Below are 72,089 nucleotides of genomic sequence, written 5' to 3'. Positions count from 1 at the left end.
TTTTTTCATATATATGAACAATGGGATTAATGCTCATATTCCAATGCAACCTTTTTTTCTCTTTTTCTATTTTTGATATATATATATTTTTTTGTACTTCTATTATATTGGATGTCATGGAAACAATTCATGATGATTAGCTTCACTTAGATGGTCTCTATGGACAGGGCTGTTAAAATGCTGTGCAAACCTTTATTTTTTTCTTCTCTCCCCCAAAGTGGAGGGCAGCACTGAGTATTTGTTTATGGTCATGGCAGGATGCTTACACTTTACAACTTATTTTTTCATCCTTTATATAGTCGTGTTTATATATATGTGTGTATACTTTTTTTTTTCTTTGTCTAAAACTTTATATGAACGTTGAAAAAAAATAATATTTACAGGAGTCTTGTGCGAGCGGCTCAGGCCGGCGACGGTTTAGGGGTTCGGTTGGTTACAACTGATGTATACCGATTTTCTCAGTGACCGTGTGATTGTGTCACTCTGTTATTATTGTATTGCAATAAGGTATTTTTTATTTCTTTTTATTGTTTTATTATGGAGCGGAGCCGTGGGTGGGAATTTTACTTATGCCCCGGATTGTATTAGGGAGGTTAGAGAAGGATGCCAATAAGGGGTGTCCCTCTGCTTGGGGGTGGGGGGTGGGAAATCTGTGTTATATGTTTTGTGTTTTGTTTGGCTGTTGGTGCGCGCCTATTTGGTTCGGCGGGCGGTGTCACTACTTTTCATCCTGATCTGTGTCAATGACACATAGGGCGGTTAACAGGCTACCCAACGGGGCTCTGAGGTTTGTCAGCTGGAATGTAAAAGGACTAGGCAATCCGGTAAAGAGGGCAAAAGTTTTAGCTCATCTTAAATCCTTACAGCCGGATATTATTTTCCTCCAGGAAACACATGCCAAACGCAATGTGCAGTCAATCCTCCGAGCTAACTGGCTAGGCCAGGCATATTATGCTAACTTTGGAGCTAAGGCGAGAGGTGTAGCGATATTATTCAGGAAAAATATTCCATTCACTCAAACTGCTACAATAACTGATCCGGATGGTAGATACTTAATTATTACTGGTCATCTGGCGTCTCTGCCTGTGACCCTAGTGAATATTTATGGCCCGAACTTTGATTGCCCGGATTTTTTCAGAAAATTGTTTAATTTAATTCCCGATATACACCATACTAATGTTCTGATTGCTGGCGACGCTAACTGTGTTATGAATGCTGCGCTGGACAAAAGCTCGCCTCTTTCCTTGCAGCAGTCAAAGGCTGGATGTCTTTTGAATACTTTGTTAAAAAATTCAAATGTTGTGGATATTTGGAGATTGGTTAACCCTGCAGGGAGAGAGTATTATTTTTTTAGTCCAGTACACAAAACCTCAAGTCGCATTGACTACTTCTTCCTAGATTCTAAGCTTATACCTGCGGTGATTGATAGCACTTATCATCCCATATTAATCTCAGACCATAGCCCAGTAACATTGGATTTGCAATTTCGTGATTTAGACAACAGAAATAAGAGGGCATGGTGATTTGACCCTCTACTTTTGAAAGATTAATCATTTCTTAAAGAAATGGAGGGTCATATCTCCTTCTTCTTAACCACAAATGACAATGGCGAGGTTGATGATATAGTGTTGTGGGAATCATTGCAGGCAGTCATGAGGGGGCATATAATCGCTTTTTCATCTGCCAAACGGAGGTCACTGGATCAGTCCCTCAGAAGTATAGAGGCTACTATAACTCAATTGGACAAAGATTATCTAAACACTCCATCACCGGAACTATTGGGTAAAATTATAAAACTAAGGTATGAATATAATTAAATTATTACAAAACAGGTCTACTCCCAACTACTAAACTACAGACAGAAGCTTTTTGAAATAGGTGATAAACCACACAGATTACTCGCTAGACTGTTGAGGCAGTCGCAAGCCTCTCAAGCCATTCTCTCTGTCAAAAATAAAAATGACCTAGTGACCTAGTTACTGTACCAAAGGAAATTAATAAATGTTTTGAGGAGTTTTACCGAGATCTATATAGTTCTAAAAGCACATCTAGCCAGGCCGCAATTGATAGTTTCTTAGAAGAATGTGATCTACCTACTTTGGATGTTGAGGCAGTGTCAACATTAGATGGAGATATTACACTGGAAACCTGACGGTTTCGGGGCTGAATTTTATAAAGCTTATTCTACTCTGTTGGCTCCTCTTATACTTCGTATGCTGAATAATTCCAAAGAGATGGGCTCTTTACCGAAAGCTCTCTATCATGGTAGGATTTCTCTCTTGTTAAAAAAAAGGACGGGACTCCACTTTGGCTTCCTCATATAGGCCCATTTCTCTTCTCCCAATAGAAACCAAAATTTTGAGTAAAATACTCTCCTCTCGCCTCAAGGAACACATAACGAGTATCATTCATGCTGACCAGACCGGTTTTATGCCCAATCGCCACATTCAGTTCAACATGAGGAGGTTGTTTAATGTTATATATAATCCGGCCCGTAGCACAGAAGACGCGGTCGTGATCTCCCTTGATGCTGAAAAAGCCTTTGATCAGATTGAACATCCCTACATGATGTCTGTTTTGACAAAATTTGGATTTGGACAAAATTTTATTAATTGGATAAAAATTATTTACAATAAACCATCTGCCTCAGTTATTACCAACCATAATGTATCAGAGCCATTCAGGCTATTTAGAGGCACGCGTCAGGGAGAACCGATCTCGGCTTATATCTTCGCTCTGGCGCTTGAACCGCTAGCGTCAAGAATACGAACTTGTCCAGAGATACATCCGATATTACAATCTGGTACATCGCATAAGATATGGGCATACGCTGATGATGTGGTGTTGTTCATTTCAAAACCAAGGTCTTCCATCCCTCCCTTGCTAAATCTTATAAATACATTTGGTTCATTTTCTGGGTATAGGATAAATTGGACGAAAAGTGAACTGATGCCTTTGTCGCAGGTTGCGGACCGAACTTTTCTGGAGTCCACCCCGTTTAGGATTGTATTAGATAAATTCACTAGTCTGGGTATAATAGTCACAAGTAAATTGAATCAGTTACTGAAACTAAACTGGGAGGAAAAGATGAAACAACTAGAGAAAAACATAGAGTTCTGGAATACTTTGCCTATTTCAATGGCCGGTCGCATAAATGCCATAAAAATGGTAATGTCGTGTAATTGAGGCATTAAACTGCGTGTTAGCAGGCTGGTTGGTTGTAATAAGGTGGAGGAGAAGAAGAGAAGTCAGGTTTCCAAGTTCCATGTTCATTTATTCAGCATCAAACAAACAGCATCATAGCAACTTCATCCAGGGGCAGAGCCCCTGTCCACCCCCCAGCAGCCTCACGACGTGTGACAGTCCTCCCAAACACCCATCTTACACAGTTCTTATAGTAGACCATTTACCTAAGATGCTATTCTAAATAGTCATATAAGGTATGTACTAAAGATAAGAGCGACACAAACATAGGTGCACAAATACAAATAGCAATGACCATTCAGCTCAGCTGTTAGATTGACAGCTGTAGCTGTGTTAGAATTAGCACATTCACCAGGCATTCACCAGTCACAACACACTCATGATTACTCTTCTGACTTTAGCAAGGTTACATTTCACAGTTCCATCTAGTTTAGATTAATATAAGCAACTTAGGGTCCATAATATACGATATTCCCCCCACGAAAGATTGTATAACGTCTTTCGCAACCACGTATATTAATTAAACAATATGAAAGAAAAACATCAACTCTTACTTACTACCCCCCAAGACCAATGACTGGAACTCAAGCAGAACAAAAGACATTCAGTAAGAGTAAACACAAACAACATCACATCAGACAGAACAACTGTAGATACAGAGGCATCGAAATTACACAGTAGTCACAAGGTGATTTACATCAAATTTCAGAATACAAATAGACAGACTGTTTCACAAAATAAGAAAGAATATCGGTATTTAGAAACGTGTCGGCTTAAATCACTGCGTAGTCATGGATCACATGACGCTCGTCTGACGATAACGGCAATACTGGAACTTATTTCCCAATAAAACAAGCTTAAAAATATAAAACAACCTAGAAAATCGTATTCAGAGAAAATACATCAATATGCTCACGTCGCATCAAAATGCATTTCCCCTTCCAATCAGTGTGCAGGCCTTTCTGTTCCTTAAACCCTGGGATAAAATGTTACACATACATATTTCGGTATGAACGACTGTCTCCTTTACCTAGAAAGGGATCATAACAAGCGTCCACCCTAATACGAAAAATAACAGCTATTTTCACCATCCAAATAGTTAAAGGTACTTCAGCGCATCAATCATCATCAATCTCAGTCGCATACTCAACGAAAATAAAAAACTCCACATTTAACCCCAGAGACCAGAAAGTGAAACAACTAAATCCTCGCATCACACTTTTACGCACGGCAACAAAAACAACGCTCCGTAGTTTAAACCACTTAATCACCAAAAATACAACCTCTCGTCCCGAATGTTCAGTGTTCCCATCTGATAATGCTGCTGTTGTCGCCTCTAGCTCAATGTCCGCACCTCAGCAGAATAGCTGAGCGCAGTTCCAGGTGATATCTTCGTTCCAGCCAAAAAGATAGCCGCTGTTCACACACCACCTCCCCCCACGGATAACTGCGACCAGCAAGTTTTCCGCTCCGCCGTCTCCACAGCCAAGCGCTCCGCTGAGAAGAGTAGTTAGTTGTGTAGCCATCTGAGATCTGGTCACGAGGCGGTCGTGCAGTCATCACAGCGTCCCCGCTGGAGGCCCATCATCGTAGGTCGCGCTGACGTCTCCATGGCTTGCTCTGCGGTGGTCCCCCTCGTCGTAGGGAGACTCCCATGGATCCGATCCTCCTCACAGGCCCGCTCCCGCGGCCACCTCAAAATACACAGGTTCTTTAATCGAAGAACACACCCGTAAAAGTGAGAACAACGATGGAGCTGTCTCGCCAAATATGTCGTGTAATTGAGGCATTAAACTGTGTGTTAGCAGGCTGGTTGGTTGTAATAAGGTGGAGGAGAAGAAGAGAAGTCAGGTTTCCAAGTTCCATGTTCAGCATCAAACAAACAGCATCATAGCAACTTCATCCAGGGGCAGAGCCCCTGTCCACCCCCCAGCAGCCTCACGACGTGTGACAGTCCTCCCAAACACCCATCTTACACAGTTCTTATAGTAGACCATTTACCTAAGATGCTATTCTAAATAGTCATATAAGGTATGTACTAAAGATAAGAGCGACGCAAACATAGGTGCACAAATACAAATAGCAATGACCATTCAGCTCAGCTGTTAGATTGACAGCTGTAGCTGTGTTAGAATTAGCACATTCACCAGGCATTCACCAGTCACAACACACTCATGATTACTCTTCTGACTTTAGCAAGGTTACATTTCACAGTTCCATCTAGTTTAGATTAATATAAGCAACTTAGGGTCCATAATATAGGTTGCGGACCGAACTTTTCTGGAGTCCACCCCGTTTAGGATTGTATTAGATAAATTCATGAGTCTGGGTATAATAGTCACAAGTAAATTGAATCAGTTACTGAAACTAAACTGGGAGGAAAAGATGAAACAACTAGAGAAAAACATAGAGTTCTGGAATACTTTGCCTATTTCAATGGCCGGTCGCATAAATGCCATAAAAATGGTAACTTTACCCAGATTCCTTTACATCTTTCAGTCACTTCCAATAAGTATCCCTCAATATTACTTAAAAAAATTGGACTCTGTTATCTCCTCCTTTATCTGGTTCGGAAAAACACCCAGAATAGCTAGGCCACATATTTGTAAGAGTAGGAGCGAGGGGGGATTTGGGCTTCCTCAATTCAGGTTGTATTATATGGCGGCGCATTTGAATTGGCTTTCTTTTTGGTATGAGTGTTATCCGGGTTATAGCTTGGAGAATATGCCTTCCTGGCTGCGAATTGAGCATTTATCATGTGTAGGGTCGAGTTTACCAGCACTACTCAATAGCCCTACTAAGATTAAGGGAATCAGTTACGGGCACAACCCTATAATTCAAAATTCTCTGAAAGTTTGGTCTCAGGTATTAATGATGACGAAGGCCCCTAAAATGTATCTATATACCCCCATATGTTCCAATCATGCCTTTAACCCATTAATACCTGGGACGCATCTGTGTCACTTTTAGATTTCTTTAGGCTATTCAAAAATAGCAGATATACAAGCTCATAGCGCGGCACCGAGTGCCGCGCTACGAGCTTGTAGATCTGCTATTTTTGAAAAATCTGTTAGGATTTCGATTTTTTTAACGAATCGCCTCAGGTCTTAATGGGTTAAACCAGGAATGGCTGACCCTGTTTTTTTAGCATGTAGGGAGAAAGGTATTGGTTCTTTGAGAAATGTATATATTGATGACCATCTTGCATCTTTCCAGCAACTGCAGCAATCCTTTCAGCTCCCGGCATCACACTTTTTCCGCTTTCTTCAGCTGAGACACTTTATCAGATCACATTTCCCACAATATGAGCAAAAACCCCATCATCCCGTTCTAGAAGAAATAATGAGAATAGAGCCTTTTAGTAAAGGTGCGGTCTCTCAATTTTATGGCATATTGCAGACCCTGATTAGCCCTTCTTCATATCCCTACAGGGACAAGTGGCAAAGTGAGTTGGGCATGGAAATTTCAGATGACATGTGGGAAGATTGTATCAATAATATACACCGCAGCTCAATTAATGTCAGACACTCTTTAATACAATTTAAAATTGTTCACAGGCTACATTTCTCCCCAACTAAATTGAATACGATTTTTCCCAACTCTTCTCCCATGTGTGGGAAGTGCTCTATTGAACAGGGAACTCTGTCTCACCAATTCATTACATGCCATAAATTGCAAAACTTCTGGAGTCAGCTGTTCGATTTTCTTTCCAAAGCTTATAAAAGAGACTTTCCCCCGGCCCCGTTGACCGCTCTTTTTGGAATTGTGGAACCAGGAATGGCTCACAATAAATATGAAAACCAGGCCATCACACTATCCACCCTGCTAGCCAGGAAGTTAATTCTCCAGGCCTGGAAATCGGAGAAACCCCCGACAATCAATATGTGGCTAAAGGAGCTGGGAGGAGTGTTGCACCTGGAGAGGATAAGGTTCACCCTTTCTAATAGGGAACCCCTACAGTATATCAGAAGATCTGGGCACCTATACTTGGGCTGCTTGACGAGTTGAACTGAGTGAATATAATGTTGTGTTGCCCCCCTGGGTAGTACCTGTTGTATGCCTTTTTATTATTCAGATTGTGAAGCTGTTCGTTTTGCCCTCTGGGTGTGTACCTTCATCAGCCTCATGTTGTTTGTATGTCGTTTTATTTAGTTAAGTTGTCTATGTGATTGTTCTGTTATGTATGCTTTTGTTTCGTTTCATGTTGTTTTGTAATTCTTATTTCATGTGTCTTGTATTTCTTTTATCTGTGCAAATCCTGTTTTCAATTTCTGAAAAATGCCTTTGTGAGAGGAAAAAACTACAATAAACAGATAAAAAAACCAGAATATAGTGAATTTTCAAGTAGGTGACCAAATGTAAGCCAATATCAGGAGAGAGCACTGAAAATGCATTTTCTGTTTAATAAAGAGCTGGAGAGACATGTAGTCCAGTAATATTGTCACTTGACCTCCCACTAATTGCAACAAAAACAAACTCAACTGATTTTGTGTCCTAAATATGTCCTGAATGAGAGGAAAAAAGTCACAAGGAATTGCATGTAGGGAAATTATTTTAATTCAAAATGGCCGCCATCCACACTATTATTACATATACAATTATATATCTTGAAAACCGAACACTGTATGAAGTCGACATTTGTCAGGTGTGTTGCTGGGGACCCAGGGAAACGCAGTATCAAGTTTGAACTTGTTTGGATGAGCGGATCTTTAGAAAGCTGCAAAGTGGCCCATTCAAAACAGGCATATTAAGTATAGGCATTCTATGGATAATAAGGGGTTAACCCAGGACAAATTGCAACAGAAACTCTTTCAACTTTTTTTGTTTCATAAATATGTTAGTTATAACATCAAAAGTTCTAAGAAATCCCAGTGGTGGAACATATTGAAAAATGCTTAAATAGGTGATGTGCTGATGTCACAATTTCCCATTGATGCCCATGTTAAAAAAAGATTTAAGCATGTTTCCTTGTCTAATTTCCACACAAAAGGTTCAATACTGTCCACTATCAACCAGAAACTGTGTTGGATGCATTACAGTGCTGTAAAAGAAGAAACTAATCCTAACCCTTCAAGTGCCATTTCTGTATGTTATGTATTATGCATTTGTATGCACTCGGTTTTCATGTTCATTTCATATACATTCTTATGTGAAGCACTGCGCATGTGATTTTGTTGATGTAAAGCATTTTTTTGTTGTGAAGATACCATCTTCTCTGTTGTGGAGATGGTATGCCGCCGACACTGTCTTGCCAATGCTGAGCTACAAACGCCACCTGCGGAGGTAGGCTACCATGGTCCCCATGTCTTGGTTGAGACCGTCTTCCATCACCTTCAATTATAATTAGACCTATTTGATCCCGTAGGAGAAGTTAAGTTTCAGAAGTGTTCAGTGTATCGCACAGGTCATCGGGACACATCAACAACTTGGCAGGGCAGGGAATCGGCTGCTGGGGCTGGCTCTCTACCCATTCAGCTATGGCCATCCTGTTGGTCTTTGCTTCCATGTCATCTCAGCATGATGGCTAGGTCGTCCACATAACCATATTGTTTTTATGTTGTAAATGGTAAACGGTGCATTTGTATAGCGCTTTTATCCAAAGCGCTTTACATAGATTGTGCATTACATTCACCCATTCACACACACATTCATACACCGATGGCGGAGGAAACCATGCAAGGCACCAACCTGCTCATCGGGAGCAATGAGGGGTTCAGCGTCTTGCTCAAGGACACTTCGACACTAACTCTGGGGGAGCCCCCCAGCCCGGGATCGAACTGGGAACCTTGCGGTTTCCAGTTCACTCTACCCCGGCCACTCGACCCCTGAGCCACTGCCGCCCCATGTTGTATCTGGTAGGTCATGTTAAACAGCATTGAGGAGAGAACCCACCCTTACGGAATACCATTCCTCAGTCATCTGAGCCAGCTGTGCTGGCCATTACTGGTCTGTAGAGTGAAGCTGCGGTTTGACAGCATCTCCATGATGAAGTTCACCATATTTCGATCAGGGATTGTCCTCCGAAACTTCAGGTGGAATTCACAGTGCCAGACAGTGCCAGACTATTTTCGGGTTTAGTAATAAAAAAAATATGAATTAATATTTTTAATTCACTTCATAATAATAATATTAATAATAATAACAATAATAATAATAATAACTTTATTTCACTTTCATACAGAAAATGCAGCTTAAAGTGCTTCACATAAAAATGTATATGAAATGAACATTAGTTCATAACAATGCATAAAATGCAGCAATAGCACTCGAAGGGTTAAGGCTTTTCTTTTTACAAGCGCTGTACTGCATCCAACAGTTTCTGGTTGATAGTGGGCAGTATTTAACCTTTTTTGTGGAAATTAGACAAGAAAACATGCTCAAATCCTTTTTTAACATGGGCGTCAATGGGACATTGTGACATCACCTATTTAGGCATTTTGACATTTTTTTGTGTGATATTGTGTGCGCATAATTTAATTGAGTTGTTTGATCAGTACTTGATCAGTTGTGTGATTATGTGATCATAATAAATTCTTGTCACTGATATTCTGTATCCTTGTTTTGTTACAAGGAACAAATACAGCATAGTCAAATCTAGCAGAAAGGGCCAAAAAGCGTTATACTTACAGGTCATTTTCAAAACTTTCCCTTCATACGATTCCTTGCGACTTTTTTTCTGTGATTCAGGACATATTGAGGATACAAAATCAGCTGAGTTTGGTTTTGTTGCAATTAGTGGGAGGTTGACCCCCATTTTTGCTTAAAATGCCTGGACTAATGGGAGACTCCTTATACTATCAGAATATAGAGCTATTTAACACTTATTTTAACAAAAGTAAATCACCTACTCTACCTTTAACTACATTAGATCCATTAGAACACAGCTTCTTTTTTTTCTGAAAAGTAACAACTTTGGAGATACAAGGTTTCCTCCCGACAGTTGACCATTTGTAAATTCTTGGAGTTAAAGGGATATTTCACTTTCAAATAAAATAAACATAAACAAATATATATAAAAAATAAATGAAAAAAGTAATGGAAAAATCACGGCCCCCTCACGCAGTAGAGATTCTAAGCGTGAGGGGGCCTGGATTTTTCCATTACTTTTTTTATTTATTTGAGAAAAAACTGAAGCATACTGTATGATAGATTGAAGGGAAATTTGTTGTTTTAACCCAGACAACAGCATTCAGCTCTGAAGCCAGTTGACTGATTCCTTACATAATATCACATAATGAACTCGTTAGGCCAAACAAACGCATTGCTAATCAGTGAATGTTGGAGCAAAGCTGCAGGTTTGTGAAGCTTTGTTCATGTTTTCCAGGCGATCCCCACTAATATACACCTGCCTCAACCTGTGGCCATGGGAGAAGTACTCCCATTTTTACTTAATATTTTGTAAAAATGTGTTACTTTACAAACCACTTCACCCATTTTCAACCTTATCTTCATGTAATCGGTCCTCACAATGCTCATTATAAGATGACACCATTTCTGTCTACTCACTCTGTGACTCATCAGAAGGAGGGCCGGATCTAGGCATAGCTCCCCCCCAAATGCCCTGACTGCCCTTTGGGGGGCATGCATACATGCATGTATGTATGTATGTATGTATGTATGTACTGTATGTATGTACGTATGTACCTACTGTATGTATGTATGTACATATGTACGTATGTACGTATGTACGTATGTATGTATGTACGTATACATATGTACGTACGTATGTACGTACAGTATGTACGTATGTATGTACGTATGTATGTATGTATGTATGTATGTACGTATGTATGTAAGTAAGTATGTATTTACATATGTACGTATGTATGTATGTATGTATGTATGTATGTATGTATGTATGTATGTATGTATGTATGTATGTATGTATGTATGTATGTATGGATGGATGGATGGATGGATGGATGGATGGATGGATGGATGTATGTATGTATGAAAGTATCTATGTGCTTGTAAAATATTAAATGTATGGACTTTATGGAGGTTGTGTGATTTATTTATGTATTTATTTACCTCAACATCAGGGGGTTGTATGCATGGTCCGGACAGGCCTCTGATGGAGCAACCCACCCATCCTATGGTCCAAGGCAAACAGGAAGGAGAGGAAGGACCTTGTTGCTGCTGAGGTCACCAGAGTGGAACATGAGGAGCTCAAAGTCTGTGGCACAGGGGCAGCAGGGGCAGTAAGCAGTGGCAGAAGTATCAATACTGCAATGTACATACTCTGTTACAAGTAAAAGTCGGGAACAAAAAATGTACTTCAGTAAAAGCACAAAAGTATTGGAATCTAAATGTACCAAAAGTAGAAAATACTCATTATGCAGAATGTCCCATTTCACACGTTTTCAAATGTTTAAAATGTATCAATGTATCAATGTATGAAAATGTTTTGAAGCTTGTAGATCGGCTATTTTCAAATAGCCGAAATGTATATAGGGCTGAAGTGGTTAATGTACATGTACGGCGTAACCTTGTAATAATAATCAAAAGTTTTTTTCATGGAGATTTTTTTTGTCGGATTCCAAGCCAATCATTTGATGACCGGCAGCGGTTCCCGTCGCAGACACAAAGAGTCTCCCTTGTGTCTAGTCTCCTACCGGAACCGCTGCCTACCGGTCCACTGGTCATCAAATTATTGGCTTAGGAATGAGACAAAAACTAAAAAAATATCCATGAATTCAAGTGTCCATGGTGTCACTAATCGATAGAAAAACAGTTTATTTTTGGGTGAACTATACCTTTAAACACTGTAGTGCCCCATGTGTGCAATTCAGTTTTTTTTGGTGTGTTTATTGTCACGGCAGACCCCTGAACAGTGTTTGTGCCAAGTTTGGTGCGGATTGGAGCACTGGTGCACCTTGCAAATCCGGCAGTTACGTTTGTGACGTCCACCGTCGACCCACCCTCTAGACAATTTTAATATAGGATATAAATTGCTAAAGTTCTATCTATTATTAACTATGTTGTGATAGCAATCATTGCTATAGAGTGTTCAGTAACACGGGTCTCCCTGAAAAAGTGGAAGACAAGTGATGACACAAAGAAATGAGCAGACACAATTTAAACTGGAACACGGTAAATGGGTACTCTCTCCTGATTTGCTGAATTTGGCAACCCACCTGCAAATGTATTTTCTATATAAATAGAGCTTTAATTGTTTAACAAAAACAATGTTTTTTTTTCTTTTCTTTTGTCCATGTGATGAAGTGAACGGTGACTAAAGAAGACCCATGAGGGAGGGAGGGTATGGGGCAAGTTGAGTGTTGTTCAAAACTGAACCATGCTTGTCCCTAAGTTGTGTGTTAAATGTTATGTTGGGTGTGAATTGTTTTGTATTGCTCTGTTAAGTCTGTTTGTTCCTGTATGTAAGAAAAAGAAAAAGGCATGAGTCTTAGTGTATATGTTTTTGCTAAACTGCCCTACTACTACCTATGCTGAATATAAATCATAAATATAAAATAAAAAACAAAGTTTTGTTTTAACCAAAACGTATCACTTACCCTACCTTTAATGTATGCTTCATTGCTTTCTATTAATAATCTAAATCTGCAAAGTAACTAAGTAGGCTACAGTACTTAAATGTACACATTTACTTTCCACCATTGTTCACCATTGTTGGGACCAATTCATGCATTTTGTGATTTATACTTGGCTGTGCGCCAGTGTGGCACACCAAACATAGCTGATCTACAATAATAATAATAATAATAATAATAATAATAGCAATAATAATAAGGGTAATAATAATAATAATAATAATAATAATAATAATAATAATAATAACAATAATAATAGCTCGGATTCATATAGCGCCTTTTTCTATGTAGCCTACTCCAAGTCGCTTTACATAAAAGAAAAGGAAGGAACCAACCAACTTTATTACAAGCTCACAACACAAGTGAATCAGGCAGGCCACTCAGAAAGCCCTGGTGGGTTGCAGAATGGAGGGTGTGTGTGTCTGCGATGCCAAAAGGAGAGCCGAGGAGTGGATGTGTACGATGTCTTCTCACGCACTGGGAGCATGTCGGAGCACAGCGGGACAACAATAACAACTCCTAATGCACAAGTAACTAAGTACATTTACTCAAGTACTGCACACATAAACCCCTGTAGTCTGAAAGAACTGGACTTGAAGGTAGGGTATAAGTGATTTTCTTTGGGTTAAATATCTCTATCTGATAGTACTCATTGCTATAGAGTGTTTGTTCAGTGACATGAGTCTCCATGTCTCTCCAGCTCTTTATTAAACATTTTCAGGTCGGGATACCAATTTCATCCAATCAGGATAAGGAACTCAGACAGGATACAGATTAAACAAGTGAAATTGGAAGTGATGACACTAAGAAATGAGCTGACACAATTGGAACTGGAACACTATGAAAATGTTGCTGTTTATGGGTACTTTCTCCTGATTGGCTGAAATTTTGCAACTCACTTGAACATGTATTTTCTTTTTATTAAAGAGCTGGAGAGACAGGTAGACACCTGTTACTGAACAAACACTCTATAGCATTGATTACTGCCAGAATATAGTGCTTTAACCTTTTAAGCAAAAACTTTGTAGATCCGCTATTTTTGGCTAATGTTCCCCCCAGAATATGGACACTGGGGTTGAGGTGGTTAAGTAAAAATGTTGAGGTAGTGTTACTTTAGTGGAGTATTTCCATTTTCCGATCATTTATACATCTACTGCACACAAGTCGAGGCAAATATTGTTCTTTTTTACTCCACTATAATGATTTGACAGCTCTAGTTACTAGTTACATATTGTCACTGTCGGTGGGAAGCCGTGTAGGCCTACTGTATGTCCAAAACAGTTTTTTTTGATAATGCAAATAGCAAATCTACCAGCTCACAACGCAACACGTTGTGAGCTTGTAGATCTGCTATTTTCACTAGTTTTTTTTTGCGACACTCTTGTACAGTATGATCAAGTAGGACATTAATAACAACAATATATATTAAAATAAGTTGAAATATGGAGATTTCTGCTCGACAGCTAAAATATACTAGTAATACATATTATTACTTTATTACATATTATTAACAACTTAAGCCCATTATAACCCCCCCCCCCCCCCCCCCCCTCAGAATATAGTCATTTTACTTGTAAAAGAGTATATTTCCACATGGTGGTACTGTTACTTTTACTTCAGTAAAAGTATTTCTCACAAGGTAAATGATCCACATCCAGATCAGTGCATCATACAAGAGTGTTGCTGTTGTTTTTTTTACAGAGAGCTAAGAACAGCACTCAACGCAGGTGAGCAGAGCTGTCATACTCAGGGGAGTTTTTTCACCTTGAATAATGTAAAGAGTGAAAGAGGATCTTTAGTCTCTCACAGCAGCACTCAGAGCTCTGAGAGACGTTTCCACATGGCAGCACTGTTTGACTGATGGGGACCTGATGCTGTTTTTTCCCCTAACCCATTCAATCCGGGGACGCATCTCTGTCATTTTAGATTTCTTTGGCCATTTAAAAATAGCAAATCGGCAGCTTGTAGATCGTTAATGTATTAATTTAGTTTGAATATATTCTGTATTCTTTGTGGTAGTCAATATTTGTATTTGTAATTGTATAACACATATGCATGTTTATGTGTTGGATTGGTGTTATTGAGCTTTTCCCTTTTTGTAGGTACTAGATTTTTAGGCCGCTACACAGCCTTCAAACCTAGTCCTATGTTGCGCTGAGAAGAGCAATGGTCACGGAAGTATGACCATTTGAAGTAAAAAACAATGCTATAACACTGCTGCCGAGCAGCGATGCACTTGCAGCACTGCAGGTCCACTGTCATATCTGTGCGACCTTGTGTTCGGGAGGTAGCTCTACGACCACTTGATTAATTTGGCTTATCATTAGATCAAGCGACAGTATTTAGTACAGGCGACACAAATGTTAATTATGGAATTCACAACTCTGTCTTCACCAACCTGAAGAAGAAACAAAACGATGTGCTGCAAGCAGTGATGGAAAAAGTACTCAATTTTTTTACTTAAGTAAAAGCATCAATACTTTAGCGTAGCGATGTGACGCGTTGTGAGCTTGTAGATCAGCTATTTTCAAATAGCCTATAAAATAAGGCTAAAGTGGTTAATGTACGTGTTATAATGTAATTATTTATATCTAGAAATTAACTAGTAACTACAGTTTTCAAATAATTGTAGTGGAGTAAAAGTACAATATTTGCATCTGAGATGTAGTGGAGTAGAAGTAAAAGTATAGACAATTGGAAATACTTCAGTAAAGTAAAAGCACCTCAACATTGTACTCAAGTACAGTACTTGAGTAAATGTACTTAGTTACTTTACACCACTGGTCATAGTAAATCAGTGTCATATATATTCTGAAGAAAACCTGGAGACTGACGTTCAGTAATTGGGTCTTATCAAAATAAGAACATTATAATCTTATGTAAAAACAAAATCTAATATTTGCCAAGGACAGCGACAAATCTTGCCACGGACACATTTGTCCGCCTATGGACATATTGATGACCCCTGTCTGTATCCAGTGGTGTAAAGTACATTTACTCAAGTACTGTACTTAAGTAAAATGTTGAGGTACTTTTACTTTACTGGAGTATCTGGAGTATTTCCAATTTTCTATGTCTACTTCTACTCCACTACATCTCCACTACATCTCAGAGGCAAATATTGTACTTTTACTCCACTACAAGAATTTGAAAACTTTAGTCACTAGTTGATTACATTATAAAACATACATTAACCACTTTAGCCCTATTTTATACCTGGCCTATTGGAAAATAGCCGATCTACAAGCTCACAACGCGTTGCATCGCGACACGTTGTGAGCTTGTAGATCTGCTATTTTCAAACATTTTAGTACTTTTACTTTTGGTACTTTAAGTACATTTTGATACCAATACTTTTGTACTTTTACTCAAGTACATTTTGAATTTCTGACTTTTACTTGTAACAGAGTACTTCTACATTGCAGTATTGATACGTTTACTTAAGTAAAACATTTTTGCACTTTTTCCACACTGTCTGTAGCAGAGAAGAGGAACAACTCACACTTCTAGCAAATACCCCAAATTCCCATATTGAGATGAAAGCGCTGTGGCTTTACAATGTCAGAGGTTAACATGACGCTAACATGACATGCAGTTCAAATAAAGCAATGGTCCAGGAGGTGATGGATGGTCCCTGGTTCTATTCCTGGCTCTTTGAGCAAGACAATGAACCCCTAACTGCTCCCCGAGCGCCCCCATGTGGCTGCTCTCTCAACAGCAGTGGTGGAAGAATAACTCAGATTTTTTCTTAAAAAAAAGTAAAATAAAATAATATCTGTTACAGGTAAAAGGCCTGTATTCAAAAATGTGAATATGTAACTGCACAAAGGTTTAGCATCAAAATATACTTAAAGCTTCAAAGTAAAAGTACTCTCCATTTGGATGGATGGATGAATGAATGAATGAATGAATGAATGAATGAATGAATGAATGAATGAAACAAATCCATAGCAATGCAAAAAAGGCTCTCCCAGCTGGTAGGAAAAAGCCACAACACAACTCAACACAACACAACACAACACAACACAACACAACACAACACAACACAACGGTCGTCGCCGTCTGTCATCCACTCATGAAATGGCAGTGTATAGACTCAAATCGTGAAAAGTCATTACATGAACTCAGAGTAATGCATTTAAGTACAAACTAAATATTAGCAGTCTAAACATATATAATAGCCTAAAGTAGGCTGTATATTTTACATAATTGACACATTTTGACAACTTTGCCCAAAACAAGGATGCCATGCTTAACCTATTTAGACCTGTTACACCTGTACATAGTTACATCTATCAAGCTGGGAACGCTTCTGTGTCATTTTAGTTGTTGCTACATTACATGTCGCTGTTGTCGGGCAGAAAACGTATTTCCATAATTCTAACTTATTGTGTTTTTTCGAAAATTAACACCATACTTGATCATACTACAGCGTCACACAAAAGCATCAAAAGTATAGCAGATCTACAAGGTTTGAGCTTAGAGATCTGCTACTTTTGCTATTTAAAAAAAATATATCCTGAAAAGTAACAGCTTTGGTCCTTTGGACATATGAGGTTTCCACCCGACAGAGACCATATATATCAACTTTCTTTTTGTTTAAGGAGTAGTTCACCCAAAAAATGACTTATTTTCTATCAATTACACACCCCATGAAGCCTTGAATTCATGGAGAGTTTTTAGTTTTTGACATTCCTGAGCCAATAATTTGATGACCGAGTGTATTTCCGGTAGGAGACGCTTTGAGTCTCCTATCGGATACTGACATTAGGATCTTTCTACCGGTAATCAAATTATTGGCTTAGGAATGCGACAAAAATGAAAAAAAATCTCCATGAATTCAATGCTACATGGGTGGGGTGTGTAATTGATAGAAAATAAGTACATTTTTTGGGGTGAAGTACTTCTTTAAGTTTTTCTGAAAACTTAGGTAGGATTTAGAAGGCGTTTTTTAGAATTGGCCTCAGGTCTTAATGGGTTAATGTGGCTCACGCACGCACACACGCACAGATACCACGCCCCCCTCACTACATACACACACACACGCACACGCACACAAGACCACGCCCCCCTCTCTGAGCCCTCTCCTTCCACTGTAAACAAACCGCCAGTGCGCATGCGCGCGACGCTGTGCGTGTGGAATAATGGAGAACTATCTCTCCTATCCGGACTGATTTCTTTCTTGTGTTTACGAAACACTCCCCGCGGATTTAAAACTCATCTACATATACATTAATATATGTGAAAACTTCCTCTTGTATCACGCCTGCAGGTAATACTTACTAATTACTTATTTGTTGTTGTTGTTGTTTTTTTTAGCTCCATTCTTCTCTCTTATCTGACCGAGCTAGCCTCTTTCCTCCGCTTGTTAGAGCCTGGTTCCTATTCACTGCTCTTTGCGCACATCCGGTCTAGAGCCCGCCCTACTGTATCCGGTTACGTCCACACATCCGCAATACACGAAAATACACGGTCCGTTTCCGTATCCGGTAAAGTCCGGATATGCAAACCGTTTAGGGGAATTGCTCCCGGTCTAAAGTTGTATACTCGCGAGTGTTGCTCGCTGGGGGAAAAAAAAGCAGATCTACAAGCTGTCGACGCGTCGCGTCCCCGACGCGTCGACAGCTTGTAGATCTGCTTTTTCCCCCCGTGACGCCGTTGTACCGCCGAAGTATAAACGGGGCTTGAGGCAGCTGTCACATAGATGTCTGACGGCTGCGAAAAAACAACATTTAAATACATTTCTATCAAAATGTAATGGACTGATAATTAATAATTGCTTATGAATGACGACGATAATTGTTCACTAAGTGTTATTTATCTGAAAGCATTCACGGCGACAAAGTAACGGTAGTTACTAGTAAAAAGGCTAGCGTTAGCAGCAAACAGTGGTGGTAAAAGTACTCATGTTTTTTACTCAAGTAAAAGTATCAATACTGCAATGTAGAAATACTCTGTTAAAACTTAAAGGTAAATGTCCGGAATTAAAAAATCACTTCAGTAAAAGTGCAACAGTATTGGCATCAAAATATACTTAAAAGTACCAAAAGTAAAAGTACTATATGCAGGATGTCCCATTTCACAAGTTTTCAAATGTATAAAATCAATACACATCTTTTGAAAATAGCAGATCTGCAAGCTCACTATGAGCTTGTAGATGTGCTATTTTAAAATGGCGGAAATGTATAAGGCAGAAGTTGGTAATGTATGTTTTTTAATAGTAATCAAAATCTACAAAGTAACTATTAATAGTTTTCAAATAATTGTATTGGAGTAAAAGTACAATATTTGCCTTTGAGATGTAGTGGAGTAAAAGCAAAAGTACGAGTGGAAAATGGAAATACTCCACAAAAGTTAAAATACCTCAAAATTGTACTTGAGTAAATGTACTCAGTTACTTTACACCAATGGCAGCTATAACCAAACAGTTTTTTTCCCTCCCTTCTATTTTTTTCTCCCCCCTCTCGGTGGAAACGGCCTGTCATTGGTCCCCAGCTTTGACGGACATGGACGTAGTCCAATTACAAAACGGCTATTTGATTTAATCCGAGCTTTCGTCCAATCACAGCCGCCCATTGGGCGGGTCGACCTCGGTGATTCTGTAAATAAGGAACCAAGTTCATCATAATAATAATAATAATAATAATAATAATAATAATAATAATAACAATATCATTATTATGAGTAATATTATTATTATTATTAATAATAATAATAATAATAATAATAATAATAATAATAATAATGGCTCCAATAAACATTTTAAAATCGTGCCGGATAAAATGACTGGAATATTTCGTACTATATTTGTGAACCAAATAATGGTTCCATTCTCAGTACTGTCATGTGTTCATTCACCTGTCTGGCAGACTAATATATGAATGAATGATTTAACACTTAGTAGTATAATAAACATTGATCATCGATAATTCAATAAAGTAATAGATTATTAATCATCCCCATTTTAGGCTTGTCATAGGCGAAGAACTTCTAATGATAATAATAATAATAATAATAATAAGTCAAAATAGCCGATCTACAAACTCGCAACACGTCACAAGCTGACGCGTTGTGAGGTTGTAGATCTGCTATTTTAACTATTTCTGCTCTGCACCATATAAAAGCAAGTATTAAAGCAACACTATGTAACTTTCCTTTTCTACCCTGTATTTGAACCCGGTTTCCTGCGCAAGTGTTGGATTTGATTTTATACCATTGATCTAATCGAGTCCTGCTTGTTCAGGAGATACATTGAATCTTGACCATCAGGTAAAAAATGGTGTCAGATCCTGTGGCTAGGTGAGACATGACCTTTGACACAATCAAAATATCTCAAAAGAAGAGCAGGGAGACACAATATATAACCACCCCATTGTATAAGTTATATTCTATTAACAACTCTACCATACAGATTGGACAACATTACATTTTATTCATTAAAAAGAAGTAGTGATGCTTTAATGAAGTATACCATAGTGCTTATGTGGTTAAAGTGATTTGTTGATATATACTTTCTTAATATAAAAAAGAAACAGCTTCTCGACTATTTAATTCATGCAATCAATAGATGAATCGCTAAGAAAATAGTTGATAGTTAGAACTCTAGTAGCCTCGATCTCCAGGCTTTTATTGCTTAGTTTTGCTAAAAAATAAAAGCCTGGCCCAACTATAGCCTGTACTGGGTATGAGGAAGTGTTTCATTTCCCAACCAACCAGAGTGCAGTGGGCGTCGCTCATAATGTTGTGTTAACGGGGCGGGGGTTGACGGACAGATCGGTGAACCAATGGGATCAGGCGCCGTCTCTCGCCGGCTCTATACACACGCCCCTTTATACACGAAATCAGGAGGGTTGCAGCAGGCTAGAACTCTAGCTGTTCTCTTCATTCATAAGCAGTGTTGCCATGTCCGCTTATGACAAGTTATTATATATTATAACGTAGCGACTTTGGGCTTGTTTATTCATGTTTTAAGTCGCTTGTAAGTATTGGTGGTTGTGGTTTTTTGGGGCTTGTTTCTAAAGTGTATTGTTTCTAATGTTGTTAAAAGCAGTGATTCTTAAACATTTTAATGTCATGGACCCCCAAATGAATATGTATTATTTGTTTTTGGACATCTGAAAATATATATATTTTTTGCCAGGGACCCCCCTACACGATTAGTGTTGTTAAAACGTTTAAAAAACATTCCACATTTTTGTCAAGATTCTTTTTTTATAGCAGATCTACAAGCTCACAACGTGTTGCACCGCAACACGTTGGGAGCTTGTAGATCTGCTATTTTCAAATAACCAATGTTTACTTCTTTTGGGCTTGTTTTCATTAGACCTGGCTGGGTGCTCCAATAGAAAAGCAGCATTACTAGCGGGTATGTGCACAGAATACTGTGTATGGGTTCAGGGTTGGCAATCAGGAGAGAACAGGATACCATGTATAATCCATTAAGACCTGAGGACTATTCTACAAATGCCTTCTATAGCAGTAGTTCTCAAACTGTTTTGTGCCAAGGACCTCCCAAAATGATATGTATTTGGCCTCGGGACCCCATCTAAAAATGTTTTGTGCCAGAGACCCCCAAAAGAGAAGATTTGTGTAAAAAAAAGAAAAGGAAATCACAACGCTTTTCCCAAAGAAATTCAAAAATGGCAGATGTACAAGCTCACAGCACGGCTCGAAGTGACACGCTCGTGCTGTGAGCTTGTGTATCTGCTATTTTTGAGAACCACTGTTCTAATCCTCTAAAATATATGTATATTTTTTTACTCTCTTTAAACTCTAAAATCTAAATGACACAAGATGCTTTCCTGTTTTGAATGGGATAATTGGAATTGGAAAGTGACATTGGAAGGGATTAAATAAATAAGCATATAAATGATCTTTGTGGGGTTCTCTGTTCTGATTGGGTGAATTTGCTATCCCGACCTGAAAATATACTATCTGTTTACTAAAGAGCTATTTTTGTTCCCAGCCTTCACTCATCTGCGAAGAGAAAAGCCTGGTCACGACCTAAAGCAGAGCGTGTCTATAGAGGCGGGACTTCCGTCGTACGTATTTCCCCCGGAAACTATATTTTTCAACCAATCACAACACTTGTTTAATACACAGAGAATGTAAACAGATTTGTAAAGCGGCAACGTCATTTCCTTGGTCGGTGCTTCCGTTTAGACACTCAACCGGCTTGGTCTTGCCCAGTGTGCTAAAGAGCTGGAGAGACGGGGAGACCCCTGTTACTGAACACTCTACTCTACAGCAATGATTAGGCTACTACATTATAGAGCTTTAACTTTTAACCCTTTAAGACCGGGAAAGCATCTGTGTAATTTTAAGATTTCTTTGGGCTATTAAAAAATAGCAATATACATATTTTTAAAGCAAACGTTTGTAAGTCAAATCTTTGCTTCTGGGGGATTCTACAAATGTCTTCTAAATCCTAACAGTTTTCTGAAACACTTGTGACACAGTGATTCTCAAACTTTTTCATGTCAAAGTCCACCCAAAATTATATGTATTTGGCCGCGGACCCCATCTCAAAATATGTTGTTCCCCCAGAAGCAAAGATTTGATTTAAAAATGTTTGCTTTAAAGAATATATATATTTTAAGATTTGCACGATTTTTCAAAAATAGCAGATCTACAAGCTCATAGCCTGGCACTCGGTGCCGCACTATGAGCTTGTAAATCTGCTATTTTTTGAATGGCCAAAGTGTAAAATATGGATAAAGTGGTTACACAAGATGTGTTCCCTGTCTTAAAGGGTTACAATATACCTTTTATTTTATTTATTTTAAAAAAAGACCCTAATCAGTTATACCTCATTTAATTCCTCCTACTTTTTAAACCCACTCTATAAATAAATGATACATTTAAGACGATTGGATATGTGTGCTAATGAATTCATAGTAGCGCTACAATGTTCTGTTATTTCCTCAGAGATTACTCTATTGATTACTTTTTAGATTAATCGAATAATCAAGAAGCATTATTTTTTGTATTTTTATATATTGATGTGAATCAATGAAAACAATAACTTTTAGTTTCATAATTGAATTGATTAATTAGTCTGATTAACCACTCAAGCCCTATTTTATACTTAGTCGTACCAAGGGTGTTGCTCAAAAATAGGGAAAATAGTTGATGTACAAGCTCAAAACGAGTTGACTGGTTGTGAGCTTGTAGATTGGCTATTTTCACTATTTTCCTGCTGTATTAAAAAAATATATATATTGTTTTCTTTTTTAAGTCAACAATAAATAAATAGATTAAATACAAAATTTACCCCATTAAGACCGATTCTACAAATGTCCTAAATCAGTAGTTCTCAAACATTTTCATGCCAAGGATCCCCAAATTGATATACACTGTATTTCGCTGCGGACCCTCCATCTGAAAATGTTTTGTGCCAGGGACCCCCAGAAGAGAAGAATTGTGTTAAAAGATAGATACAAAATTATTCAATATTTTGGGGGAAATTCAAACACTTTTTTTCTAAAAAAAATAAATAAAAAATAGCAGATGTACAAGCTGGCAGTGAGCTTGTAGATCTGCCATTTTTGAATAGCCAACGCTAAAATCTAAAACAACACCGGGATGCTTTCCCGGTTTTAATGTGTTAACTACTTCAGAGTATGAAAGAGACATGTGATTTGATCGTGTGACGTGATCATGTGATATGTACCTTCAACAGTGTGCAGATCAACTGGGCCAGGATGACCTCTGACACGGCCCCCAAGGTCATGACCTTCACCCCCTCCAAGGAGGAGTTCAAGGACTTTCCTCGCTACATCGCCTACATGGAGTCTCAGGGCGCACACAGGGCAGGAATGGCCAAGGTGAGGAGGATATGGATTCATACCTTTTTTTATTTAAACTTTTTATTAAGACCGGGAACGCATCTGTGTCATTTTTCGATTTCTTTGGCTATTCAAAAATAGCAAATATACATTGTAGATCTGCTATTTTTGAAAAATCGTGACAATTTGTGCAAATCTTGACTATATATATTTTTAAAGCGAACATTTGCAAATCTTTGCTTCTGGAGGATTGTACAAATGTCTTCTAAATCCTAACTGTTGTTTTTTGAGAAAACAGTAGCTAATCAGTGGTTCTCAAACTTTTTCATTTCAAGGACCCCCAAAATTATATGTATTTGGCCACGGACCCTCATCTGAAAATATTTTGTTCCAAGGACCACCAGAAGAAAAGATTTGAGTTAAAAATGTATATATATATTCAAAGATTTGCACACATTTTCACGCCTTTAAAAAAAAAAAGCAGATCTACAAGCTCATAGCAGGGCACTCGGTGCCGCGCTATGAGCTTGTATATCTGCTATTTTTGAATAGCCAAAGAAATCTAAAAATGGCACAGATTCGTGCCCGGTCTAAAAGGGTTAAGGATGCGTTTTGGAAATGCGCTCTGAGACTCTACTTCGACGTCAGAGTGCTCTGGTTTTGACATCATATTTTGCCCACAGAAGGTGGTTTATGAGGGGTATATCAAGTCCAGAGCACTTCTTTTTATTATAAATTTAGAGTAGCCAATAGTTTTTTACCTCCTTTTTCTCCCCAATTTAGTCGTTATGCCAGTTTATTCCTCCCCACACATATTTCTGTGTTGTCACTGCTGTCGTATCCTACTGACTCACCTGCCAGTGAGGAGCCTCCACCGGGAGGACGTACTGTAGAGCCTTCGTGCTACTCCTCCCACCCAACACTCCTCGCTGAGAGGTGCCGCCCCCAGCCCTTAAGAGTACGTGCAATGACAATTATCACCCTTCCTGCACGGCTTCCCTCCCCCAAACACGGGCCAATTTTGTTCGCATAGACACCCGACAAAGCCGGATGCACCACGGTGGAGTCGAACCCACAACCTATGTGGTGGTGGGCAGGGACTTTACTACTGCTACAATATTTTGGACACTCGAGTGCCGCACCCAGAGCACTTCTTACTAAGCACACAGAGTGTTTATCGATACCTGCAACGTTCGAACCTATCAGCCGTTACCAGTGGTGGAAAGTAGCTAAGTACATTTACTTTGAGGTATTTGTACTTTACTTGAGCATTTCCAATTTCCAATACTTTTACTTCTACTCCGCTGCATCTCAGAGGCAAATATTGTACTTTTACTCCACTACAATTATTTGAAAACTTTAGTTACTAGTTACTTTTCAGATATAAATGATGATATTATGAAACATACATTAACCACTTTAGCCCTATTTTATGCATAGGCTATTTGAAAATAGTTACAGACTGGAACAGAGTTACAGACCCTAAAGGGTCCATCCGGTTCCTATCAATCATTTAGCTGGGAACCCCCTGGAAACCCCCTCAAGGACCCCTGGGGCCCGGGCCTCATGTCAAAAACCAGTGAGCTAGGCGACATTAACTTAAAACAGTGGGTCTCAAAGTGGGGTCCAGGGACCCTCAGGGGTTCCTGGAGGGGGGTTCCAAATGGACCCTTCCAGGTCTGTAACTCTCTGTTGAAATCAAAGTTTGAGAACCACTGATTCTCTATGACATCTGACTATGTGTCCTCTTAATTGTTTTCCAGGTGATTCCCCCTAAAGACTGGAAGCCCAGGAAGACTTATGAGGACATTGGTGACCTGGTGATTCCCGCTCCCATCCAGCAGGTGGTCACGGGCCAGTCGGGTCTCTTCACGCAGTACAACATCCAGAAGAAACCCATGACCGTTCAGGAGTTCCGCAAGACCTCCGGCCTGGACAAGTTAGTCCTCCCACAGTCAAATGACAGAATGTTTTCTTTCCCTAAATTAACCTATTAAGACCCATTAAGGAAAGCATCTGTGACATTTTAAGATTTCTTTGGCTATTCAAAAATAGCAGATATACAAGCTCATGGCAAGGCACCACTGATATTATAGCAACATTAGATCTGCTATTTTTGAAAACGGCAGAAACGTTAGTGCGTTCTCTCCGTCAATCGATGCTTCATATCCATATGAGTCAAAGCGCCGGGCTCATTTGTTTATTTTTGGAACACAGTTCTTATATGCCACGATATTAAACACGTCTATGGGAATTCAGAATGGGGGAAAAAAAACGTGATCAAGTAGGAAGATGTATTTCTTTGTGCAACAGTGGCACGCAAAAATAGCAAAAAATTGGTTTTATAAATATTTAACCAATTAAAGGTAGGGTAAGTGATTTGCGTTGGTTAAAATAATTGTTAAATAGCTCTATATTCTGATAGTACTCATTGCTATAGAGTGTTTGTTCAGTATTAGGAGTCTCCTTGTCTCTCCACCTCTTTATTAAACAGAAAATGCATTTTCGTTTCAGTTTCAGTTTCATTTCCAATTTTATCCAACCAGGACAGATCAATCAGGATACAGATTAAACAAGTGAAATTGGAAGTGATGACACTAAGAAATGAGCATGCAAAATTGGAACTGGAACACTATACAAATTAAGCTTAAAAATGGGTACTTTCTCCTGATTGGCTGAGATTTTGACACCTACCGAAAAATGTATTTTCTGTTTATTAAAGAGCTGGAGAGACGGGGAGACTCCTGTTACTGAACAAACACTCTATAGCAATGATTACTATCAGAATATAGTATCTTAACCTTTTAACAAAATACTTTTTGTTTTAACCAAAAAATATCACTTACCCTACCTTTAACAAGAGCTTGTGACTGAATAATAACTACATTGCATATGCATTTAGACACAGGCATGATTTAGAGCTGCAACCTTCCATTATTTATTTAGCAATTATTTTATTGATTAATTTTTTTTTTCTTTTCATGATATTATATATTTATTAATTATATATCAATGAATGCATGTGAAAACAAACAAAAATATTTATACAAACTGATTAAATAGGTTGGTCTGATGCCAGTTTTATACCTATGTTGAGCAAAACTAGCGGACATAGCGGATCTACAAGCCCACAACGCATCATCACATTGTGAAATAACATGGTTGTCGTTGACGGATGTGAACCAAGAGTATGTAGGGTTTAAGTTTGTGTTTGTAGCATGACATGTGAGTGACGGTCACATATTGTCCCCGCTAGGTTCTGTCATCCTCGCTATGCAGACTTTGAGGAGCTGGAGAGAAAGTTCTGGAAGAGCCTGACCTTCAACCCGCCCTTGTACGGGGCAGACGTCAGCGGGACCCTTTACGATGCGGTGAGGGGTCTTTGTTCACTTTCATGACCTTCATGATGATTCACACAGCAGTTTACAATACCACAGTAGAACTGGGCAATTAACCGAAAATAATATCGAAAACGAAACGAATATTTAGAACTAATATCGACTTAATCTTGCTCATGTAGGTTAATCGAATGAGAAGCAGTTTTTATTTTTATGTCGGAAATTGGGATCTAGCTCACTGGTTCTCAAAGTGGGGCACGGGGACCCCTAGGGGTCCTTGCGGGGGTTCCAAGGGGTCCCCAGCAAAATGAGATAATATAGCAGTTTTCACCACTTTAACCCCTACAAGCTCGCAATACGTCGCATTGTGGCATGTTGTGAGTTTGTAGAACGGCTATTTAAAAAAAAGAAAATCTTGGGCCCCGTGTCCCCGTGTAGAGACCCCGTTTACTCTCCTTCAGCCCTCCTCTTCCCATGGTGCTCCTTTGATTTCATTCCTAAGAACAGCAACTCTACACGTTGAAAAAGGGAGGTTGCCGACAGATTCAGCTGCAGAGCTGAGTCTGTCTTGAGAGATTAGCTCTAAGCATGAATGAGTCTTAACCCTGTGGCCTGTGTGTAAACTCATTGTCAGGGTGTGACGGAGTGGAACATGGCTCGTCTCCACACCATCCTGGACACGGCGGAGGGCAAGAAGGGCGTGAACACGCCACACCTGTTCTTTGGCATGTGGAAGAGTGCGTTCGCCTGGCACACTGAAGACATGGACCTGTACAACATCACCTACCTGCACTACGGAGAACCCAAGTCATGGTAGAAATCACATCTTTACATATCCCAATCTTTTTTCTTTATCTTTTCTTTTTCTTTTTCATTTTATCCTTTTTTTTTGTCGTAATGCCAATTGATTCCTCCCCACACACATTTCTGTATGTTGTCACTGCTGTTGTATCCTACTGACTCGCATGCCAGTGAGGATTCCCCATCGGGATTGGATTCACTTTTTGATTAATCGGATAATCGAGAAGCAGGTTTTCTTTGAAAACAGCAGATCTTTGCGACAGGATTATTGCGGTTGCTCCAATGCAGCACCTCACGTCATTTCATCTCACATGATCAGATGCAAAAGCAGCAGCAGTAGCTGCCTAGCAGATGTAAATACTGAACTGAGACGGTTTAATTTGCAGTGGTGACAAACGGTTGTGATATGTCTAAGAAGACACTTTATATACAGTATTCTTGCCACATATCTACACGCCTCGGCTGTCCAACGCACCACCGGTTGTTTGGACCGGTCTCCGTGACAAAAGTCCATTCATTCTGGTCACATCTGTTTCCTTGTAGACTTGTGAGTGACTCCCGCCATTCCTGTGCCGTTCCACTCGGACAGCAGCGATCCAGATGAATATCAAACATGTTTGAAAATTGTCAGAATGGCCCTGACTGTCCTGTGAGCAACTCGGGAGGCTTAAGATTGGATCTTTGAACCGCTCACACTAGAGGATAATCATGCCTGAGATTCGCTCGCAATCTAGGTTTGTTTCCGACCCCAAATCACCATGATTATCTTGTAGTGTGAGTACAGCTTTAGGCATTTAGCAGACACTCTTATCCAGAGCTGCTCAGTGCTCAGAACCGGTCTCGAGACTAGACTAGAGCCTGTCCAACTATATCCGGTAATTTCCACAACACACATAAGATCATGGACGCATGGACATGTTTCCATATCCTCTCTAAATGGGATGGCTAGAAAACTGCAGAGTCTAGTGAGTTGCGAGTCTGAAAATCCATCCATCCATCTTCAACCGCTTATCTGGAGTTGGGTCACGGGGGCAACAGTTCCAGCAGAGAGCTCCAGCCTTCCCTCTCCTGAGCAACATTAGCCACTTCCTTCTGGGGGATCCCGAGGCGTTCCGACGCCAGTTTGGAGATGTAATCCCCCCATCTGGTTCTTGGTCTGCCCCGGGGTCTCTTTCCAGTGGGACGGGCAGCGAGGACCTCCCTAGAGAGACGGTCGGGAGGCATCTGTACTAGATGCCCGAACCACCTAAGCTGGATCCTTTCCAAGAGCCTGAAAATGTATAAAATAAATAAGAAAATGTCCAGACCTTGAGACTCGAGGAACTCCTTGGGGAAAACCTGTGCAATTGAGGGATCTAAACGTCAATGTAACGAACGGACGTTCAGACCTTCAGACCTTTGGGGCTCCGCCTCAAACAGAAGCAGTGATGTTTTACAATGTCATTCATCACCTGCCACGTTTGCTTGTCATTTCAAGCCCAGTGTGTAGGTCAGGGTTGATGCAACTTTGATGATGGAGAGGGCCACCATATTTCCACACTCACTCCAGAGGGCCACATTGCATATACTGTCGGGCAGACACCTCTTATCTCCGTATTTTAACTTTTTTCGTAAATTAATGCCGTACTGCAAAAATAGCCGATCTGCAAGCTCAGCGAGCTTGTAGATCTGCTATTTTTGCTATTTTTTTTATTGGAATCCTGAAAAGTATTTATTTTATTTTATTAAAATTTGTTTTTGTTATACTTATGTTAACTTTATGAACTTAAATACAAATACATTGGACGTAAAAAGACAATAGAATTTTAATACTAGTCATTTAAGACTAGTATTATATTGAAAATATAGACTGGAGTAATTAAAGCGGGTCATGTTTGCATGTTTGGAATTGTAACAGCTGAAATCAATAATATATCAGTATTCCGATATTAACCTGCGGGCCGCATTAAGTGAAGGTGGGGGACGCATGTGGCCCCCGGGCCGCCAGTTGCCCATGTATGGTGTAGGTGAATACAAGAATACAAGTTATGCATATTAGTCAGCTGTGTGTGTGAAGACTAGGACTGGAACTTATTGTAGTTTCTGTTTTTCTTTCAGGTACATTGTCCCTCCTGAACATGGGAAACGTCTGGAACGGCTGGCTAGAGGTATGACTTTGGTTTGATCACCATCACACACTTGTTGTTTTATGAGGAAAATGTGTATGCAACAAAAATGTGGAATGCCCTACCAAAAGGAGTAAAGGAGTGTATAAAACCCTACTCACTTTCAAAACTGCCCTAAAAAACACCTTCAGGAGGCTGCAATTCCAAACTGGCCCCTGTCAAAGTCTTAACCTACACCCCCCCGCCCCCCACCCTCCTCCTGTTTATTGTACATATTTCTTGTTTTTCATACCAGTAACCTGTAAGCTGATTGTATGATGTTCTGCATAGTAGTGTATATTTATTTATATCTCATTTTAAATAAGCCATTGTGCTTTTATGAGCGATCCAGTTTAGACGACCTTGTATTGTGAATCGTACTTCCATGTACTGTCTTTTCTAAATAAAGTATTAAATCAATCAAACAATCAATCAATCAATCACAAATTACATTTCTGTTTGGCTTTTAGGCTTCATAAACAAAAAGTGCACAGGGCACATATGACAGCTAACTGACATATTTAATAACTTTATACTTTTAAAAAAAGTAACAATACCATAGAACGTGCGTCACAATGCGACACTTTGTGAACTTGTAGATCGGCTATATCCACTATTTTTGGAAACTATTTGAAAATGTATGAGCATTTTTCAACATGGAAGCGATTATGACGATTATACGATTATGCAAAATCTCAGTAATAATTGTGACAGGCCTATCCCATAGATATAAACTAGTTCTAAGAAGATGAATGTTTCAAATGTTATTATAGAAACCTTTTTACTGTTATGTGAGATACTGTAGGAATATTATGACAATGACAGCCTGACTGATATGTGGTCTGTGGACATCATCACAGTCTAACCACTTTCAGCCTGCCGTCCCTAACTTGGGCATGTCATTAATTGTTCAAAGATTATCAAAATGTTTTTCAAAAATAGCACAAAAAAACACAGCATATCTACAAGCTTGTAGATTGGCTCTTTTCACTGCACTTCGTATGACAAACTATATGAGGCTTAAGTGGTTAAACTTTTTAAATCACACAGTGGGGAAGAAAGAAGTCAGTTGTAATGCTGGTGGCTTCTTGCTGTTGAACTCCAGCTGTTGGAAAGTACTTTACTGCCATCTAGTGTCCGTTCTTTTAACTGCAGTGTAAAGCTCTTCATAGCAAAACAACTTTAGATTTTAAAGTCATGAAACTATTGTCACTCATTCTGATAAATCAATCGTTTTCTTTTCTGATTTCGATGGATACACATACAGCAACAGACTGTATTGATCTAAACCAGAGGTTCCCAAATATTTCCATGCCAAGGAAAGCCACATTTCTTGGTATTTATTAAATAATATATATTTTAAGTTCTTTTAAAATAGTAATTTCCATAATGGCATTCCCAAAATAGGGACGTTGCACACACACACACACACACACACACACACACACACACACACACACACACACACACACACACACACACACACACACACACACACACACACACCTGTGTGACCTTGTGGTTCCCTTGTTTTCCCGTGCAGGGTTCTTCCCAGGGAACGCTCAGGGCTGTGAGGCTTTTCTCCGCCATAAGATGACCCTGATGTCACCCTCCATCCTGAAGAAATATGGCGTCCCGTATGAGAAGGTGACCTCTTGTTCCTTATGACCTAACCCTGACCCCTGAGCCTAACCATACACCACTGTGGTGTGTATCATCTCTTTGACTCGTGATCAAACGTGATTCTCAAACATTTTACATTTCAATGACCCCCGGTTTGATATTCATTACCACGGACCCCCATTTCATACTTTTTTTTTTTAATCTCTCCCAATCTACACTGTATACGACGTTCCGGTAAAAGATGTGGCACCGGAACGGGGTTCTGTTAAGAAAAAGTCAAAGGCGGCTGTGAAAATCCCATGTTAAATAACCTGCCACAGACCCATGGCCATGTTCAAGAAGAAAACGTAATCTACTAACGTCAGATTAACATACATGGCGTCACGACCATTCATTGTGCGTAAAACGGGACACCCTCACTCTCACAGATCCGTGATTTCCCACCACTTTTTGTCTGACTTTTTTTTTTCTCCCCCCGTTCCATATAAGCTGCTGCTTTCATCCGTGAAGTAGTTTCAACTAGGCTACCTGAGTACTTCTACTTCTATTTAAAAATAAAACGTATGTTGAATTGTAACATTACAAGTATAGATTTAAAAAAACAACTCTTATTTTGAAATGCACATCGTTTTGTAAGGAAACCAGATTTCTGGGGGCCGCTTGCTTGACTAGTAACGTGCGTCAAGTCTACGTTCTCAAACTCCATGCTAGCTTGAGTAAAAAGTAAATAACACGGACGTGGGTCGTGGGACATTATGGAATATAAAGACTTTGGGGCAAAAGTTCATATTTACCACCATGCTCTCTGAAACCAAGACAATGTGGGCCTATGGAACAAAAGTGTGTTCTCTTTCGTCATCTTTGCAGAAGGTGAGTAATTAATCTAATGCTGACAGTGGTGGAAAGCAACTAAGTACATGTACTCAAGTACTGTACTTGAGTATAATTTTAAGGTATTTTTACTTGACTGGAGTATTTCCAATTTGCAATATTTTTTACTTCTATTCCAATACATCTCAGAGGCAAATATTATACTTTTACTCCACTACAATTATTTGAAAACTTTAGTTACTATATACTTTGTAGATTTAAATTATTATGACAAAACATACATAAACCGCTTCAGCCCTATTTAAACTATGGCTTTTTGAAAATAGCCGATCGACATGCTCACAAGCGATGACGCCTTGTGAGCTTGTAGATCTGCTATTTTCAAAATATTTTAATACATTTGATTTTAGCCATGGACCCCCATCTGAAAATGTTTTGTGCCAGGGACCCCCAGAAGAGAACATTTGTCTTAAAAAAGTATAAAAACAATGTTCAAATACTGCACAAAAATAGCAGATGTACAAGCTTGCATCACGGGTGAACTGGTTTTAGAGTACTTGGTATTGTACAGTATGGTCAAGTTGGACAATATAGCTCTGTTTTCATCATGTGTATCAGGGGTGCAGCCAAGCCTGTTGCACCCAATCGATTTAGCAAAAATAGATACAAATATTTTAATTAATTTTTTTTTTTTTTAATAATACATCGGTAAAATCAGGCAAAAATAAGAATTAAATAACATAACCCTAACCTAACCCTAAGCCTAACCCTAAACCCGAAATAAAGTAACAAAAAAACGAAAATAAAGTACCAAAATCCGCCAAATAATAACTTTGCGCATGTGTCAGTTCCGGCAAGAACTGTCAGCCACTTTCACCCCTGCTCCTCAGTGTTAATTTAACTTGGGAGTGTACAAATGGAACCAGATGGACTCGTACTTTAAAAGCACCCAAATGGTGACCAACAGACACAACAAAAGGGTGTTTGGCATTAAACAAAAAATACAAGCTACCACTAAAAACTGTATTTACTTAATCACCTGCACCAAATGTAACCTTCAATATGTGGGTGAAACACAAAACACAATCGCCACCAGATTAAACCAGCATAGATATAATATAAATAATGCCAAGAAAGACCAATTTAATAATTGTTCAACACTTTATGACACATGGCATAAATTCCCTAAAAGTCTCTGGCCTAGAACATAACCCAAATTGGACACTAGGACAAAGGCAATATAACGAAAGACAATGGATAAACAGATTAGGTACAATTTTTCCAGAGGGACTTAATATGACAAACACTAGAAACACACAAACCAACCCTTCTTAATTCAATCAAACAAACTCACAGAAACACAAAGAGGTACTCAGAGAGAACTAAAAGAACAAGGACCCACTCAGAGAAAGGAGGAGTAACACCTGACCTAGATACTAGATTAAGGACACTCACAGAAGCATCAACGACCCTAGGGGAAGACAAGGGGCTTCTTCCTGACCCATAGCTTAAGACCCAAATAGGTGTGAGGGTAGTCAACCCAAATGCCCACTCAAACCTTCAAAAGGACTAAGTGGGTTAAGACACACATAATCAAACAATGGACCTAGGAAGACTTAGATGAACAAATGTGAAATAATAAGGACCTTAAAAATAAATGTTTTAAGGTTCTCATTACTCTAACCCTAACCCTTGTAGCAGAAATAAAGAATTGTGTCAGTCCCAGCAAAGACGCACTAGGATTGACCAGTAGTCACTGGGAGGTTCAGTTGGGGCAAACGCAGTCCCCACAAACATCATTTACTATTCTGTGCCTATCGGTACATAATTCGGACGGGGCTGTGTAGGCTCAAAGCGAACTTCGCAACGTTCGGCACGGCAACTCGCGCGCGAGGTGGTGCCTCTCATGGCTCAAGTTCGCTTGAGACTGCGCCCCTCCATCGCGGTTGGGTCCATAACTATATTTGTATTCTTAAATCTTTTATTGAGTCATAGTCCTGTAACATTCTTATAATGAGACTATGGATGATTTTGGTATGCGGTCCAACTAAGGTGGGACTCAGGATGACTGGACGTACCTGCCATGCACAGTCCCCAGTGAACATTCCTCACAAAGTTCACTGGCAATTTTATTTATAGTTTGTAAACATGCCTAAAAACCTAAACTTTAAAGAAAGGGAAAATGGTTAACCCTAATGGGGAATCCTTTCTCCCCCCCCTCTTTTCTTTTAAAAAAATCTCTAGGAAAGGCGAAACAGCCAACAAAAAAATTAGGGCTAAGATTTAGAATTTAGATTAAAGACTTAGTTAAACAGAATGTAAAATTATAAGGACCTTAAAATTAAAGAGTAACGGGATCCCAAAAAGACTTTCTTTCAAAAACAAGATGGCGAGAGCAAAAATTCCTTGCTCTACCTTTTTCTGAAAGGATGCCCTTTCTAAAAAGGCTTAGCACTGAAGTCCAACCCAAACCATTCCCTAAACCCGAAATAAAGTAACAAAAAAACGAAAATAAAGTACCAAAATCCGCCAAATAATAACTTTGCGCATGTGTCAGTTCCGGCAAGAACTGTCAGCCACTTTCACCCCTGCTCCTCAGTGTTAATTTAACTTGGGAGTGTACAAATGGAACCAGATGGACTCGTAAGGGTCCATTTGGTTTCATCGGGTGGTGTTAAGTGTATTGCTCATGCACACCTTAACTCATTCAGTGCCAAGTAAATAAAAAAAGAATTGCCCATAGTGCGATTTTTCCATTTTCTTACCTTTTCAAGTAGTGCCAGAATATTTATAAGAAAAGTCATCGCGACCTCCCGTTCGCTTGTTATACGTCGTTGAAAATAGCATGTCCAGTGTTGTCCAGTGTAAAACTCGATTCACTTACTGACTTGCCTACGTAATTGAAATACGAGTCAAATAGGAGGCTGGCCAGACTGATTAGCGAAGTGAGAAAAAAATAAAAACAGCTCAATGTATTGAATCAGGCTGGATCCCAGGCTACTCTGGGACCCCCTCAAGGACCCCTGGGGGACCAGAGACCCCACGTTAAGAACCATAACTGAACTGTGTGTGTGTGTGGATCAGCTCTTTGACGCTCATGGTTTTGTGGTTTTGATCTTCAGGTGACCCAGGAGGCGCGTCAGTTCATCGTGACGTTTCCGTTTGGTTATCACGCCGGCTTCAACCACGGGTTCAACTGTGCAGAGTCCACCAACTTTGCCACTCAGCGATGGATTGACTACGGCAAGCAAGTCACACTGGTACGCACCATTTTAGAGTATGTATGGGTCTGGGCAATGTATCCATCATTATTTAACTTTTTACGACCACATCCATGTCGGCAATTATGCAGCCATTCTAGGGTTGGGCGATATGACTTCAGATTAATATCACCATTATTAAAAAATCCTGCCTCGATCACAATTAATGACCGATTGCATTTTTTTTATTTTTTAAATAGTGAAAATAGCCGATCTACAAGATCACAACGCGTCGCACTCGCATCGTGACACGTTGTGAGCTTGTAGATATTTTTGTACGCCACCATTGTACAACAAAGTTTAATACAGCGCTTAAAGGGGAAATCCACCCATTTTCAATATTTAACTATGTCATTAATATAGCATAAAGGAGTTGTGTGGAAATAAGAAAAAATTAAAAAAAAAATTAACATTGCAAAAAAATGTAACATTGCAAAAAAATTAACATTGCAAATTACACCATGATGAGTCATCACAGTGTAATTTGCAATGTTAATTTTTTTTGCAATGTTAAATTTTTTTGCTATGTTAATTTTTTTTTTTTTTTTTCTTATTTCCACACAACTCCTTTATGCTATATTAATGACATAGTTAAATATTGAAAATGGGTGGATTTCCCCTTTAATCAGACAAATCGATTTAGTCGATCATAAAAAAATATCGTAATTTTTTTTGGTCAATTCGTTGACATAAGCATGAGCCGTTGTGAGCTTGTAGATCGGCTAATTTGGAATTCGGAATAAGGATGCTAAGGTTCAAGTGGTTAATGTCAAAATAAAAAGTTCCTATCACACAAAGATTTGGCAGCCCCCCCGTAGTAACTCTGAGGACCCCAAGGGGTTCCGGACCCCCCTGTTGAAGACCCATACGCTACTGTGTCTGAAATGTGGTCTCCCTCTGGTGCAGTGCACGTGTCGCCAGGACATCGTAAAGATCTCCATGGATGCGTTTGTGCGCAAGTACCAGCCCCATCGCTACAAGCTGTGGAAGGCGGGCAAGGACCACGCCCCCATCAACCACGCCGCGCCCACGCCGGAGGCGGCTGAGTACCTGCGGCCAGCAGATGAGGACCTGAAGGAGAACCCCAAGGGCATAGTGACTAACACCCAGCATGACACGCGGTCAGTACTTTTTACATGCCACCATATTTACTTGAACTGTGTGTGTGTGTGTGTGTGTGTGTGTGTGTGTGTGTGTGTGTGTGTGTGTGTGTGTGTGTGTGTGTGTGTGTGTGTGTGTGTGTGTGTGTGTGTGTGTGTGTGTGTGTGTCATTTCTTATGTGGGTGGATGCAAAACATAGTATTGCATTTACATTAATTTAGAACTTAAATAAAATAAAAAAAACTCACCCCAGCCCAGCCAGTGGGGTGTTCCTAAATCTCCCATGATGCACTTCACGGGCAAGCCTGGAACGCTCTATCGGTCTATGTATGGTTAACCACATGGACCCTAGCATCTATATTCTGGTCTATGTATGGTTAACCACATGGACCCTAACATCTATATTCTGGTCTATGTATGGTTAACCACATGGACCCTAGCATCCATATTCTGGTCTATGTATGTTTAACCACATGGACCCTAGCATCCATATTCTATAAATGTTTCCTTTCCACTGTGCTGCAGTGCAGAGCGGCGGAACGCAACAAAACACCAGCATGTCGCAGCAGTGCAGAGTCCAGCGGGTAGCGCTATGGAGCTGTGTGAGAAACAAAACAAGGTTGGTAAAATGTTAAATTTAATTTAGTTTTTTTTTTGTCACTTAGAATTGTTATTCCTTTTTTTATACACACATGCATACAATACACTACATAAACAAGAAAACAAAGGACGGAACAAAACAAAACAAAAAACAAAACAATAACAACCAGACTTCACATACAACCCAAAAGAAAAGAAAAAACACACACACAACAAAAGAAAAAACAAACACTAAAAGACAAACATTTTGAAACCGACAACTTTTCAGATATGCATCTTCTTGTTACAATGGCATTTCACAAGTGATTTTCCTTTTCCTTTTTTTTTTTTTTTTTTTTGCATCAAATGTCTTTTCCCACACCCTCACGTTCCATTAGACTTCTTCTAGTTTATCCATTTTACCCATTTATTTTCCATTTGTGTTTCCTGGAGTCTCAGGCGATGTGTCATTTTTTCCATCACATATATCTCCTCCATCAGCTCTTCCCACTGTCCTTGTGTTGGAATGTCAACCTGTCCCCATTTCCTAGTGATGGCCTTTTTCCCTGCTGCCAATAAAATCTTAACCAAATGCCTGTCCTCCATCTGTATATTTCCCGCCTCTAGGCTACATAAATATAGAATCTTACTTTCCATATGGATATCATAACCCAACATCTCAAATTTAATTTAGTTTTGACTGTATTTTTTTCAATTTCTTTAATTTTTTTAAAGTTTATTTTTATGTATTTATTTTTGGTTAGTTTGATTTATTTGTGGGCAGGGGTAAAAATGGTCAGATAAAACGGTGAGCTTTGTGAGCTTGTAGAGCAGCTCTTTTAACTATTTGACAATTACAGGGCTTAAAACTGCCACAGTTAAATGGTAAATGGTGTATTTATATTGTGCTTTTATCCAAAGCGCTTTACATAGATTGTGCATTACATTCACACATTCACACACACATTCATACACCGATGGCGGAGGAAACCATGCAAGGCACCAAACCTGCTCATCGGGAGCAATTGGGGGTTCAGTGTCTTGCTCAAGGACACTTCGACACTAACTCTGGGGGAGACCGGGATCGAACTGGGAACCTCATGGCTCCCATCTGGCCGCTCTACCACTCTACTCCTGAGCCACTGCCGCTCCAGTTAAATGCCTTACGTATGCAATACTGATAGGCTAAAATAAAGGGCAGTTTCTCTATGAGTTTAGTTTTAGTTGGTTTTGTAAACAAACAATGCAGTTTTCTTATTATATATTTTTGGTAAAAACTTTATTATTTCAGTTTGCTCAGAATTTTCTTCAATTGTAGTTTTCGTTATTCAGTTAAGTGTTAGCTAACCCGTAATAACCTTGCAACAGAAACAGCAGCATGATGCAGCAGTGGAGACGCCAGTAGGTGGCGCTACAGAAGCGTGTGAGCTTCAGGAGACACACAAGGTCCTGGAGAAGAAGAAAGCCAAGCCGAGCCACAAGCAGAAGAAGAAGAATGAAGCCTCCATCGCACCAGAGAAAGGTACAGAAAGTAGTGCTGGAAGAAGTTCTCACCATATGACCAACATTAAGGAACCGGAATCGGTTCCATCACATTTGGAACCGTTTCCGTAACCGGTTTTATCACACTGTCAGAGCTGGTACGTGGACTTAATGTCTGCTATACAATTACAATACCAGTGGTTCAGAAAAGTTTTCATTTCAAGGACCACCATAACTCTGAGAGTGTACAAATGGAACCAAATGGATTTGGTTCCGTTTGGACACAGAACCGCAAGGGTCCATGTGGAACCCCCTCAAGTAACCCAGAGGGTCCCTGGACCTTTGAGACCCACTACAGTAACATGTATCCAATACTGTGTGTATGATTGAATTTGTGTTTATCAAAATTATATTAATCGACACAAACACTTAACACTCTCCTTTCCTATTGATGTTCAGAGCCAGCCAAGGTCAAGCCAGAGCCCAAGAAGAGCAGAGACACCAAACCCCAAACGCCCAAACCCCACAGCAAGACCACCGCCAAGAAAACCCCCAACAGGTATGCTGCTGCTCACCATCATCACAGTTTGTTTAATTGATTAATTGTGATACAAATAATTGTGATTACGGATTTATTGGGCATTTAAACATTTCTGGTAGCCTTTTAGGCTTTGTAAAAAAACAAATCTGCACAGGACAGTGATTAATCGGTTATGTCATGATTGTGACAGGTCTACCAACAGGCGGAGCCCGGCCAGGAGGAAAGACAAAGAGCGGAAGAATGGCTCCGCCTCTGTGGAGGCGTGTCCTTCTGAGGCCTCTCCCACCCACGTACAGGCTTCACCGCTTCGCTCAGAACAAGGTTATTATACTTGTGAATGTTTCACTTTTTTTTTCAATATCAGTTTAGTTTTTAGTTTCTTTAAGAGGGCTTGCTAATTTAGTTTAGTTTAAACATGTTTGAAAATGTTTAGTTTTAGTTTAATATTTTTTATTAATTGTAGTGTTAGTTTTTATTGCATTATGTAGTTTTTGTCTGGGGTAGGATTCAAAAACGTCAGAAAGTTTTCTGAAAAAATAAAAAGCCTTGTTTGAAACCTTGTTTACAAACAGAATGCTAGAGAAGTTACATCGTATACCTTTAACATATATTTTTTCAGTCAATTCTGGTTTTGGTTATGTGTTTAGTTTGAGTTAACACTATGTAATAACCGTCGTCTCAGGGCGGCCAGAGGACAGTGAGGACGCCAGAAGCCCGCCCCAGCATGTGTTCCAGAGGACACTGAGCCCGGCCGATGTCCTCCATGTCCACAGCTACGCCAAGGGAGATTACACTGAGGGAGAGCTCCCTCCACCCAGGTGAGTCGCCCAAAGTAACTAAGTACATCTACTCAAGTACCGTACTTAAAAGAGCACTTCAGCCATGTTAAACCTTATCTTCATATAACTGGTCTTCACTAATGCTCTTTAAAAGATGGTAAAATGTCCGTCTCATTGGTGGGCTGTGGACTGTTCAGAAAGCTGCCTACCAATGACATTATCGATTGGGATTCCAAGATAATAGACACTAGGTAAAAAGAATATATATATATTTTTTGATGAACAAACCTTACCGATGATGTCATTTTGGTAGGCATGTTGCTGAACTGTCCACAGCCCTCACTCTGAGACAGAGTATGTAGACAGAAACGGTGCTATCTCATAAAAAAAATTGTGAAGTGATCCTTTAAGTACAATTTTGAGGTACATTTACTTTACTTGTGTACGTTGATTTTTGGTCACTTGATACATTTACTCCACTAAATCCCAGAGATTACATTTTTGCCTCTTTGGGAACTCTGGGACTCTCCACATTTTTGTGTAGATTATTAAAACAAAACATGCATCAACCAGTTATGCCCTATTTTATACTTCATCCACGGTATACAAAAATAGCTGGTCTTCAAGTTCACTACGCGTTGAGCTTGTAGATTGGCTATTTTCTAAAACGGTTTTACACATTTATTTGATACTGTGAGTATATTGCGATGCCAATACTTGTGTACTTGTACTCCACCCAGGGAGGACATGAAGAGTGACAGCAGTGACAGTGACAACGTGGTGAGGAAGGATGAACGGCCGCCAGTGAAGAGAGCAGTGAAGGACTCGCCACTAGTGGCGGAAAAAGTAAAAGTAACTATACCCCAATGTAGAAATATACTACAAGTAAAAGTCCTTTATTCAACATTTTTACTTGTGTAATCCAAGGAGTGCTACACTGAGAAGGTTATACGCAAATGTTTTGTTTAGCTCTTTTTTCATTTATATTTTTTCGTTTCCCCCCCAAAATCGGGGCTATCTTTTATTTTTTTAGCCCTGATGAAGACCGCTTGTGGTCGAAACATTCATAAAGGCTGCTCCCTCTTTTAACTCTGAGTGCCCGGATCTCCCATTTTTTTATCTGATGGTTAAAATGCCGTTTGAAATTACTATGGGTTTATATAGTAAGGGGGCTAAATTGAATATCAAATATCGAAATACTGAATCAAGCAACTTAAAAATGGTCTGGGGTGAAATGACCCCAAACATGTTTGAAAGTGAAACTTCCCTTTAAGGTTGGCCTCATATTTACTTCAATTAATTAAATATTGGAATATTGGATGGGAGAAAAACAAAACAAATCTCCATGTATTCAAAGCTTCATGGGTTGAGTAAGTCATTATGGAGTAATGTCATTTTAGGGGTTAACTGTTTGTTTGTTTGTTTGTTTGTTTGTTTGTTTGTTTGTTTAGTTATTGTTCTAAATGTGTGAAAATAAGTCTTTGTGTGCATGGAATGTACACTGACAGTAGTTTGTCCAACAGAGGGCAGCAGAGAGGCTGAAGGGGGCAGAAGTGAAGGAGAGCCATTTAGGGAACCTTCCCCACCATCATCCTCTCATCAAAGACGGCATGAGTGATGAAGGTATGAAAATAATCATTTTATCATCATCCTCTCATCAAAGACGGCATGAGTACAACGGTGTATAAGGGTCACCGGCACCTAGGTGACCCTAGGTGACCCCACTGAGAGAGTTTTTAACTCTCTCAGTGCCAAGCCACGAGTTATCCCGAGTTTTTTCTGAATGCCCTCAGTGCCAGAAGGAGTTATCCCTAGTTTAAAAAAAATGTTCAGAACTCAAGATATCATTATCTGAAGATCTCCAGCTCCATCCACTCCTTGTTTAACTTATAACTGAAAAGGGCTGTATCTCGCTTCCTAAGCACTTTTCTTTTACTTAAAAAATAAATAAAGAAATGCTGGCACAGTATGAACACATTTCTGAGAAAATAAACTCTGAAAAGTGTAATTAAGGAGGCACATTCCTTCACTTTGTATCACACCACCACCGCTACCACTTTGCAATGGATGACCTAATCAACTTATATATTGCTATCCGATTTAGCAATATCGCTACCGGCCTATCGGGCTCTCTGTGTTGAGTGGTCTGTTGGGTTTATGTTAATGATCAATCAATCGAGTGTTTGATTGTGTTTCGTCTTGGGTCAATAGAACGTATATAGTAAACTTTAAGTTCCTATTTATCGCTATCACAATGAAAACCCATTTTTCAGGGTTTTAAAGAAGAAATAACCTTTATTTTCTTTTGCCCACAGAGCTGTCGGAGGAGGTGCAGGTGGAGGAAGAGGAGGGGCTAGAGGGAGAGAACTGGGCCCGCCCCCTGACCCACTTGTGGCAAAACAAGCCCCCCAACCTGAAGAGAGAGAGAGAGTACAACCGCCGCGTGGGACTGAAACCTCCTTACTGCTGTATATGTGCCCTGTTCTGGACCTACCATAGAGTATGTACACACACACACACACACACACACACACACACACACACACACACACACACACACACACACACACTGAAACCCCCTTACTGCTGCATATGTGCCCTGTTCTGGACCTACCATAGAGTATGTACACACACACACACACACACACACACACACACACACACACACACACACACACACACACACACACACACACACACACACACACACACACACACACACACACACACACAGAAACCCCCTTACTGCTGTGTATGTGCCCTGTTCTGGACCTACCATAGAGTATACACACACACACACACACACACACACACACACACACACACACACACACACACAGACACAGAAACCCCCTTACTGCTGTGTATGTGCCCTGTTCTGGTATTGCGAGAGCGTGCCTCACTAGCCAACACGAGAAGGTTGAATGAACTGAAACCAGCGATCCCCAAAACAACAAGGTTTGGGGATCTCAATGTTTTCAAACAAATAATTGGTCTATAGAGCCTGCCTGCTTGCTCGGGAATCTAAAAATTCTGATCCTGTGTCTAGGTGAGACATGACCTTTGACACGATCTAAATGTCTCAATAGAAGAGCAGGAACCACCCCAATTATATAAGTTATATTGTATTAACATACTCTAACACACAGATTGGACGAAATTAAAATGTATTCATAAAAAATACAAGTTGTTTAGTGCCACTTTAACTGTGAGGGCTCTTTTTTGTTCGGGCGGAACTTTGCACCATGATGCTTCTTACATTGTAAGAATGTTGTGAATCCATCCTAGTGAGGCTACTTCTTGGCCTCAATCACAAAACCCATCTAACCCCTGCTCATTTTGCTAGGATTGGATGGCTTAGGGTTGAGGACAGAGTACAGCAACTTGCTATGGGCCTGGTCTTCAAGATACACCACAACATTGGGATTCCCCTGTATTTGTCTAAATACTTCCTAAATGTTAATGAAGTCCACGATCATAACACCAGAGGCAGCTCCACAAATCATGTTCAACCCAGATTTGGCTCAACAAAGGGAATGAACTTGTTCTCATGCTATTCATCAAAAATGTGGAATGCCCTACCAAAAGGAGTAAAGGAGTGTAAAACCCTACTCACTTTCAAAACTGCCCTAAAGATACACCTTCAGGAGGCTGCAATTCAAAAATGGCCCCTGTCTAAGTCTTAACCTACCCCCCTACCCCCCCTCCCCCTATTTCTTTTTCTTCTCTTGTACATTTTTTTTACTCTTCAAACCAGTAACCTGTAAGCTGATTGTATGACATTCTGTATAGTAGTGTGTATATCTGTCTGTCTCTTATATGTCATCATGATTTGTGTGCATGGGGATCTCATCTTGAACAAGCTCAGTGCTTAATGAGTCTCCCAGTTTAGTAGACCTTGTATTGTGAATTTGTACTTCCATGTACTGATGTTCTCATGTCTTACTAAATAAAGTACATCAATCAATCAATCAATCAATCAATCAATCAATCAATCATCCTGCCATTCCTTATATGTCTCTCTAGCTACAATCAGGGCATCATCCGGGCTTCCGAATGGGCACAGAGTGCGTTCCCACTGTCAAACAATGTGCTCCGCCCCCCTAAATAACAATGAAACACCTGCACCTCACTGTGCCATTCCATAAGACTAGTAGGTCTTAGTCTTCAAGTCTTAACTTGAAGCACAAAGCCTGTGCTAGATCAGCAAGGCGTGTGCGTCGAGGGAAAGATGCGGAAATGCGCCTTGTGTTGTCCTATGTAGCTTAGCATCGGCTTTGCGCCGGCAGAAGATAGGGCCCTGAGAGTGTACAAATGGAACCAAATGGACCCTTACGGGTCTGTAAGTGTAAGTGGAACCAAATTGGTTGATTATTATTATTATTATTATTTAATAATTGCTTGCATAGTGAGCACAGCAGTACAGTCATGTTATTATGTAATTTCATTGTGTGTGTGTGTGTGTGTGTGTGTGTGTGTGTGTGTGTGTGTGTGTGTGTGTGTGTGTGTGTGTGTGTGTGTGTGTGTGTGTGTGTGTGTGTGTGTGTGTGTGTGTGTGTGTGTGTGTGTGTGACAGACTGAACTCAGTAGCAGCACAGACAGTCCAGTCATGTCGTCAGGTGGTTTCATGAGGACCAAACCACTGATCCCAGAGGTGTGTTTCACCACCATCACCGAGGAAGACTCTGAATGTGAGGACACGCCCCTCACCCCCCATCTGGAGGAAGATGGTACCAGCCTGCTAGTCAGCTGTTCACACTGCAGCGTCCGAGTACACACCAGTATGTACTCACACACACACACACACACACACACACACACACACACACACACACACACACATATATGTAAACATACATTTATATTACTATGCTTGTGAGGACAATAACATTTTAGGAAGTCCGTTTTACCTTTGTTTTGCCATTATTAACCGCAACTCTAAAGCTGAAAAGAGACGGCTTTAGACAGCGTTGTGTGCTTGACCGGTGCACAACACCAGCCTGCAACTAAGTATAAATCAGGCTTAACTCCAACCTCAAACCTAACCTCTAAATGTCGAACCCTGTCCCCGACGTGAATCTTTTCCTAATTGTAGGTCTAACTCTTTTTTTTAAATCCTTAAAACAACCTTTTATTTCGTAAGGACCAAGAAAATGGTCCTTACAAGGTCTGTTTCTCACTATCTACTGTACCTAGTATTGTTACAACAAGTACTGTACACAGGCACGCACGCACACACAATTATCTGAAGATAAGGTTGAAAATGGGTGAAGTGCTCCTTTTAAGAGTCTTGTTCAGAGACACATTGACACACAGAGTGAGTGGACCGGAGGTCAAACCGGTGACCTTCTGATTACTAGACCCACTCAACTATAGACGGCTCTACTATAGCATATCAGCAGTATGTAAATACACACTGCAATGTGTTGGACTGAATCTGGGGGGTTTAGTTGATACAATCCAAAAACAAATCAGTAGTTATTTTTTTCATCTCAAGGACCCCTGAATGAACAGGAATTTGTCCCTGCATCCCCATCTGAAAATATTTTGTGCCAGAGACCCTCACACAAGATTTGCGTCGTTAAAATGTTTCAAAAACTATTTCAATAGTGTTCACATGTTTTTAAGATCATTTGAAAATAGCAGATCTACAAGCTCACAAAGTGTTGCGTCGCGACGCGTTTTGAGCTTGTAGATCTGCTATTTTCAAACAGCCTACGTATAGTATATAGGGTTAAAGTGGCGAAACGGATTGTAATGTATGTGTTGTAACTCATTTTGCTGGGAACCCCCTGGAAACCCCTCAAGGACCCCCGGACCCCACTTTGAGAACCACTGGTGTTTGTATTACTAACATGCTAAGTTTGTTGACTGTGTTTCTGCAGGTTGCTATGGCATCAACCCGGCGGCCGTTACCAAGGAGTGGAAATGTGCGCGTTGCAAAGCCAACGCCATGACAGAGGTCAGTGTTGTTGGTGAGGCGGCAGAGCTAACCTACCGTTTCATGATAAGATGTACTGCTGCACTGCACAGGCTGTGTGAATGCAGCCTAATGTATACTAGATGTCTTCTGACAAAAATAACAGATCTACAAGCTAACAACACAATGCGTTGTTAACTCGTAGATATGTTGTCGCGTGACGCGCTCTGTTATGGCCTGACGAAAATAGAAGAAATTAAAACACTCCTAATTTCTACTACCCTCAATAGTTTCAGCAAAGACCTATAAACCCTATGAGTTTAAACCCAATAAGTGTGGTTGTGCTGTTGCACCCCGAATAACGCATGCCCCACGCCGAGAAGTTTTCAGACCAAATGTAGCTATGAAACTATAAACTACTCTGCACAGGAAACACACTCTAAAATGCCTATTTCTATTTATAGTAAACTCTGTTGCATATTCTCTCACTCACCAAAGTGTCCGCTGATAAGATCAAAAGGCTCGTATGAAGAAATCTTCTTAAGACTTCTCTCGTAGAAAATAGTTTTTATTTAACACTCAAGCTAATACAGGCTCTTAGCAATAATACAAAATTATATTATATATGAAAAGGCAGATTTTCTGATAAGACAGACAACAGACCACCAAGCTCTATCTCCAAGTCCTCAATCTAAAGTGCCTGGCACAGACAGAAAAATATCCCCAAATTCAACTTAATTCAACCAAGATACGGGCATGCCGAATTCTTGTTTGAATGTCAAATCTGGATAATATTCCTCAATTCCTGCGACCTACACGGTCATTGACAAACACATCCCCAGAATCAGATCTGGAAATAATCTATCATTTCCCATGCAATAAGGCTACCTAAGATAAAGCGACCCAGCAATCGGTAATGCTAGGAGCTGACAAAATGCTCTGTTTATTCAACCAGATTATGGGAAATGCCAAGGTCCCAGTTGAATACAGCAGAATCCACTATCGCTCCCCGCAACCTCGTTGCAGTCTGGCCACCAAAAGGAACTAATCAGAGAGCGCTAAAACGGGAGAAGCTCCGCACACGGCTATGTCCGTCCCCCGGTAAAAGGGACAAACAAGTGACACCTCACACAAGCTTCTCTACCAAACCCCCCCAGAACAGAGATATACAGCAGTATTTATACAATTTTGGCTCCATCCGACACACCAAATATGGGATCGCCTCCCTCCGGGTTAGATCATTTCAGTAGATAAACCTTATATGGTGCTGGTTAGATTATTTCATTAGCCAAACCTAATATGGTGCTTTCCTTCTACCAGTTAAAACATTTCAGCTGTTGCCATAGCAATTTGGTCATGTGAGCAAAAAGTACAGTTTTTAGCAAGTCATTGCGAAAGAAGAAGTTGTGGCTGTGTTGTGACTGATAGCATCAAGGAGCAGAGATGGTGTCAACAGCAGCAGTGAGTTGATTGGCCTTCCAACGACAACCGCCGCGCTTGTTCCTCTTCTTCAGCAGAGCGTGTTGCTTGGCAAGGTCACCCAGCTGCTGCGGGGTCAACAAAGGCCGGGGAATGACTAGGCCATATCTTAGCCCAACCATGTCAGCTCACTCAAGTATAAAGCAATCACATGATACACATTTTGCAACAGATACGGCAGGGATGTTAAAGTTTACAAGGAGAGCAAGTAGTTTGGGGGTATTCTATTAGCCCCCCATTATTAGCTGTTGCAGAATGGCTGCCTATCAAAAACAGTCTCACAAAACAGTCTCACAACGCCTCGCACTGCGAGGCGTTGTGAGACTGTAGATCCGAACTACAAGCTCACATCGTCCCGCACTGTGAGGCGTTGTGTGCTTATAGGGGACTCCCCTGGGGGTCCTGACCCCCAGTTTGGAAACCACTGAGTTACAGTATATATTTTTTTATTAACCCAAAACTAAGAAAATGTGAATCGCTCAGGACTTGTACACATTATAAAAGTGAAATTCAAAATTTCCCGTTTCTTTCATGAGCACTTGTATTGTTGTAGAATGATGAATGATGTTTATTAATTTATTTAATAATAGAGTGTCAGTATTGCTGTTAAATGATGAGTGGTGCAGAGTTGATACTATAACTAATAATTAATAATGGTGTCTCCTGTTTACAGAAATGTTGTTTATGTTCGCTGAGGGGCGGGGCCTTGCAGAGAGCCAATAACAACAAGTAAGTACATCCACAGGGGGGCGGGACATCAAGTCTAACACAGGGGCCAGTAGAGAGGGAAAAACAATTACATAATGACAAGGTCCCATGCAAATCTCACTCAACCAGCTGATTTGTACACAACATTTACCGTTATTCATGTTGTTGAGCGAATTAGTTGCAAACTAGAAAAAGTGCTCCTCGGAGCACAGGTCTCCGCCAGGTCAGGTACGTTATTGTGGCCTCCTGGTAAGGGTGTCACGATACTCGATACGTATCGAAATGTACCGAAAATGACGTACGATACAGAAACAGATACAGATTCGAAATCAAAAGCCGTATCGCGATTCAAGGGTTAATAAAAAAAAATACTCCCGCGCATGCGCACATCCGATTGCGCGTCCGGGTGAAGCCATGCTCAAGTCGCTGTTGTGTTTTTCCGTGCATCGCCCATGCGTGCTTACAACGGGGGAGAAAAAAAAAGACGACAGGACAAACCCGCACACAGTGCACACCGCAGAGGAGTTTGGAGGAGAGACAGAGAGAGAGACCGCTGTAGCGTTGCGTCTGTACTACTACTTTACATTTCACCATGGCCACTGCTGAAGCCAGCGATGGTAATGATGATAATACACAAACGGAAGAATTGGAAAACCCTCCCGCTTCCTTTAAGTCAAAAGTCTGGCAATATTTTGGCTTCCCAGTGAATAATGAGGGCACCCGACGCGTTGTTGACAAAACGGCTACCGTTTGTCGATTATGCTCCACATTGATAGTTTCTCCGTCTTCTCTTTTTCCCCTCTACACCTATACCTCTCGGCCAAAAATAGCCGATCTACAAGCTCACAACGCCTCGCAGCGTGAGTGTGAGCTTGTAGATCTGCTATTTTTGGCTAAAGTTCACCTCAGAAAAGGGATGGGGTTAAGGTAAAAAAAAGAAAAACCCTGTTGAAGACCCCTGGCTTAGCTTATTATTCACATTTCTTGTTTGTTAAAGCTCTTACCTGTTCAAACAATGTGAACATACTTTAAGATGTTTAAGTGAATTTTGGCTGTGGCACTCAGAGCCAAACTGCCATAAATAAGCCGGGCACTGAATGAGTTAAAGAAGAATCTGAAAATGACAGTTGTTGTAAGGGCATAAACCAATTTTGTTATTCTCATTTGATATTATTCAAATAAAAGGGACTTATTGAGAAACATGTGTTTTTCTTTACAAATCAAGACACTAGCCTAAATTAATATTCATATAGCCCTCAAAGCTGAAAAAAAGGATGTTTTAAAAATATATATCGTATCGAAAATTGAATCGCATCGTGACCTTAAAATCGAAAGTCGAATCGAATCGTGGATTAGGCGCATCGTGACACCCCTACCTCCTGGTGGCGCTATAATAGGCCAATGTGAAAAGGGTGCCATTTATTCTTAGGTCGTTCACGGCAATCGGACACTGCATTCATGATTTGAGGCATTTTCTTCCAAAAATGTGGTTTGCTAAATTAGACCTGCTAGTGGCGCTATAACAGGCCAATGTGAAAAAGGGTGGCATTTCTTCCTTGGCCTAGTGGGAATGTGTTTGTTCAAAACGGACCAATCCTGCAAATTTTGGAAGCCAACCTTAGCCAATGAGGATGGAATATGGGAAATCGGACAGATCCGTGTTGATCACATGACTATAGAGATACTGTGTACCGATTTGCATCACGTTTGGATAAAATCTGTAGGAGTAATGTAAAGGGTTTTGCACAGATCGGCCTCCAGGTGGCGCTATAACTGGCCCATGTGAAAAATGTTAGGCAGAGGTTCTGAATTGGCATCCAGGGAGTGTGTGTGAACAGTTTCGCAGCGACCGGGCCAACGGTGCCAGAGATTAGCTGCTAACACACGGACAGGACACACGGACACACACACACACACACACACACACACATGGACGGACGGACGGAGGGTAAAACATACTCTCTCGCCATGCCTTTCGGCCTGGCGGAGACAATTAAGCCACTTGGCTGAGGTTAGAAGACACATGTACTGGGCTATCCTCAGCATTGCTTTGTGGTCGAGGTCAGTACAGTTTCCATACCAGGCAGGGGCAGTAATGTTATGTATTGTGTTGTATAGGGGTGTATGGAAGTCCATAGGTCCAAAAATTAAATAATAAATACCACAATGAAATAAATAATAAACACAATGATATAAATACAAAATACAATTACATAAATACAAAATACAATTACATAAATACAAAATACAATTAAATAAATAAATGTGTTTATTTATTGTGTATTTTTTTATATATCATTGGGTTTTCTATTTATTTCTTTGTGGTTCTTATTTATTTCATTGTAACTTTTAATGTCAACCTATATATATTACATGATGCCACTTTTAGCTATTTAATCAAGTCCATTGGTCCAAAAATTTAAAAATAAATATCGCAATGAAATTAATAAAATCCACAATGAATTAGATAAAAAACACAATGATATAAATAAAAATGCAATTAAATAAATAAAAAATACAATTAAATAAATACATTTATTTATTTATTCTGTAATGTTTTTTATTTTATTGCGTTTTATATTTATTTCATTGTGACTTTTTATATATATTACATGATGCCACTTTTAGCTATTTCATAAGGTACATTGGTCCAAAAATGTTAAACCAAATACCACAATGAAATATATAAAACACGCAATGAAATAAATAAAAAACACAATGATATAAATAAAAAAATACAATTAAAAAAATATATATATTTTTTTTATTGCATTGTTTTTTCATTTAATTGCATTTTTTATTAATTTCATCGTGACTTTTATTTATTTCATCTTGGTATTTAATTTAATGGGTTTTTGTATTTCATGCTGTCTTTTCATAATAATGGCTTCTTTAACAGGATAATGGTTTGACATCGCAGTCTGTCAATCAACAGAAACGGGGCGGGACCATGGGCGGGGTCAGCTTTTTACACTCATTCAGACCAAAGCAACAGATCGCTGAGAAGCCGATTACATTAGTCCTTGGGTCAAGACCTCAAATTTCACATACTGGTACCATCTGGGTGGGCAAACCCTATACATCCCTAGATTAAGTTTTGATATGACGCTGAATAGTAGCTTTATAGTGTTTATCACCTCTTAAAGTAGGCCCTAATAGACAATACCTTATTCAATTCAAAATATATATAGCTTTAAATTGAAGGATCACAGGAACACATTTCTGTTTACAGTATTTGACAATGTTGTTGAATTCTGAAGTTAATTGCATGCCTATATTGGACCTGCATTTCAGAATCCAGAGATTCTGATGTGTGAATGTTGAGACTTACTATTATTTATCAGAGATTTATCAGGATTTTTGGTTTTTAAATGTTTTAAATGAAAAATAAAATGAATTGAAAAATATTTTAAAATATATATTTAATTTATAATAAATGAACAAATTGGAATCGGACAACTCTGGGTCTTGCTGTAAAATTCCACTATAAGCACCAGCCCAGCTCAGTGGTTAGAGTGTCCACCGTGAGACTGGGAGGTCGGGGTTCGATCCTCGGCCGGGTCATACCAAAGACTATTAATGGGACCCAGTGCCTCCCTGATTGGCACTCAGCATCGATGGTTGGATTGGGGTAAGTCCCTGCGACATACTAGCGTCATGTCCAGGGGATGTGCTTGTACTGTACATCAAGCTGCCTTACGCTAAGGAAACAGGCTCCTGCCCTATGGGCCTCAGGGCTCGGCAAGGCTTACTTATAAGCATGGTATCTCAGATCTGGTTCAGAACCTGTATGGAACTGTCACTGAAATCCTACAATTTGGGACTATACACAGTTGGATAATGTTGATCTTGTGGTCTTCACAGCCAATGGTCACCACACGAATCATGCCATAGCCAGTCAGTTTGTGCAGAATCTAGCAGATATCCTCTTCACTGGAGGAGCCACTCCTGGTACTGGGGTCATATCACTAAAACTACCCCCGTCCTCGTACCTCGAAGCGGGGAAACTTTGTCTAGCTGATAAGAGAGATTGAGCATTACACTGGCCCCAATAAGATGTCTCTATATACCAACTCTAAAACAAGTACCAAGAACTGATGCTATCCAAGATGCCATCAACCACAGTGTTTCAAGAGCACAGAAGGAGGACACTGCTTGGCTCTGTCAGCTCCACTCTTCCCCTGGGCTGGTTGGCCTATAATGTTGTGCAAGATCACAATGGTGATGAAGCTGAAAACAATAAGTGTCTTTGTCCGCTGCTTGACTTGCCCCCTGCCCATCCTGATACAGTGCTCAGTACCACTGCCTACTTAAGATACATCACTCAGCATGAGCTACAGTCATATAACGTTTGACATGCAGCTGTATGGTCGCTTGCCTGATCTAGTGGAGTGATCCACAGCGATGGTCATCAGTGGTGCTCAGACCTGGGATGATGCACACTCTAATGTCTTGTCGGCTTAACCCGATAACAGATTGATTCAACAGCTGTGGAGGTGGAGGAGCTAGTAGGTGTGTCATTTGGAGTCCATCTTTAATGGAAAGGCCTGGCCCAAGGCTGTGCCTTCTGCATGGTAGTGTCTGTTCTTCTTCAAGACTTCTTAGAGGAGGGAGAAAAGACTCATGAGTAGATAATGGTATTCCTGGAGAAAGCGAGAGAGCACCCCACAGGCTATAGCTATGGGTGGATTACTTCATCAGGGGAGCAAGAAAAGAATGGAGCTCTCTGCCCTCTTTGACTACGAACTCGGCCCGGTCCCTTCAGAATCAGCTTTATTGTCACATCACAGGTTTACAAAAGTAAAAAAGTGGGTGAAATTTGTTTTTGTGCATAGTTCCCATCATATTATTTCCATAGAAAAACAGAAAGGGAAGAAAAAGAAGGGGGTGGGGGTGCAAGGGGGAAAGGAGATCAATCAAGTAAACAAATTATCTACATATTTTTTATACCTATATCACGTACCTGAGATAATATAATGTCATGTAAGCAGAGACAAACAGTTCACACAAATTCCCACTGCAAATGAAAGAGGTGCCTCTTTTTCCAGTGTACAGATTGTCTATCAGTGATATATATTAATGTATTCGGCTGTTTGCTTGCTTACAACAATAATATCTATCTCTTCCTATGACATAGCTGTCCTGTGGTTGCAAAACAAACCACACTAGACCCCAGGGTTCTCACAGACATTACTAATTTACCCTCAGAAAAGAAAACAATTATGTATAACAAAACATTTTAAAACATAAAATAAAGACAAAAACAAACCATATATATCTGGATACCCTCTGAACCTGCTTATTTTCTTTGGTTACCAACTTTTTATTTTATTTTTTAAAAAAGCTTTTCAGAGGGGAGAGACATTACATCACATCACTATGTATGGGCAAACAGTTCACACAACATCACACACTTGCATAAAAAAGCATATATTTTCAGTACATAGATCAGTCAGTGATCATTAATGTATTCATGTACTCTATAGTTTGCCTGCTAGAAATAGGGACATTCTCTTCCTCTGATCTGGTGGTCATGTGATCGTAAAACAACCCAGGCCGCTTCTTAACCCCTTCACCAGACCCCCGGGTTCGCATAGGCATTAAAGGAAAGGAAAACCCACGATGTATATATAACACAATATTTTTTAAATAATACAATTAAATAAAATGAAAACCAAAACAAATCATAATTATGTTGTTGGATACCCTCTAATTCTGCTTATGTAAAAAAACTGGGGAAAAAAGAAAAGAAAGTAAAAACAAACATGCTTAAACCTCCTTATTGAACATTCAATTTAAAATGTTCATTCTCTGATACCGATATACAGGTGTTCAACCTGGAGTACAGATTTAACCTTCAGGGCCGCTGTAAGTAATGTTTAACACTGGCATTCTCTATCTCAGGGGTCCCCATCCTTATAGGACCAAAGGACCCCCTCCACAATTTTGTAAACTTCCGCGGACCCAGCGCCCCATCAAATATTCATTTGTATTATTCATTATTAACCACCCCCAATGTATTTATAGTTTTACGGTCTTTATACTTGCATATAATCAAGTTGAAGTAACTGATTACATATTTTTTCATTATTAACCCACATTGAATGCTATTTGAGTTTACTGTCTTTATTCTTGCATGATGGGGATATCTGATATTGTTGTCCTGTAATCTGTTTTTTTCTTTCTTTTTTCAATTTAGCTTATTAATCAAGCCAAGCATATAATTGGTCTGTAAGCACTGTCACGTTTTTAAACCTGAGCATACTGATACTGTCATTTTTTGGGTCATTTTTATTGCTGAACATCCCTCCCAAAAAGTATAGTAGCAACTATTCGCACCTTTCAGGTGGATGAAGTGTATCTGTAACTGGTCATTGTAGCCTTATTTAAATTGTAAGAGCCATTTACACTGCTGACCACCTCGTTGACACCTTATTGTGGCAACTTCTCTCGCTCTCTCTGTCTCTCTCTGTCTCTCTCTGTCTCTCTCTCTCTCTCTCTCTCTCTCTCTCTGATCTATTTACCAAATGTGTGAAGAAAAAAAAACATTAACAAGTAAGTAGGCTATCATTTTAGTGAGGGAGGAAATCGCGGGGGGGGTCCGCGAAAAAAACAACAACTATCTAATCTAAAGTAAACATCACATCCCTCAAGTCATTCTCATTCAAATATGCCATAACTTTTACTACAAATTGATTATAATAGGCCTACTTTATCTACAGATAAAAACACTAGTGATATTCAGTGGGATTTAAAAATGGCGGAGCTGGCTTCAGTCTACTATGTTTACAGACAGACCAAAGTAATCCAGAGCCAGGGATTACCCAATCAGCAAATAGGTCCCGCCCTATGGTCCCGCCCCGTTCCTGTTGATTGACAGACGGCGATGTCAAACCATGATTCGGTAAATGGAAGCCATTCTTTTGAAAAGACAGCATGAAATAAAAAACCCATTTAATAAATACCAAAAATAAATAAATAAAAAGCACAATTAAATGAAAAACACTACAAAATGAATAAATTTATTTATTTATTTATTTGCATTTTTTATTTATATCATTATGTTTTTTATATATTTCATTGTGGTATTTGTTATAAAATTTTTGGACCAATGTACCTTATGAAATAGCTAAAAGTGGCAACATGTAATATATATAGGTTGACATTAAAAGTCACAATGAAATAAATATAAAACACAATAAAATAGAAAACATTACACAATAAATAAATACATGTATGTATTTAATTGTATTTTTTATTTATTTAATTGTATTTTTATTTATATTGTGTTTTGTATTCATTTCATTGTGGATTTTATTCATTTCATTGCAATATTTATTTTTAAATTTTTGGACCTATGAACTTGATTAAATAGCTAAATGTAATATATATAGGTTGACATTAAAAGTTACAATGAAATAAATAAGAACCACAAAGAAATAAATAGAAAACCCAATGATATAAAAAAAAATACACAATAAATAAATACATTTATTTATTTCATTGTATTTCTTATTTATTTAATTGTATTTTGTATTTATATCACTGTGTTTATTATTTATTTCATTGTGGTATTTATTATTTAATTTTTGGATCTATGGACTTCCATAGGGGTGTGCCCCGATACGTTTTCGTGCCGATATGTATCGTTTTGGCGTAAAAAAATAAATAAATATATATATATATTAGACCCTCCAGAAAAACGCGGGCAAAAATCCTTGATTATGCGGGGTAAAACTCTTGATTATGTGGGCTAAAATCCTTGATTTTGCGATGAAATATGCAGGTTTTTTTGCAATTGTATGCGGTGAAAAAAAAAAAGATATATATATATTATATATATATATCTTTTTTTTTGCAATAATAATAATGCAAAAACATAAGTATTTGTTTGCATTTGCTCCCCCCCCTTATGTTTTCATAAGCTTTTTCCCCCCCCATATATTTTAATAAAAAAAAAGTGCCATATATCGTATCGTATCGATATCATGAGCCCACTATCGTGTATCGTGTCGTGAAATTCGGCACACCCCTAGTGTTCTATGTTACAGGTGGGTTCATGTCATGTGTGCAGTAGTAGTAATGTTATGTATTGTGTTGTATGTTACAGGTGGGTACATGTCATGTGTGCAGTAGTAGTAATGTTATGTATTGTGTTGTATGTTACAGGTGGGTTCATGTCATGTGTGCAGTAGTAGTAATGTTATGTATTGTGTTGTATGTTACAGGTGGGTACATGTCATGTGTGCAGTAGTAGTAATGTTATGTATTGTGTTGTATGTTACAGGTGGGTTCATGTCATGTGTGCAGTAGTAGTAATGCTATGTATTGTTGTATGTTACAGGTGGGTACATGTCATGTGTGCGGTAGCAGTCCTGGAGGCCCGGTTTGTCAACGTCACAGACAGACGTCCTGTGGATCTGAGTGGAATCCCTTTACAAAGATTCAAACTGGTGAGCTTCTTCAAATCACTTGTGTGTGTATTAAGGATGTCACGACACTCGATACGTATCGAAATCGAACCGAAAATGACGTTCGATACAGTGTATCGAAATCAAAAGCCGTATCGCGATTCAAGGGTTAATAAAAAAATATATACTCCCGCGCATGCGCACATCCGATTGCACGTCTGGGTGAAGCCATGCTCGAGCCGCTGTTGTGTTTTTCCGTGCATCGCCCATGCGTGCTTACGACGGGGGAGAAAAAAAAGACGACAGGACAAACCCACACGCACCACAGAGGAGTTTGGAGGAGATAGAGACCGCTGTAGTGTTGCGTTCTACAAGCTCACAAGCTTCTACAAGCTCACAACGCCTCGCGCTGCGAGGTGTTGTGAGCTTGTAGATCGGCTATTTTTGGCTAAAGTTCACCTCAGAAAAGGGATGGGTTTAAGGTAAAAAAAAAAAAAAACCCTGTTGAAGACCCCTGGCGTAGCTTATTATTCACATTTCTTGTTTGTTAAAGCTCTTACCTGTTCAAACAATGTGAACATACTTTAAGATGTTTAAGAACATGTAGCCAAATAACAGTTGTCTTTGGATCCTTTTTTCTTACATGTTCAACTTTGTATTTAGATTGTATTTAGTTATAGAGCTTCACAAGAATGTTGTTGTTAACTCATCTTAAAGAAGAATCTGAAAATGACAGTTGTTGTAAGGGCATAAAACCCTTTTTGTTATTCTCATTCTCATTTGATATTATTCAAATAAAAGGGACTTATTGAGAAACATGTGTTTTTCTTTACAAATCAAGACAATAGCCTAAATTAATAATCATATAGCCCTCAAAGCTGAAAAAAATGACGTTTTAAAAATATATATCGAATCGAATCGTGACCTTAAAATCGAAAGTTGAATCGAATCGTGGATTAGGCGTATCGTGACACCCCTAGTGTGTATCATGTTAACATGATGCTTTGTGGCAACGGATGTACAAACACATTTATCATGTGGATCCCGGGATCCACAGGAAAAAATCATATTTGAACTGGGACCCCCCACCCTAACAAGCACTTGTAATTGTAGGATTTGAGGCTTTACATTTTGTTTGACTCGGTTCCACAGATAAATATTAGGAAAATAGCAGATCTACAAGCTCACAATGGCTCGTGTTGTGATCTTGTAGCTATTTTGCCTCCGTCTTAGGTAATATTTGACAATTGGCCAATGTTTGACCATTTGCTATAGTATAATTTGTTGATAACTTTTGACGCAGTAATGCTCTTATTATTATTATTATTATATTTTAGAGGTATTTGAAAGGTCTTAAAAGTCTTTCAATTGTCACTTTAGAAATGTGCAGATACCCTGTATAGTAGTGATGCAAGGGTCAGGGTTTTTTTTCACCCTGCCACAGGAGCCCAACCCGCCCGCAAAAAAAGAAAAGGAAAAGTACAGACTGGCTTTTCAACACACTAGCAAGTCCATTCAATTGCTTTCCAGAGAGAGAGAGAGAGAGACAGAGAGAGATTATTTTATAAACATGTGTTTATTAACACATAACGCAATACTAACGAGGCCTACGTTTGACAAATTAGGAAGAATGATGTCAGACTCAGCTCTCCTTCCCGATGCCAATTAATAATAATAACAACACAACACGTTCAACAATATGTAGCCATTTCCTATTTGGCCTGGATATAAACATTTATAACATCTTACGGAGCGTTCCGGTTACCTCAGCGATACTCGCCCCAAAACACGGTCGCCCCGGATCAAATCCGGCGACCTGGGAACGGTCGCCACCTGGTACTCCTAAATGTAACCTCGGTAATAAATGGGGGCGAGTGTGTTTTGGGGGCGATGGTTCCGGTTACCTCAGCGTATGTTCTCTCTCGTTACGCTGTTATTGTTTGGTGACAGGGCACGGTGTATTCTGGAAATGCCATCAGCTCGCGGAAGCCTTTCCCCTCGACAGCGCTAATAGTAGACATAATATCTTCGGCTATCATCTTCGCTGTCAAATCAGTGATATGTTCTGCCTGCCGGTCATCACAATGGCAAGGTTTCACGGTGAAGTCTGACATTCTGCTTTGCTTGGCTTTGGGTGTCTCGCTTTAATGTGATTTGTCATCACTGATGTTGTAGAGTGAGATGCATACTTTGTTTTATCGTCAATGTGTGTACATGTTTAAAATAATCTTATAAGAGAATCATATGCTGTAAAAAAATATATCCTGTAGTGTGATGCCAAGCAGATTTCAAAGTTGTTCAATGTGAGCCCAGCTTGACTCCTCTAGTTTCCATGTCCTTGAACTCTTGTTTCTCTTCTCTCTCTGTGTCAGAAACGTTACTACTTTAAAAAGCATACAAGAGTGTCGCACAAAAGTAGTGAAAATAGTTGATCTAGATCTGAGCTTGTAGATCGGCTATTTTCACTATTTAGCTTTTTTATAATGATAAAAAAGGAATGGTTATGGAGATATAAGGTTTAAACCTAACAGCAAAGATATGAAGGCATCAAGGCATGAAGGCAAAGATATGAAGGCATCAATATTACGACTATAAAAAGCCTCTCTGTCAGAAATGTTACTACTGTAAGAAGTAATGTATTTGTTTATTTCTTCTCTGTCTATATGTTACTACTGTGTAAGAAGTAAATAAATGTGTTTTTCTTCTCCGTCTCATCTTCTCTGTCTTCTCTGTGCATCAGAAATGTTACTACTGTAAGAAGCGTATGAAGAAGGCGTCGGGCTGCTGTGTGCAGTGCTCTCACGGCCGCTGTCCCACCGCCTACCACCCTACATGTGCCCAGGCTGCAGGGGTGTTGATGCAGCCAGACGAGTGGCCTTTCATGGTGTATGTGACCTGCTGCAGGCACAAAGGGCCCACTCCCATAGAGGTAATGAAGGGTTCCATTTGTAAACTAGAACACTGGTTTTCAAACTTCTTGCAAAAAACAAAAAAATAATCCCCAAAAAATGTTTTTTAAAAAAAAGGCCGGGCTAAACAATTGGCGGCCCAGGGGCCCGTGCAGGGTTTAATCCATCCCTGAGGACCACCAGATTAATATGTATTAGTCACAGACCCCCATTTGGAAATATTTTGTGCCAGGGACCTCCCATTTGAGATTTGTGTTGTTCAGATTTTCCAAATTCTTCACATTTTGTTCAACCTTTTTATTTTTATTTTAAATAACATTTTGCCTATTTTCAAATAGCCAACGATTGAGTTAAAGTGGTTAAACTGATTGCGATGCTATATTAACACATTTTGGTGGGCCGCCCTGGAACCCCCTCAAAGACGCCTGGGGGTCCCCAGACCCTACTTTGAGAACCACTGAACTGGAAAAGTGCTTGCCTTGGAGAGCAGAAATGTAGTCGGATGAAAGTGAATGCAAAGATGTTGTAGCGTAATATGTCTCTACCATCACAGGGCAATAAAGTATTTTCTGTTTATTAAAGAGCTGGAGAGACGGGGAGACTCCTGTTACTGAAAAAACACTCTATAGCAATGATTACTATCAGAATATAGTGCTTTAACCTTTTAACAAAATACTTTTTGTTTTAACCCAAAAATATCACTTACCCTACCTTTAATATCGGAATACTGATATATTATTGATTTCAGCTGTTACAATTCCAAACATGCAAACATGACCCACTTTAATCACTTCAGTCTATATTTGTAGCTTAATGACTAGTATTACAAATGTATTGTTTTTTTTATGTCCCATGTATTTGTATTTAAGTTCATAAAGTTAACATAAGTATAACTAATGCATTTGAAATTAAATAAAAATGATACTTTTCAGGATTCCAATTAAAAAATAGCAAAAGATAATTCAGGATTCCAATAAAAAAATAGCAAAAAATAGCAGATCTACAAGCTCAACGCATCGCAGTTCGACGTGTTTTGGGCTTGTAGATCGGCTATTTTTGCTACTTTTGTGTGACATAGAATAACGAAGTAGAGCATTAACTCTCTCAGTGCCAGACCCCGAGTTTTAGGGTTATACCTTTTTTTTTTTGGGGGGGGGAAAAAGTGTTCAGAACCCAAGATATCATTATCTGAAGATTTGCAGCTCCATCCACTCTTTGTTTAACCTATAACTGAAAAAGGCTGTATCTCGCTTCCTAAGCACTTTTTTTTTACTTTGAAAAAAGAAAAAAATAAGTTGTCACAGTTCGCAATAATTTTTTTATTTAATTGGCACTGAGAGAGTTAATTACGAAAAAAAAATACAGAGATAAGAGGTTTCTGTACAGCATATGCAATGTGGCCCTCTGGAGTGAGAGTGGAAATATAGTGGCCCTCTCCATCATAAAAGTTTCCCACCCCTGACTTAAACCCTAAATACATTGTTGCGATGCAACATGTTGTGAGCTTGTAGAGCTTTTGGAAGTACAGCTTAAGTGGTTAATTGCGGACCCCCTCGAAAACGAGATGCAGCATCTCAAGGGCCTTGTGAAATTTCAAAATAAATAATTCATAATGTGTTTTTGTATGTTTGCTGGGAGTCCCGAGTGAAAGTAATAAATAAATAAATAAATAATAATAATTAAAAACTAAATCTCAAGTAAAGAACATGCTGTCCACCACTAGTGTTCAGGTTGAATTGGGATTATCCATAAAGAGGTTCTATTGTGATGTGTAATGTCTACCATTACAGCGTAACAAAGCAGAGGTTATAGTGTAATGTGTAATGTCTACCATCACAGTGTAACAAAGCAGAGGTTATAGTGTAATGTGTAATGTCTACCATCACAGCATAAAACAAAGCAGAGGTTATAGTGTAATGTGTAATGTCTACCATCACAAAGTAACAAAGCAGAGGTTATAGTGTAATGTGTAATGTCTACCATCACAGCGTAACAAAGCAGCCATGCAGGAGCTGACTGTGAGCCAGAAGGTCATCTGCAAACACAAAAATGGCCGCTACTACCAGTGTGACGTGGTGCAGCTGTCCAAGGAGACCTTCTACGAAGTCAACTTTGATGATGGGTCCTTCAGCGACAACCTGTTCCCTGAGGACATCGTGGTAAGATTGGCTCACATCAACTTTGTCGTTTGATTTGATTTCTGTGATAAGATTTAATTTAACATATTAAATGTATTGTAAGTGTAATATTTGTTTTGTTAAAATGACTGTTACATAGCTCTATATTGTGATAGTAATCATTGTGTTACATAGCTCTATATTGTGATAGTAATCATTGTTAAAGTGTTCAGAAACAGGGGTCTCTCTTTAGTAAACATGAAATACATTTTCAGGTCGGAACACCAATTTTATCCAATCAGGAGAGAGAACTTACAGGATAAATAAGTCAAATCTGAATTGTTGGCACTAAGAAATTAGCACAATTGGAACTGGATCACTATCAATTCTTTTTTTATTAAAAAAAAATGATTTTCTTTGGGCTTTCATGCCTTTATTTTATAGGACAGTAGACTGGCAGGAAATGGGGAGAGATTGAGTGACACGCAGCAAAGGTCGTCGGGATAGGGATTCGAACCAGGCCTAGGTGCTCAGACCGCCACACCAGCGGCCAGGGCCGTCACTATCAAATTTAAGATGATAATTGGGTTCTCTTTCCTGACTTTTTCCATGTATTTATTTATCATTTTCTATGCTTTTCATTTTTGTTATAAAAAATATATACATAAACAAATGTAAAAGTAATTGAACAAACACGGCACCCTCACACATTAGATGAGCAGTGCAGTCACCAGAACCAAGATTGTTTGTTTTCAATGAATCGAACATGGTTAACACATTGAGTGCCATAAACGGTCCGGACCGTTTTTGGCACATTTTTGTTTTCCCACGTGGGGCGCTCTAACAAAACTTTGGGATCATCCAAGGAGTCTCTAAGAAGGAGAGGCCGGATGGGGATCCATGTCAAAAATGCTTCCGGTCGTCCGCTCCAATGTTAACTCTTGACTAAAAGCTTAATATCTCCATTTCTTTTTAACGTGGTGGAAATTAGCCGTTTTCGATCGGCGATCACTCTGCAATGGAGGATCGTGTTAGAAATATTATTGTTCCAGGCGTTAGTCGGGACCCTCCGCCGTCTCGCACGCAGGCTTTGTTTACATGCACGTCCTCGTTGGGGCTTCTACAGCACGCAACATATCAGCGTAAGTGGATGGAAGATATGCTGGCACTAGATGTACCCTATTTTAATAAACATCTGGCACACGATGTGTTAAAATGGAGTTTGAAGTTACAATCAAATATCTAAATATTGAATCAAGCGATACAAAAAAACGTCTGGGTATCACACAAAAGCCAGAGTGGATGGTAAAATGACCTAAAAAGTGAAATACGCCTTTAAGTGTTCTGATGGGTACTGGGCACTGAACACTTTTGAGGTTTACAAGTGGGCCCTGATCTAGAAAAGGTTGAGAACCACTAGCTTAAGGTTTGTTTTCTCTCAACAGAGTCGAGACTGTGTCCAGCTGGGTCCTCCGCCCCAAGGCGAGGTTGTTCAGGTTCGCTGGACGGACGGCCTGGTCTACGGAGCCAAGTTTGTAGCAGCACACATCATCCAAATGTACCTGGTAAGATCACTTTTCTTTGTTATGCAATGGTTAAAGACATACTTAATTTTTTCAATGAAACAAAAGTCATATCTGATATAATCTTTCACTGGTATATCGTTCACAATAACCATTCCACATAAATGTGTTTTTTGAGAGTATCTGCCCCCGACGGTCATGTCGGCGGCAGTCTTTGTTGATTTTAGTCTTTGTCCAAAATCTTCAAAAATATCTCTTATGTGAGCTTGTAGATTAGCTATTTTTACCATTTTTTCTTCCTGGCTGAAACCCGCCCCTGACTACCCCGTATTATGATAGAAAACTATTGAAAAAAAAAACAAAAAAACTGAACACTTAAAGTTGTACAATGCAAATTCACAACTAACGATTTTTAGCAACCTCTGCTGGTCACTACCGTCACTGCATACAATTTCTGTGGTCCTCGATTACCCAGAATTCCATTCGTTTTCACCGGAAGCCGGAAGCGTTTCAAATAGCGTTATTTTAATTGTTTTATACTATCTGCGGATCGTTTCTCTTAGCCAGTGGAGCATTAGTTACCATGAGCTGTGCTTTCTTTTTCTGTTATTTTTCGATCTTCTAATCCTACATTCTCTTAAAATCAGCGTGAGGTTCCTTTTTGTTATTTGCGCGATAGTTCCTGGCCAAACAGGAAACCGTTGCGGTAGTTCCTGGCCAAACAGGAAACCAGTGCATTTCCACCTCCGTTTTCCGGCCAGATGACGTCATTTCCCCGGGAAAGTCCCCCCAGTCCACGTTCAATATAAAATATATAAATAAAAGGCTTCCGGGGGTGAAATTCATGGAGTGGGTGTTGTGAAACTTTTGCCACTCACAAAAGATATACAATTTAACTTTAGTTTTGTTGAAAACGTTACCTAGTATGCCTTTAACTAGCACTAGCACTAACACTAGCTAGTGTAATGAGCCAATCTCCGTGAGGAAGGAGGTCACAGAGAATATTCCATGATTTTTCAAAGGTACAGTAAAATCGCCGTTTTCGCTGACGGTAGACGGATTAATTAAGTTAAAAACCAATGGAAACTGAAATTGAAAACAAAAAGTACAAACAAAACAATTAAATAAATAAAAATGACTGTTAGAAGTCCTTCTAAAAGTCCAAAAAACGATTGTGATCCAGGTGGAGTTTGAGGACGGCTCCCAACTAACAACCAAAAGAGATGACGTCTACACTCTAGACGAGGAGCTGCCCAAGAGGGTCAAGTCTCGACTGGTGAGTAGGGTTACATATGTCTGGTGATTAGGGTTACATATGACTGGTGAGTAGGGTTACAGATCAGTTGTCTAGTGAGTAGGGTTACTGTACATATGACTGGCACTAGGGATGGTACGATATGAAAATGAAATTACATTTCACGATTATTGTGGCAAAAATAATTGTGATTAGCGATATTATCGCGATCAAAATATACTTAAAACTTGTTTAAAAATGCCACTTTTGTTAACCACTTGAACACCCAGCATCCCTTTTTTGGGGGGAACGTTCGGCAAAAATAGTCGATCTACAAGCTCGCATTGCGTTGTGTTGCAACACATTGTGAGCTTGTAGATCTACAATTTTTGTGTAGAGTGAAATAAGAGCGTACCAAATGCGCTGTTTACACTTTACAGGACCGTTTTATCAAGTATAGAAATGTGGTACTGAATTTATATCTCAACAAAAGCTAGTTCATCCATGACGGAGGACAATTTCAGGATGAATAAAAATCTCTGCGATATGTTTATTGTGAGCGTTTTCTTATCACGATAAACTATAATAACGATTATCGTACCATCCCTGTCCGGCACATTGCATGTTGTGTTGGACAGTCAGGCCTGACAGCTGAAACGGTGATGAAACGATGCAGTTATTCTTTACTACTGTGGTGCTCATGCATTTGGCCGCAGATACTGTTATATTTACAAAGGACCAGCTGCCATGTGTCATGATTTAGCTTTCTCTCTCTCTCTCTCTCTCTCTCTCTCTCTCTCTCTCTCTCTCTCTCTCTCTCTCTCTCTCTCTCTCTCTCTCTCTCTCTCTCTCTCTCTCCCCCCTCCCTCCCTCCCTCCCTCTCTCAGTCCAAGGCATCAGACATGCGTTTCGACGGGATCTTTGAAGACAAGGAGATCATCCAGGAGTCCAAGAGACAGAGGGTGATCAACTCGCGCTACCGCGGCGACTACATCGAGCCAGTCATTTACAGAGCCATCATGGAGTAGCAGCAGCTCTCCTTAGTGTTCCAAACACACAACAATCACCAGCACTGATCCTAGAACAGTGGTTCTCAACCGTTTTAAAGGAATACTTCACCTAAAAGAAGACGTTATTGCTTATCAATTACCTTTACCACCCCCTGAAGCCCTGAGTTCATGCATATGTTTTGTTTTTGTCACATTCCTGAGCCAATAATCCAATATTTGACTATTTTAAGTTAATAGGAGACCAATCTTAACAAGAGCAAAACCATATTTAACACATTCTCTTTGAACCTGGATCATCAGTAGGCTCATCAGTGATTAACTCTGTGAGAGATTATATTATTATTTTATATAGTTTTACATTGGTCTCCTACCACAGTGGACACAGCAAATATTGAATTATTGGCTCAGGAATGCAACATTTTTCTTTTAATCCCAAGGACCCCCATAACTCGGAGAGCTATGGGGAATGGAATGGAACCAAGAATGGAATGGAATGAAATGGGAATGAAATGGAAACAAGTGGACCCTCACGGGTCCATTTGGTTCCATTTGTACACTCTCAGAGTTACAGACCCAGAAGGGTCCATATGGTTCCATTTGTACACTCCCAGAGTTAACAAACCCATAAGGGTCCATTTGGTTCCATTTGTACACTCCCAGAGTTACAGACCCTTGCGGGTCCATTTGGTTCCATTCCAAATCACATTTTATTTCTAATTAAAAGCTCCCGATAGTGTTTTCTTTTAACAGAATAAATCCATTTAGGCTCTGTTCACCCTGCAGCCAAATCCCATGTGTTTCTACAATCTAATCTTTAGCAGCGACTCTGAGTTCACACTGGCAGCTACAAAGAGACAGGCTACAAGCAATTTAACACTTTGGATGGGAGCCTCATGAACATACAAACTGACACCTGACGCTTGACTTGTAGCTTTTAATTTTTATTCATTTATTTGAGCTTTTTTTTTTACCCCTTTTTCTCCCCAATTTAGTCGTCATGCCAATTGATTCCTCCCCACACACATTTCTGTGTTGTATGTACCCTACTGACTCACATGCCAGTGAGGAGCCCCCACCGGGAGGACGTAGAGCCTTCTTTGTGTAATAGGATTTCTTTTTTTTTTACATTATCACTTGAACCCTAGAATCTCTATTCAGGGGGGAACATTCGCCGAAAATGGCAGATCTACAAGGTCTATCGATCTACAGTTATTGAGCTTGTAGATCGGCTATTTTGGGCAAAGAGGTTTGGTGTAGAGTTTAGAAAACGAGCAAAACAAAGTACAAAGCCAAAAGTCAAGTTTACTAAGTATTGAGGGTTTAAGTGTTTTAAGTGGTCTGAAAATGCTCATTAACATATTCATGGAAACATAACAAACAAACAAACAAAAAATCCATTCACACAACACTGATGATAGTGCTGTCAAACAAGTCTATGAAGCTAGCTATGAAATCTATGAAAAGGTTTTATCTGCAGCATCATTTTATACAATAGTAGTGGAGGTCCCTGCTTCTCTCTCTGCTAAGGGGTCCTTGGCCCAAAATACATTGAAGACCCCTGATGTAATGTTTAATAGAACCAACATGAACATGTCACTGTGTAGCTTGTGTTCCTGCCAGTGTGAACGCAGCAGGACCGTCTAGACTGTTATTCACAAGTGATACGACTTGTGTATTCACACATTGTCCACCTATCTGCAGCGGTTGCCGTGGTAACCATGTAAAAACATAGGCGTGCGAACGCTCTTGTCATGCGACCGTGTCACTCGCCGAAAACAGCGATCTATAGGCGATCTACAAAGTCACAATGCCTCGTTGTGAGCTTGTACATCAGCTGCTTTCGGCAAGCGACAAAGTATAAATCGTGGTTCAGTGTGGGAGTGTCCAGACTGAGACAAATGTATAGAAATCACATTTGAATCACATTTCAAACCAGCCAGTAATGTGCTTCAGATATGATTAGCAAAAATTGGTGTCCATATGTTTTATTTTTGCTTAGTTTACTTATTAAAACCAATCTAATCTGGATAGACCAAACATCTGATTTGGGCTGACAGTGTGAACATAGCCTAAGATAAGCAGCTCAAAATCACTTCTTCCAAATGAACATTGGTCCGTCACAAAACCCAGAACTGAACTTTGTATTTAGTTTATTTTTTAACTTTTTTTAAAATGTAAATTTGTATTCATTTTCACAACCATATAGCCACTAGGGCTGGGCAATATGGAGAACATCTATTATTGTTTTAGCACGTACATCAATATTGATAATGTGGTAATAATATTAGCATAACAATATTACTTTAACCAACATCCCAGACGATTTAGTTTAATATAATGATATGTATATATAGTATTGATATATTGCCCAGCCCTAAGCCACAGATAAGCCTAATTTATACCCCATAGTATGTCGCTTGCCTTTCCTGAAAGCCACGCGCTGTGTAGGGATGGGGCGGTAATCCTCATTATCATTTATTGCAATAAAATCAGACAGAAAAGTTCCCGCCTCGCATTTTATAGTGGCATAAAAATGAGCAATGCTTTACGTAACATTTCAGCGGATTAAAGGACCACTTCACCCATTTTCAACCGTATCTTCATATAATTGGTCCTCACTAATGCTCATTATCAGCATTCTGTGTCTCAGAGGATTGCTGTGGACAGTTCAGAAACCTGCCTACCTGTTGTATTCATGGAGGAACAATGGCTTCTATCTCAGAATGCTAACTTTCCAGAAAGGCTGTAGTTTCTATTAACTTGGAATCCCCGTCGATGATGTCACTGGTAGGCGGGTTTCTGAAGTGTCCCCAGCCCGCCAATGAGACACAGAGTGAGTAGACAGAAATGGTGCTTATATAGAATGAGCATTAGTGAGGAACAAATATATTAGAATAAGGTTAAAGATGGGTGAAGTTCTCCTTTAAGGCCATTCTATTTATTTCTCCACATTTAGGGTGCTCCGCGTACTTGTTGATTTGCTGACATGCCTCTGCTATTGGCAGAATACTATTGACTGCATTCCTAAACATTGTATTTTGTAGAAATTGCAGAAACATGGGATTTACTTTGACTTTGTTCGTGTTTTGTTTGGCCAGCCTATTTATTATGGTGCTTTGAGAAAGTGACCTCTGCGATACAGATGAGGAGATGTGGACTTTGATAAACTAATGTTCTATTTTTGAAAGGAGTCTGTTTAGTTCCTTATCGCCGCTGTCAGGTGCAAACCTTGTATGTCCAAAACTGGTACTTTTCAGGAAATGGAGGGAAAACAAACATGTGTTCCAATGGATCCAATATATAGTTATTATTTAGTCACAAGACCGCGTTAATACTTTTCATTGGCTCAATATGTATAAAACCCACACAAACACTTAACCACTTTAACTTCTCAAAAATAGCTAAAATAGTAGATTTTTGTTACTTTTGCGAGGGCATTAATTCACAAAAAAAGCTAAAATAATGAAATGTTTAAATATGGAGATACAAGGTTTCTGCCCGACAGCGACGATATGTTAATTACTCTACTGAAAGTTGTGCGTTGCACTTTTAAGTCCAGTTTGAGGGGACACATAGCTACATACTTCCTTTACTATTTTTGTATGTGTTTGTTAGAATATTGTCGCTGTCAGGTGGAAACCTTGTACAATGTAACAAAAACTGTTACTTTTCAGGAAATGGAAAAAAAATAGAACCTGTGTTCCAATGGATCCGATGTATGTTGATATTTAGCCACAAGCTCTTGTTAATACTTTTCATTAGTTTGATATAAAATCCACAGGCACACTTAACCACTTTCACCTTCAAAATATTTCAAAAATTGAGCGACACTGTCATTACGACTAGCATTAATTCATGAAACAAAACGAAACATAAACAAGTTGAAACATGGAGATACAAGGTTTCTGCCCAGAAGTGACAATATTCATTCATTCTAAGATGTACTCTTCTTCCCTTCGGTGCTCAGCCAAGTTCATCGACCACAATGCACTTATTAAAGTATTTTTAAAGTAAGCGTTACATACAGTTGCTCTATATTGTGATAGTAATCATTGCTATAGAGCACCGAAGTCCTGACGTCACTCGTTCATCCCCAGGTTTGCGGAAGTAATTTCTCTATGGAGAATAACATTGGGTCATCTTAGAATCGTCTCATATAAGAATTGTGGTCCAAAAATAAACACCGCGTGTCGGCGTTATTGTCAGGGAGGAGGTTCTGTATAGTTTATGATAGTCAGTCACTTATATTTGATACAGTCTGTTTCTGGCGAAAATGTAACTAATTCGGCGGAAGTAACATTAGCGTTTTCTCACCGTCAGTTGATGCTTCATATCCATAAGAGTCAACCCGCCGTGGTCATTTGTTTATTTTTGGAACACAGTTCTTATTTGACGCGATATTAAATACGTCTATGGGATTCAGAACGGGGGTGGAAAACTGCGAACCAGGTAGACAAACAAAGGATGTGTAAATTACGTCAGACTTCGGCGGTCTATAGAGTGTTTGTTCAGTAACAGTCGCCATGTCTCTGCAGCTCTTTAATGAACACAATATGTGTTCCGGTCAGGATAACAATGTCATCCAATCAGGAGAGAGGACTGATACAGGATACAGGATAAACAAGTGAAATTGGAAGTGATGACCCAACAAAATGAGCTGACAAAATTGGAACTGAAACGATATAAAATTGACAATAAATGGGTACTTTCTCCTGATTGGATGAAATGTGTAACCCACCTGAAAATGTTATTACATTTATAGAGCTGGAGAGGCAAGGACACCCCTGTTACTGAACAAACACTCAATGATTACTATCAGAATATAAAGCCTTAACTTTTTTTAACGAAGACACATAGTTTTAACCAAACAAAATACCACTTACAGCACCTTTAAGTCCGATTTATTAAACTGTTGAAAGACAGCATATAAATTATTGCCAGCTGGTCATTATTTAGCCTGTAATTTGCTATTGTCATAATTGTTTTCTAGTTAGATACTGCCAGTTACACAGAAAAACCAGGAGTGTCCATTAAAACGGACCCTTCATGGGTCAATTTGTACACGTTCAGAGTTAAATTAGCATCAGGATTTCACTGTGTACACGCCCATACTTTATGCAGTCCAAAAGAGAATTTATATCATTATTCAAAACAAATGTAAATGAGAAAGGAGCGGTGTATTTTATATCAAAGTTATTTTATTGCATTATTTTGTAACGCGTGTGTTTCCCAGAAGCTATAACGTAGTCTGTTGCAAGATGTTTTCTCATGTAGCCCTTCTCTGTGTGTGTGATAATGTAGATACAATGCCTGACTTCAAAAAAGATCATTTAAAAGACCTTTGTATGGTTTGTTTTTAGTAAAGAACTTACTTCCATGCTCTGTTGGTGTCTTCAATCATTATGATCTGGACTGTTTGATGATTCAATAGAGTAATGAAGTCCTGACTTCACTCCCACTACCCCTGGGGGACACAGTTCTTTTTTTGTATTGTGAACCTCATAGGCAAATCTTAGATCTTAGAACATGTTTAAAATGGAGTTTGAAGTTATAATGGGTTTGTATAGGAAGGTCTGATAACATGACTATCAAATATCTTAATTTTTGAAAGTGAAATATCCCTTTAAGTAAAAGTACCAATACTGCAATGTAGAAATACTTTGTTAAGTAAAAGTCCGGCATTAAAAATTGACTTGAGTAAAAGTACAAAAGTATTGGTATCAATATGTACTTAAAGTACCAAAAGTAGAAAGTACTCATTATGCAAAATGTACAGAAGATTGTAAATACTCCAGTTAACTAGAAATTCCTCAAATTTGTACTTAAGTAAAGTACTTTGAGTAAATGTACTTAGTTACTTTCCACCCTGCATTTGATAATGTCTGTGTTTGGAGAAAACTTTTTTGCCGTCGGTTGAAATCCATACGAGTAAAATGTCCAGGGTGAATGTTGATCACACCGCTAGAACCCCATTTTCTTATAAGTGCATTTAAAGGACAACTTTGTTTTTTTTACAACCAAGGTTTATGTTTTAGATAGTTCAGTCAGACAACTCTTAGATTGGATTAGAATATATATTTATTAGCAATATATATTTGCAAGCTTGAGCATGGTATAGAAAACAAGAGGAAGCATAGTTTGGCGTCAGGCCTCTGAATCCATTCATTCCCTGTAAGGATAACATTTTAATGAATGTTACATGCCAATTAGCATTTACAGGGAATGAATTAAACCCCCAAAGGGATCTAGAAACAGAGCCTACAGGTGGATGCCGGGGAGGCGGGTGGGATGACTTCATGGGCGGCAGCAGGTAAGCAGCGAACGGCGGTAGCAGGATCTCAGCAAACAGCAGCAGCAGCAGTAGTAGCGACACACGTCAGCTCAGCAAGACAGGGCAGCCAGAGTGAGCAGGTAACAGCGCAGTACCTATAACCACCCGATCAGGAGGAAAGTGCATGTGACTAGTCACCTGATCGGTTGCCCCAATCCCTTGAGTTGCCTGGCCTGAACTAGCTCCGTAAACTGCGCCTCATTAATTAAAGTAAATAAAAGATGAGTGCTAAAATGTTTAAATTGACTGCTTTCTATAGTTTTAGCAATTTTCGCGATCTTTTTTACCGTGGGCGGGGGCATTCTGTCCGGTGGCTAAAATGTCTTTTTTTTTTACACAATAACCCGGCGTTTTCTTTATTATTATTTACAGTAGCTCTTCTAGCCCTCAATAACTCACATCTGGCCATCAAAGACCACACTA

General features: G+C 39.4%; 1 protein-coding gene across 1 annotated transcript; it reads left to right on the top strand.

The window, feature by feature from the left end:
• Positions 1 to 17,902: 17,902 nt before the first annotated feature.
• kdm4aa (lysine (K)-specific demethylase 4A-a) lies at positions 17,903 to 70,714 on the top strand. The gene is made up of 26 exons (XM_080430970.1): positions 17,903 to 18,030; positions 23,440 to 23,584; positions 25,309 to 25,484; positions 26,802 to 26,916; positions 27,518 to 27,696; positions 29,782 to 29,831; positions 31,372 to 31,475; positions 35,405 to 35,542; positions 36,449 to 36,663; positions 37,169 to 37,262; positions 38,591 to 38,744; positions 39,164 to 39,263; positions 39,436 to 39,566; positions 39,928 to 40,063; positions 40,765 to 40,876; positions 41,548 to 41,647; positions 42,340 to 42,524; positions 44,601 to 44,805; positions 45,910 to 45,986; positions 48,097 to 48,152; positions 56,476 to 56,584; positions 59,283 to 59,471; positions 61,440 to 61,610; positions 63,014 to 63,133; positions 64,275 to 64,367; positions 65,213 to 70,714. Exons 2-26 carry the CDS (start codon positions 23,462 to 23,464, stop codon positions 65,351 to 65,353), a joined length of 3,273 nt encoding a protein of 1,090 aa, XP_080287096.1. The 5' UTR covers positions 17,903 to 18,030; positions 23,440 to 23,461; the 3' UTR covers positions 65,354 to 70,714.
• Positions 70,715 to 72,089: the final 1,375 nt, after the last annotated feature.

This window comes from Gymnoscopelus braueri, assembly GCF_963280865.1.
Source record: "Gymnoscopelus braueri genome assembly, chromosome: 6".
In the NCBI taxonomy this organism is placed as follows: Eukaryota; Metazoa; Chordata; class Actinopteri; order Myctophiformes; family Myctophidae; genus Gymnoscopelus; species Gymnoscopelus braueri.
Note: the sequence above shows the minus strand (reverse complement) of the source record. Positions and strands in the feature narration are given on the sequence as shown.

Excerpts from the sequence above, each read along its gene's own strand:
- kdm4aa (XM_080430970.1), top strand. The coding sequence starts at position 23,462 with ATGACCTCTGACACGGCCCCCAAGGTCATGACCTTCACCCCCTCCAAG. Across the intron at positions 26,917-27,517 it reads GCGGGACCCTTTACGATGCG|GGTGTGACGGAGTGGAACAT; the intron begins GTGAGGGGTCTT and ends ACTCATTGTCAG. Across the intron at positions 59,472-61,439 it reads AAGGGCCCACTCCCATAGAG|CGTAACAAAGCAGCCATGCA; the intron begins GTAATGAAGGGT and ends CTACCATCACAG.